The sequence below is a fragment of the Mustelus asterias genome, chromosome 20 (assembly GCF_964213995.1).
Source record: "Mustelus asterias chromosome 20, sMusAst1.hap1.1, whole genome shotgun sequence".
In the NCBI taxonomy this organism is placed as follows: Eukaryota; Metazoa; Chordata; class Chondrichthyes; order Carcharhiniformes; family Triakidae; genus Mustelus; species Mustelus asterias.
The window spans coordinates 65,574,763-65,646,851 of record NC_135820.1 but is presented as its reverse complement, the minus strand read 5'-3'; the positions used below and the strand labels follow the sequence as shown (position 1 = coordinate 65,646,851).

At 42.0% G+C, this 72,089-nt stretch overlaps 1 protein-coding gene and 1 pseudogene across 1 annotated transcript; both read right to left on the bottom strand.

Annotated features, from left to right (window-relative positions):
- Window positions 1-28,227: 28,227 nt before the first annotated feature.
- Window positions 28,228-50,609, bottom strand: gata5 (GATA binding protein 5). The gene is made up of 7 exons (XM_078236150.1): window positions 50,351-50,609; window positions 48,855-49,552; window positions 43,639-43,805; window positions 41,982-42,107; window positions 36,726-36,813; window positions 31,208-31,332; window positions 28,228-30,010 (listed from the first exon to the last, which is right to left on the bottom strand). Exons 2-7 carry the CDS (start codon window positions 49,357-49,359, stop codon window positions 29,846-29,848), a joined length of 1,176 nt encoding a protein of 391 aa, XP_078092276.1. The 5' UTR covers window positions 49,360-49,552; window positions 50,351-50,609; the 3' UTR covers window positions 28,228-29,845.
- A 5,917-nt stretch (window positions 50,610-56,526) lies between these two features.
- Window positions 56,527-56,730, bottom strand: LOC144508767 (U2 spliceosomal RNA; annotated as a pseudogene).
- Between the last annotated feature and the right edge of the window lie 15,359 nt (window positions 56,731-72,089).

Sequence of the window (72,089 nt, the reverse complement as noted above, 5' to 3'; positions counted from 1 at the left end):
TAATTACAAGTGTGGTGAACTCATAGGCCTAGGAGTTGGATTCTGCTTCAATAGAGGCAAGACCCTGGGACAGCACATGTTGCCCAATAGTCTAATAAAGCCATCGGCAGGACCAAAACAAAACCTCCCTCTTTACCTTATCAAAGACCTGATCATTTTGAACACTTCTATCAGATAACCCGTTAACCTCCTTTGTTGTAATGATGGGAAGCCATGGCATTTTTGTGTGGGCCCCATGCTGCATGCTGTGGGAAGGTTACAGATGGAAAACTGAATTGAGGTTGAATGCTTTTGACTAATTCTTTCCTCAGCCAGGAGATGCCAACTCCTTAGTGTCCACCTGGTCATCTTGATGGCCATTTAGATCTAGATGGGGAATGTCAACAGGGGAATGTGTACAGCATATGTCCCATTGCCTGATTATTTTCCAACACTAATGTCAATATCTCAGCAGAGGCATGTAGAAGTGATAAAGAGCGATCAGCTGACCTGGCATTTCTTTTTTTTAGCCTCGGAGCAGAGACCAACAAGGATCTCCTAGATATTACCCTCAATGAATACCAAGACCAATAAAAGACATTTAGGTCTACATTGCTTGATGCTGTACTAAGCAGTGCCTTTATGCCTGACAACTCTCTAACAAGAGTCTGAAGCTGAGCTTTCAACCACATATCCATGCCATTCCTAAGATCACCTATTTTGACCTCCGTAGCATTGCCTGACTTCACCCCACATCAACTCACGGGCAACACAGTGGTTAGCACAGTGACACTGGCCATCAACAATTAACTGTCCTGGCTGGAGACAATACACATCTCTTTAACCTATGCTTAACCCTCTCTCCATTCACATTGTCTGTACCTTTAAGACTTCATTACCTGTAAAGACTCACATTCCAACCATTATTTTGTAAATTGAGTTTGTGTCTTCATATGCCCTGATTGCGAACAGAACTCCCACTTACCTGATGAAGGAGAAGCACTCCGAAAGCTAGTGGCTTGTGCTACCAAATAAACCTGTTGGACTTTAACCTGGTGTTGTGAGACTTCTTACTGTGTTTACCCCAGTCCAACACCGGCATCGCCACATTTGAATTACTTTGCCATTGGTGGCTGTGCCTTCAGTTGCTTAGTCCCTAAGCTCTGAGATTCTTACTCTAAGCCTCTTCACCATTCATCCTCACTTTCTTCCTTGAAGGAATTCTTAAAAACCTACCTCTTTGGCTAAGCTTTCGATCATCTGACCTTATGGGAAGGATTTTATGACCTAGCTCATCCCGAAACCCTAAAATCCTGCCCAAGATCAACAGACAATTCCATTGCCCGCTCTTCGCCCACTCCGGCTCCTGTGGTGGGCAGGGCGGTAGAATTCCGGCCAATATATCTATCCTTTTGTGGTCTGATGTCATAAATTGCCTCTGTGAAGGGCGTTGGGATTTTTTTTAGAGATGTTAAAGGTGCTATATAAATACAATTTGTTGCTATTACTGTTTGCACATAAGCCATTTATTAATGCAAGTCAAACATATGTATGCATCACAGAAATTCATCAACAAAGCATAATCTATAATTGCCAAAAAGTCAATTGACATTCAGAAGTACCTAACCCTTGCAAAAGAATAGACAATTTGAAGAGGATCCCTAATTCAAACTTCGACAGAACTAGAACAAAAATAACCATTGAACAAGAAAACCTAGTTCACGTGACCTAAGGAAATTCTTGTGCAATTATTCAATGTATTCAATGCATGAAACCAGCTCCTCATTAGAATTTGTTGTGTTATCTGAAATAAAAATGACAAAATTTGCTGTCCTTCATATCTAAGTAGTATCTCAGCAATAGCTTATGAAGTCTCCTGCTACATACATATCAGAATATGTTATAAAAGTTTGCAAATCTTTCTTTATATCTTGATTCCATCATCATTTGTTCAGTTGCAAATGTAGAAATTAACTTACCTTTTCCATTGCCTGAAACCATTTGTCAGGATGCCTGGCATAGTTGAAAATCTAATTGTGTAAACTGGGTTTTTCATCTTCACAGATTGAGTCCACCACTTGCGAAACAAGTGTTAACGCAGGAGACTATGACTATATTCAGGAATGGTGCTGAAATGAGTCCTAATGATAAAGTCATTTCCTGCTGAGTTAAACCTACAGTGGAAAATTTGATTCTGAAGAAAGAAGGAACTTGCATTTATATAGCAGCTTTTATAATCTCAGGGCATCCTAAAGTGCTTTGCAGTTAATTAAATACTTCAGAAGTGTACTCATTATTGTCATATGGGGTAAAATGGAATGAATCTGTGCAGAGCAAGATTCCAGAAACAACTAAGTGATAATTGAGATAATTAGTCTTGCTGATGTTACTTCTATCAATGCTACCTAATCATTGTTAATGGCAAGTCTTTAATTTTCTGGACAAAAATAGTACGCAACCAAGTTACACGATCCAGAAAGGTTCACATGGAATTTCCATTTTGTTTTTACTTAGTTTGTATCAACTAAAAAAGTCCTGGGATAGTATCATTGGATTCAATGGCCTTGAACTCAGGGGAAAAAGTCTAGCCAAGTTCATTGATCCTGATCACAATCTAGTGAACCTTGCCATTGTATTGATGCCAGGTAAAGGCAGCCAACAAGCTCAGCTTGATGCCCTCCATGGCCAGGGGACCTGTTTAACATTCTTTATCTGGGTACAGACGTGAAGAAAGACCACTTGGACAAAGACAGCACTCAGGACTCATGGATTGGTATCCCATCTTTAGTGGTTTCTCTCTCTCCCAATTAATTTCTGAATAGTTTGGACTTCTACTCATTGGAATTTAGAAGGATGAGAGGGAATCTGATCGAGGTGTTTGAAATTTTAAAAGAGATCGATAAAGTAAATGTAGACCAAGTGTTTCCTCTTATGGGGCAATTTAGAACAAGAGGTCACAAGTATAGGTTGAGAGGTGGTAGATTTAAAACTGAGATGAGGAGTATCTACTTCTCGCAGAGGATGGTGAATTTGTGGAACTTGCTGCCCCATTGCATGGTTGAATGGTTTCAAGAAGGATATAGATATATTTCTAATAAAAAAAGGGACAAAGGGGTATGGGAATCAGGTGAGGAGGTGGATTTGAGACCAGGGAGAGATCATCAATGATCTGATTGAATGGCGGAGCCGGCTCGCAAAGCTGAATTTCCTTACTTCTGCTCCTAATTCCTGTGTTCCAAAAAGTCGGAGCCTAGCCCAATTGTTGCTGGGGGACATATATAAACATCAAATGAACACAAAGCATGATATAAAATAATATTAAAAGAGTACCATTCTCTAACTAGGTCAGCATGAGATTCCTGAATTCAGAAAACAGTCATTCTTTTCTGAAATTGTTTAATCCTTGAAACAAGAATTAGTTGGAATCGAACAGGGCAGTAGCAAAAAGGTTCCAGTCACTCATTGCTCGTTGATCTCCTGTAGAATTGCTTTTGGATAATTTGGAGAGCAGTTGAGACATTTACTTGATAACTTGATCTTTAGGGTCATTGCTCAAGCATTCTTGGTGGGGGAATGAGCTAAACAGGCAAATCCAGGTAATTATGTATATAAAGCGCACTTATTTTGCATGCTTATCTCCTACGTATCTCATTCAGCTAGCTCTGTAATGTCGGAGCTGCCCTTTTCAATTAGGCAGCCCTGTCTAGTTTGGTATGGTCTGCAAAGCTGTACACTTTGCACTAAATTTCTGAATCCAAGGTATTTATGTAAATTAGAAATAGTAATAGACCCAGCTTTGAGCCTGGAGGCACATCACTCAGCATCTCCCCTCCCTCCTTAGTCTGACATAATACCCTCTAAAGAGCACTCAATGTTTCCACCCTTCAGTCAATTCCATAGCCGTTACCAAGATTTACCAATGAATTCCGCCACAGTTTTGAGTTTAATTACTAGACTTCTGAGTGGAGCCTCATTGAAAATCATTTGAAGCACACTCTGTCACGGGGCTTACCACAGTCTCCCTGGGTTGTCGTGTCCTCAGAGATGTTGAAGAGGTTGGACAGGTAGAATCTGTCCCTTCTGAATGCATGTTGTTTGTGGTTAACTAAGTTACTGTTAACATTGTTCTCACTTTTCGCTTTCTCCGAGGTATGCTGAAAAACTGTAATTCGGGGGAATGCCCTGATGTGGAAACCAGAGTTATCGATTCAATACCATCTCAGTTTGCACCTATTTCACCAGCCATCAACAGTTTTGCATGAGAAGGATTAGGAGACAACATACAGAGATAAAATTGTTTGAGCATGGTTTATGGGACCTGCACGATATTTGTGGGTAGCACAGTGGTTAGCACTGCTGCCTCACAGCACCAGGCACCCAGGTTCAATTCCCGACTTGGGTCACTGTCTGCGTGGAGTTTGCACATTCTCACTGTGTTTGTGTGGGTTTCCTCTGGGTGCTCCGGTTTCCTCCTATACTCCAAAGATCATGGAATCATATATATGCAGGTTAGATGGATTGGCCATTCTAAATTGCCCCTTAGTATCAGAGATGTGCAGGTTGGGTGGATTAGCTATGGTAAATGTTTTGTGTTATGGGGATAGGGTGGAAGGGAGGGCTTGGGTGGGATGCTCATTAGGAGACTTAGTGGGCCGAATGGCCATTTTCGGCACTGTAGGAATTCTGTGATTCTATGGTAATTATGAGCATTTCAGATATGGCACTTTATATATATAACACCAAATGAATTTACATTCCTTTAAGGCACATACAGTGATTTTTTTAAAAAGTAATTATAATCAACTCTCCGTTATAGGGATTGGTATCTTATCTCCAAACTGTAGATTCTGAGAAAAACTAATTGTGTAAGCTAATTTTGCAAGGCCATCCCCACACCCCCACTTCTTGCCTTCAAACAACCGCACAACCTCAAACAGACCATTGTCCACAGCAACTACCCAGCCTTCAGGAGCACAGTGACCACGACACCACACAACCCTGCCACAGCAACCTCTGCAAGACGTGCCGGATCATCGACACAGATGCCATCATCTCACATGAGAACACCATCCACCAGGTACACGGTACATACTCTTGCAATTCGGCCAACGTTATCTACCTGATGCGCTGCAGGAAAGGATGTCTCGAGGCATGGTACATTGGAGAAACCATGCAGACACTATGACAACGGATGAATGAACACCGCTCGACAATCACCAGACAAGACTGTTCTCTTCCTGTTGGGGTGCACTTGTGCATCACACGGGCATTCGGCCTCTGATCTTCGGGTAAGCGTTCTCCAAGGTGGTCTTCATGACACATGACAGCGCAGAGTCGCTGAGCAGAGACTGATAGCCAGGTTCCGCATACATGAGGACGGCCTCAACTGGGATCTTGGGTTCATGTCACACTATCTGTAACCCCCACAACTTGCCTGGACTTACAAAATCTCACTAGCTGTCCTGTCTGGAGACAATACACATCTCTTTAACCTGTGCTTAACGCTCTCTCCACTCACATTGTCTGTACCTTTAAGACTTGATTAGCTGTAAAGACTCGCATTCCAATCATTATTCTGTAAATTGAGTTTGTGTCTCTGTAGGCCCTGTTTGTGAGCAGATCTCCCACTCCATCTGACGAAGGAGCAGCATGCTCCGAAAGCTAGTGGCGTTTGCTACCAAATAAACCTGTTGGACTTTAACCTGATGTTGTTAGACTTCTTACTGTGTTTACCCCAGTCCAACGCTGGCATCTCCACTTCAAATCCCACACCAGGACCCGAGTGCAAAAATCTCGGTTGGCACTCCAGTGTGTTGCTAAGTGAGTGCTACACTGTCAGAGGAGATGCTTTGGATGAGGCTTTAAACTGAGGTTCCATCTCCTCTCATATGCGAATGTAAAAGATCCCATAGCATCATTTCAAAGAAGGGCTCAGGAGTTGTTCTTGGCGTCCTGGCCGATACATACACATCAATCATGAAAATAGATTATTTGGTTATTATCGCATTTCTCATTAAGGGAACTTGCCGTGTCAAATTGGCATTTCCTGTATTACAACATTCACAACCTTTCAGAAGTACAACACAGACTGTAAAGCTTTGAGACGTCCAGTGATCATGAAAGGCACAATATAAATGCAAATCTTTCTTTCACCTACATCTTTATATGTTTATCATGCCAACACTCCCTGCCTTCCTTAGCCTCCTCCAGTATATCACTCCTCACACAAAGATATCTTGCGGGTGCATCTATCCTTCTCTATCTATGCACTTCCTCCCACTTCATCCTGTCCATCCACCGTTGACACATACCCTCATCTTAATGCATTGCCTTACTCTCCATCCGTCTGTAGAAAGGCTTGACATTACCCTCACTGGGAGGTCTCTTCTAGCCAAAGAAGGGAAGACAAAACATGAGGGAGAGGCAGAGGACTGGAGTTGCCATCTTACGACTGACAGCCAAAGAGGAGAAGCATTGGAAATAAGCAGGGTTTCAGCTACCTTGGCTGATGGAGATGGGAACCTTTCAGATTCCTGGTGACAGGATTAAACATCAGACAGAAAGATGGCATAAAGCAAATTCATGTTGACTTCATGTCAGCAGTGAATGAAACATAATTATATGCATGATTATTTTAAAAACTCTTACCTTGACAGTTCAAATTCACATCTTGAATATCACGCAGGGCCTTCAAGTGTCCCATAGGAGATGGTACAGGAAGACAACAATGACAATCTGAGGGTGCACCATCACTTGGCTCATCCAGACCACCTCACACATCAATGTGAACAGGGTAAAGAAGATACTTCACTTTTCAGCTGGTGATTTACACATGTGACGAAGAAAAGATCATGAAGACAGAAAAAGCAATGGCAAGTCCATCTCGGAGACTGCAGGATGCTCCAAGCTCTGCTCAGCTGGGTGCAAATGTTGGACCTGAGGTGCCATATTTTCTATTTCTGAAGAGAGGTAACAGCTTTTTAAGTCCTCCTCCTGGTGATTGAAACTTGCCAAAGAACTAAAATGTCTCTAGCTCAAGGCTCCTTTTCAAACTAAAAAGGTCTCCATGAAATACCAGCAGCAAACCTTTAACTCACAATTTTTCTGTCAGATAATATCAATGTTTAGAACTGTGCCTATTGTGCGCAGAAGTTCAAATGCATTTGCAGAACAATTGGAACAATTATTAAAGCATGCAAAATCTTTGATGTACCCGTTGGCGCCAAAATGCAATTTTCTCCATATATTTGTGGGATTACAACTATAAGGTCAAATTTGTGAGACATATGATGGATAAATACATATCTCTAGCTTTGTCCTATTCTTATGTCACCTAAAATACACAAGAGGTAGTTAGCAGTAGCTTTAGTGCTCACTTGTAATGTATAAAATTAGTGATAATTCCATATATCTATGTAGGCAGCGCCTTGAGATCTTGGTGCCATCTATGGCATTTCTTTTCACTTTGTCACTTCCTCCTATTTGCTAGTTTTCAGCTGGAGTCTTGAATAAAACCTGCCTTTTTCCTCCTTCCTCAGTAAGTTGGTCAATAACAATCCTTTTTTCTGTTATCCAAAGTGCACAAAGTTATGTTTTCAATCCAGATACTTCAATACTCAAATATTTTTTCTGTTTGGTAAATGGTTTTACGTTTAGACTTCCACACAATTCACTTGCATGTGCTGCCTCGGACTGCAAGACGTCAGCTATTATGTCATAGGAAATTAAATAAAAGCAATTCTTCAGTTCCAAAGTATTTTTTGACTTCCGTGGTAAATTTTACCATGGCGGGGTGGGTGGGAGGTCTTTAGTTGATCTGAATTGACAATCTCAATTTTTTTCCCACCCCTCTATTCCTGCATTTCTGAATTCTAAAAAAAATGATGCCATGTCCATCGTAAAGGAACTTCTCACTAATTCAGATGACACCTCGTACATGGACTTATCTTCTGGTGTCATTATTTCATAAACCAAATCAAAATCTTTTTTTTCTTTGTTGTTCTTTGTCACTTGTAATGAACAATGTTCCATGAACTCACTGGAATATGGTAGCTGGTCCAACACTGGGATGGCTCACTGAGGAGGTATGTATTAGGTAAAGTCAGTATGTCTGATTAGCCATTTGAGAACCTTTGACATTGGATTTTTATCTTGCTTTCATTCATTTGTGGTTTACACATCTCAGTAACACCATTGCTGCTCATAATCCTTTATTTAAGCTTGATTGCTGCGTTTTTTAGTTCATTCGCAGGATGTGGGTGTCTCAGGCATTTGTTGCCCATCCAAAATTGCCCTGGAGAAGATGGTGGTTAGCCGCCTTATTGAGGTGCTGCACATTTTCTTAGCTTTATTGACTATCTAAGATAAAATACATGCCAATAATATAACCTCAGTCATTACTGTGTGGCATCAAGAATAAGTTGATCACAAATGACACCCAATGTGACTATGACAAAGGCAAACTCACCCTCCTAGTACTTCTCAATCTTTCGGCAGCCTTTGACACAGGTGATCACAACATCCTCCTCCAACGTCTCTCCATGTATCGCCCAAATGTATGAGATGACATTCACCTGGTTCCATATTCTTACCTATCTAACCGAAGCCAGAGAATCACCATTAGTGGCCTCTCTTTCCATTCATGCAAAGAAAACTCTGGTGTCCCCCAAAGATAGAATCATAGAATCCCTGCAGTGCAGAAGGAGGCCAACTTGGCCTATTAAGTCTGCACTGACTCTCTGACAAAGTATCTTACCCAGGCCCTCTCTCCACGCTATCCCCAAATATTTACCAATGTTAATCCATCTAACCTACACAACTTGGGACACTAAGGGGCAATTTAGCTTGGGCAATCCACCTAACCTGCACATCTTTGGAGTGTGGGGGGAAACCGGAGCGCCCGGAGGAAACCCATGCAGACCCGGGGAGAACATGCAAACTTCACATAGACAGTCACCCAAGGCTGGGATTGAACCCGGGTCCCTGGCGCTGTGAGGCAGCAGTGCTAACCACTGTACTACCATGCCACCCCATTGAGGCAGGGGAGAATGCCAAGAGAAATTTGGAGGCGGTTGCCAGTACACACATCTGCTTGCACATTGCAAATACAGCCTATTCTCGGTTACCCTTGTATTTCTCATCGACCTCCTGCCCCTTGGTGACATAATCCACAAACATGTCAGTTTCCACAAGTACACTTATAACAACCCACTCTACCTCCACATCACAGACCCCATCACTGCCTTTAAATTGTTAGGTTGCTTATCAGACATCCAACACTACATATGCAGACATTTCATCAATTGAAAATTGGGAGGAATGAAACAATTGTCTGGTCCTGGCCAGGAACCCCACTTAATTCATAAATTCATAAGATATAGAAGCAGAATTAGGCCATTCGGCCCATTGGGTCTACTCTGCCTTTCGATCATGGTTGATATGCTCCTCATCCCCATTTTCCTGCCTTCTCCCCATAACCCTTCAACCCATTACCAATTAAAAATTTGTCTAACTCCTCCAGTTTACTCACTGTCCCAGCGTCCACCACACTTTGGGGTAGCGAATTCCACAGATTCACAACCCTTTGGGAGAAGTTGTTTCTCTTCAACTCTGCTTTAAATTTGCTACCCTTTAGTTCCATCTCATGCCATCATTTCTATTCCTCTTCCCAAGGGTAAACCAGTACTGGTCACACCATTGATAACACATTCGAAACAAAGGTGAATTATGAGCCCTATATCCATCACCAAGGCTGGAATTCTCCAGCCGGTCACCGCCACTGTTAATGGGAATGGTGAATTTGGCGCTCAGCCAAAGCTCTGTTCACTGCAGTGGGACTGGAGAATCCCAGCTGTAGGCGAGGTCGGAGAACCTGGCCCTCATTCTGCCTACATCCACCTCCATAATTGGCCGAATTCTTCCAAAAAATGTCTAAGTGTCGGCTGGGATTCTCCCACCTTGTTCGCCCTGCTGTCAGAAAGAATGGAGAATTTGGCACTCTGTCAAAACACCATTGTCTTCAATGGGTTCAGAGAATCCCAGCCACCGGCAAGGTCGGAGAATTCTGGCCATCACCTCTGATGGGAAAAGCAGTGAGAATTCCCCTGGGTGGGTCGTCGTGATCCAGATCACAATTCACCCACAATTAGTCATTTTCTGGAGCTTGAGGAGATTCCCGCTGGCAAAGTGACGTGTGAGACTGAAAGGCACCTTAAGACTGGCTCCTCAGAGATCGGGGGTTCCCCAATCTCAAAGTTAAGTTGAAGGTTCCCCCTCCTCCCTCCCCACATTCATCGCAACCCCCTGCAGACATGGGGAACACCCCCAATTCTTGACTCCGGAGGGGCAATCTCCCCGACCGTCTGGGCCAACCCCCACACCATGCAGGCATGAGGGTGACTCAGCCTTATGCCCCTCCCCTGCCCTGCCCCATTCTGTCCTTGCCTCCATCGGGGCATCTGGCTAGGTAGGCAGTATCAGGTTGGCAGTGCAAGAATGCGAGGGCACTGCCCAGCCATGTCCCTGACCACCCAAGAGCCTCTTGGCATGGCCACCACACCTGATGGCCACAAATGGAGACCAGTCATGATTCTTGCCAGCTTCCCATTGTGCCGGTGGGCCGATGAATACCGGGAGCCGAGTAAATGCGGCTAAAACCCGGTAATGCATATTTAAATTATGATTTAAATATGCTAATCTGGTTCACGCCCTCACTGGGAGTGAATCAGATTATGTCCCGGTGGGATGAATCCCAAAGGGGTTCTCCTCGCCAGTAATCATGTTTGGCCCATTTTGCACGATGCTCTGGCCATAATGCGATTTGCACTGGGGTGTGTGGGGCTGGAGAATCGCCCTCAACATTGTACCTTCTCCACCACTGCTGCAGTTCTTCTGCTGCTGAAATCCTCATCAATGTTGGTGTAGCTTTCTGACTTGACTATTCTAACGCACTGCTGGCTGTTCTCCCACCCTCTGTAAACTTGAGGGCATCCTAAAAGCTGCTTCCCTGTCCTACCGTGCACCAAATACTGTTCACTCACTACCCCTGTCCTCATTGACCTGCACTGGCTTCTGGTTAAGCGACGCCTAGATTTTAAACTTTTCTGTTTTCATATCATAGAATCAAATAGTCCCTACAGTACAGAAGGAGGCCATTCAGCCCATCGAGTCCGCACTGACCACAAACCCACCCAGGCCCTATTCCTGTAACCCCACATATTTACCCTGCTAATCCCCCTGACACTGGGGTCAATTTAGCATGCCCAATCCACCTAACCCGCACATCTTTGGAATGTGGGAGGAAACCAGAGCACCCGGAGGAAATCCATGCAGACACGGGGAGAATGTGCAAACTCCGCACAGACAGTGACCCAAGCCGGGAATCGAACCCGGGTCCCTGGCGCTGTGAGGCAACAGTGTTATCCTTCCATGGTTTGGCCTCTCTGTAATCTCTGCCAGCTCTACATCCCTCCAAGATATCTGTGCTCCTTTAATTCTGCTGCTTGAACATCCCTGATCTTCATTGTTTCACAACTGTTGACCATGCCTTCAGCCACCTAAACTCTAAGCTCTGGAACGTCCTCCCTGAACCTCTCCACCACTCAATCCTGCTTTCGTCATTCAAGACACTCCCTAAGACATACCTTTTTGACCAAGTGTTTGATCATCTGCCCCTCATATCTTCTTATGTGGGTCAGCATCATATTTTGTTTTATAACGCCTCTGTGAAGTGCCTTGGGACGTTTTATCACATTATCAGTGCTACATAAATATAAGCTGTTGCTATTCTTAACAATGACATTCTTTCATGTGATGAGGTGAATTACTAACACTGCCTTAAGGAAGCAGAAATATGGCAAGCATCTGAACGTTTAACAAACAGCTAATGTTAATAATCATGGACATTGAGTTCATTTAGCTACACAAGGTCATTACATATAAAGATGGCTGTTTTTCAACTGGGCCGTATAGTTTATTTATTAGTGCCAAAAGTGGGCTTACATTAACACTACAATGAAGTCACTGTGAAAATCCCCTAGTCGCCACACTCCAGCACCTGTTTGGGCACACTGAGGGAGAATTTAGTATGGCCAACGCACCTCACCAGCTCGTCTTTTGGACTGTGGGAGGAAACCAGACCACCCGGAGTAAACCCACACAGACACGGGGAGAATGTGCAGACTCCGCACAGGCAAGCTGGGAATCGAACCTGGGTCCCTGGTGCTGTGAGGCAGCAGTGCTAACCACTGCGCCACTGTGCTGCTAATGGATGAGTAGCAGAATAAGCCTTTCAATATTTTTGGATTTATGCACAAATTCATTTCTAGGTATCCCCTTGGAAGTATTAGATACATGGAGGAATGATGGGGGTAAACATATGAAACGTGCCCGTTTAGAATTTTGCAATACTGTATGGCAACCATTCAATCCTTTGGTACTTAAACTGCCAAAAGTGTTTGGGATAAATGAACAGGCATTTGGAAGAGAGGTACTCCTTTTAGAGCATTTCCTTTGAAGTCATTTCTTTGATCTTTGCATTATTTTTTACATTGGAAATAATGTCCTGGCGATCAAAATCCAAATGTTTCAAAACTTTTACTACGTGCTGTAAATAAAAGATTGATCTTTATAGACTCAGCGTGTATCATGCTAGTTATTTAAATATAAGCAGATTCCTGTGAATAATTTTTTTTATGGTGCAAAGAACAAGTAGAACTGGCCCAGGCTTTTCCTCATAAAATGTCAGTGACTTTACTGAGAAAGATCATTGTGATCTCTAAATTGCCTTGGAATGGGCTTTTGTCCTCAAACATTCCTTGATGAGAATTCTGGATAACCAAAGCAACTATCACATGAAAGCAGTTTGGTATAGATTAAAGCACATATCTGATAGCTGACGATACTGTAGTCAAAGGGAAAATTAGAATAAAGAAATCCCAATTTTCCTCAAAAATTGGATAAGCAGTTGGACTTACTCCTTAGAACATGAGACAAATTTCTCAGCAACCTGTTCATGGTTAACTCAGTAAGGAGTCTAACAACACCAGGTTAAAGTCCAACAGGTTTATTTGGCAGCAAATGCCACTAGCTTTCGGAGCGCTGCTCCTTTGTCAGGTGAGTGGGAGATCTGCTCATAAACAGCAAACAGAGCATATGAAGGAGCAGTGATCCGAAAGCTAGTGGCGTTTGCTACCAAATAAACCCGTTGGACTTTACCCTGGTGTTGTTAGACTCCTTACTGTGTTTACCCCAGTCCAACGCTGGCATCTCCACATCATGGTTAACTCGCCAGGGACCCGGGTTCGATTCCTGCTTGGGTCGCTGTCAGTGCGGAGTCTGCAATTTCTCCCCGTGTCTGCGTGGATTTCCTCCGGGTGCTCTGGTTTCCTCCCACAATCGGAAAAGCGTGCTGGTTAGGTGCATTGGCCATGCTAAATTCTCCCTCAGTGTACCCGAACAGGCACCAGAGTGTGGCGACTAGGGGATTTTCACAGTAACTTCATTACAGTGTTAACTAATATTGGAACAACAATGACTCAGTGAACCTAGTAACAATATTGGCAGCATGGTCCAAACTAATGAGCCATTAAATAAATCTTAGGAACGTGCATGTGTTGAAGTTCTTGGAAAGTATTGAGTACTACGACTCCTTGACCACAACTGAGGAGGATGTTCTGGGTAATGTTTCGGAGTCAACAAGTGAATTTCCTAAGTGAGTGGTGTCATAGAGCAAAGGTTGTCTTTGAAAACTGTCGCAATATCGATACTTCTTCATAGGCAGTTGTTCGGGATTGGGAATGATATTGTTTCCACTCCAATTTGAAGGGTTCTGAGATGGCTGGGAAGTCAATGCATGAGCTGCTGACCCTGCCACATAAGGAGCAGGTGGTGCATTAAAGGTTGGGTAGGTCTGTTGTGTGGAGGTTTTTTGACACCTCCACTTCACCTCTGAGTGTCCCCGACAATGTCTCTTGATGTGTTTGCTGTATTCCTGAATGAAACCTCTCTATTCTCAGTCACAAGCCCAGAGTTGAAGGGCAGGGATCTCCGGACGCTCATCTCAAAACCAGAGAATCCCACCCAAGATCAATAGACCTTTACATGGACTGCCCCCCCCGCCCGCTACAATTCCCATGGTGGGCGGGATGGGAGAATTCCGGCTGAAATGTCTAATATTAGGGGGCATGCACTTCAGGTGAGAGAGGGAAAGTTCAAAGGAGATGTGAGAAGCAAGTTTTTTACACAGAGAGAGTGGTAGGTGTCTGGAATGTGCTGTCAGGGTGCAGGCAGATATGATAAGGGTGTTTAAGGGGCTTTTAGATAAGCACGTGAATATGCGAGGGATAGAGGGATATGGACCAAGACAGAAGGGATTAGTTTAATTTGGCGTCATGTTCGGCACAACATCGTGGGCTGAAGGGCCTGTTCCTGTACTGTTCTATGTTCTAATTCCTATGAGTTGCTGGGGAGATTTGACCTCTTTGGGAATGCTTTGAGGACACCCCTGAAGTGGTTCTGCTGTCATGATTGCGTTCCAAATGGAGGAGGTATTTCGGGAGGCTGGTGTCAGACGTACAAACAAAATGTTCTGCCCAGTTGAACTGCTTTTGAGTAATCAACACCTTAGTGTTTGCTCGAGAGATGAAGTTACTGTTGGAGCACCTTTCTTGCCACTGGATTAGAGGATTAGAGAAGAACAATTAATAGAAATCCCCCACTTAAGGTGACTGCTTTAGGTTTTCCAAGTTTCCAAAGCATGTGGGTGCACGGGGAGTACTGCTACCCAATAATTTATCACCTTTGTCTCGAGTTTGAGATTCTCAAATATTCTTTTCCTCAAGTCAACTGAAGGCTGAGATGGCACATTGGAGATGATGATGAATTTCATCATCTATGTCTCTCTTTGTTGAGAAAGGGTAATGGAAAATGGTTTACATTGTCCAGGACCTCACTATTGGTCATATTCAATGGGAGTTGTGGGATGGAGGGGTGTTATGCTGTTGGAAGAGGGCCTCATTTTTCCAGGTGGTCAGTGAAAGACCCATTTACTCATAAGCTTCCGAGAAGAGAAGGGACAATGACCTGTCGCTCAGTTTTCCTTCTGACATAGGCCAGACATGGTTGTGACATTGCACCAATCCTCTTCTTCATCTTCCTTGCTTCACCCCTCCTCCTGCAAACTACTTGCATGTGGAAATATTTTACAGAATAGCAATACCAATAGCATCTACAATGACAACTTGAGGTACGTGGATCATAGAGGTAGCACAATGCTCCCACAACTGGGATAGACTCTGAAAATCTCTGTCCTCTCCTGCAGCTGGGATTCTCCAGTGCCGCTGAAAGTAAATGGAGTTTTAGTTAGAATGCCAAATTCTCCGTTCTCACTTGCAGCAGGGCGGCCACAGACAAGATCGGAGAATCCCACCCAGAATCTCTGCCATGGTTAGTTTCAACTTTCTTGAAGTGACCCTGCGATAAACTATAAAGGAGAGATTCCAAAGACCCCCATAGGCAGCCATTGTTCCATTCCTTGGAATGTGCTTTCCTTTCAAAGAACTAGGCAAAATAAAGCTATAAAAATCAAAAACCAACATTTTGCATCAGGTGTTGGTGAGGCCACACCTGGAGTATTGTGTGCAGTTTGGTGTCCTTATCTGAGGAACAATGTCTTTGTTATAGAGGGAGTACAGCGATGGTTTATCAGGCTGATTCCTGGGATGGTAAGTCTGTCATATGAGGAGAGACTAAGTCGGTTAGGATTATATTCACTGGAGTTTCGAAGGGGATATCATAGAAACTTGCAAAATTCTAACAGGGTTAGACAGGGTAGATTCAGAAAGAATGCTCCCAATGGTGGGGGAGTCCAGAACTAGGGGTCATAGGTTGAGGAATGGGGTAAACCTTTTAGAACTGAGGTGAGGAGAAATTTCTTCACCCAAAGAGTGGTGAATCTGTGGAATTCACTACGACAGAAAGTAGTTGAGGTCAATATTTTGTGTGATTTCAAGAAGATATTAGATATAGCTACTTGGGGCTAAAGGGATCAAGGGATATGAGAGGAAGGAGGGGATCAGGATATTGAATTCGATGATCAGCCATGATCAAAATGAATGGTGGAGCAGGCTCGAAGGGCTGAATGGCCTACTGCTGTTCTAGTTTCTATATTTCTAAGTTTCTATGTTTTCTGTGAATGTATATGTTCAAATTTCCTTGAGGAAATATATCTTGTGCCTTGAATCTCTAAATCTTCTATTTTTAAATAGAAAGGATTGTCCAATGTGGCAACTAAATGAACTTACTTTATTGTCATTTTTCTTTAAGTATCTTCTTCTGCTCTTCTCTGGAAAATCTGGACCAGGACGCATTTTAGCTGATGCATTCAGCTATTCCAAGGCTCCTGCCTGTATCTGGTCATTAAACTAATCCACGTTAAGATTGAAAGAGTGCAAAATGTGTGCATTTCAAAACAAGTGTCAGGCGATACATGACTTTCTCATTAATAATCTTAAATTTTTGTTTTTCCACTTGGATAAGGTTTGTAAATTTTTGGAGTGTTGATACTCACAAATCTCCTCTAAACATGAAACAAACAGCTCTTGTTCTATTCCATTTCAGTACTATTTCCTTTTTTTTGAAAGATCATTTATGGGATGTGGTATCGCTGTCTATGGCAATATTCATTACCCATTCCTAATTATCCCTGAGAAGGTGGTGCCTTCTTGAACCACTACAGTCTGTGTGGTGTAGTTACACCCACAGTGTTGCTAGGGAGGGCGTCCCAGGATTTTGACCCAGTGACAATGGAGGAATGGAGATATATTTCCAAGTCAGTGTGGTGAGTGACTTGAAAGGGAACTTCCAGGTGTTGGTATACCCTTGTGTCTGCTACTTATGTCTTTCTAATTGGTAACAGTCGTGATTTTGAAGGTGCTGTCTCAGTGCACCTTGCAGATTGTGCTGCCGCTGTTCATTGGTGGCAGAGGGAATGAATGACTGTGGAAGGGGTTCCAATTAAGTGGGCAGCTTTGTCTTGGATGGGGTCGCACTTCTTGAGTGCTGTCTATCAATTTCCACTAAAAGTGTAGAAATTTAACAGAATAGCGCTAGCATATGCTATTCACTAACAAAAGGTGGTCCGTATTGGTTTCGAACACTCATAGACAACAGGAAGAACCATTCAAGCAAACTTGTGCTAGTGCCCTTTTTTACAGAAACACTATTATTGGACAACTTCCTGGCTGTTGTAAATAACCGTTCCACTGGGAACATTTTGGAGGAAAGCTGAATGAAATATAGTTTGTCGCAACAGGATCTTCATAAATTTAAAATAAAAAATATGACATCAGACAAAAATACCACTGCTGTGTGCTGTTTACTGTAAAAATTAAAATGAACGCCGATTTGCTTTTACTCAGAATTCTGGTCCAAATTCTATACGTTCTTTAGTGAATAGCTGTGATATAACAAAACTCATAGGTCCAATTCAAAGAAACATACTGACATAAAACGTTATTGCTTCTGAGCACAATATATTAAGTGATTACCCAAGGAGCTTATCAACTGGAGGTACAATTAATGAAATGGTTGTTGGAGAACACTTAGGTGCAAATTATCATTTAATGATCCAGTTAAGAGTTTAAATTAGAGAGGTCTGTGAATGGACAATATATTATTTAAATTAAGTATATGAATCGCTCTTCACAAAATCCTGTACAATTAAGAAAATAACATTAGATTAATCTGATTTTATGGGATAATTGATTGCAAATTCACAAAAATATCTTTTATTCAAAATTGTGCATTCATCCTGTTGGGTTCAAGTGTCACACTGGCGGCACACATTGTTATTCCTACAAGATAGCTCAATGGAAGGGGAGTCCAGCTAGGACCCAGACTGGGATCAAAGCCTGAGTCTCACAAGTCAGAAATAACAGGGATTTGTTTTGTTTTATTTTTTCAAAGTGGCCCTTTTCTCCAGGAGCTGCAGAAGTTTATTTATTATTGTCACAAGTAGGCTTACATTAACACTGCAATGAAATTACTGTAAAAAGGCAGCGAGGTAGAAATTAATATGTTCTGCCATTGTTTTTCCAGATGTAACAATGTTGTAAAAGTGTTCTGATTGCCTGCTTCCAGACTGCATACTCCACTTTCTGCTCTCATTTTTGGGGGTGTTTGGCAGTGGGGCATGGCAGATGTGTTCCCAAACCATCAAAGGCCAGTTACTAGATGATGACTCTTCTCTGACCTACATTCTTTGGCTGGCCAATTGTGGAGGATCACAGCAAGGGCAAATCCAGCTTAGAGGCTTGGGGTGGGATTTTCTGGCGACGCTCGCCCCAAGACCGGATAATCCCGCCCGAGGTCAACGGACTTTGCGTGGTCCGTGTCCCGCCCAATACAATACCCGTGGCGGGCAAGACGGAAAGATTCCGCCCATGGAGCCATAGAGATATACAGCACAGAAACAGGCCCTTCTGCCCAACTCGTCCATGTCGACCAGGTTTTATAAACTGAACTAATCCCATTTGCCTGCGTTTGGTTACTGGGATCGTGCCCCTGTGGCATTCCTGTGACTTTTTCTCAAAGCTTTTAAGAAATTATGGAGGAAGCAGCAAGGAATGTCTGTACCTTCATTTTCCACCACAAATTCCTGTGACTCTATAACATCCTATTATTCTATGGGACAAGTAAAGAGGCAAACAATAATACAAAAGGTACAAGAATAAATCAGGTAAAGATATGGGGAGATTGAGGTTGGTATTTGACATATTTTGTGGAAGTAAACTCTCGAAGAAATCAGACCATACAAAAATGAAGAAGAGTCTCTGAAGAAGTACCACATGGACCCGAAACCTTGGCCGGAATTCTCCAGCCGTTCACGCCCCGAGGTGGAGGTTGGAGAATTTAGCGCTCAGCTCAAATCTCCTTTCACTGCAGCGGGACTATAGAATGCCGCTGGCATGAATAGCTGACGGATTTTAGCCCTTATCTCTGTTTCTCTCCCCACAGATGCTGCCAGACCTGCTGAGTTTATCCAGCATTTTCTGTTTTTATTTCAGATTTCCAGCATCTGCAGTATTTTGTATTTACATAAAAAGATGACAATGTCTATGTGTGTACAGGATTGTCACAGTTGCCACCTCCATGTTACGTGCAGGATTACGGCAGAGGGGAGGCGATGGCCTAGTGGTATTATCACTGGACTATTAATCCAGAAACTCAGATAATGCTCTGGTGACCTGGGTTCAAATCCATGGTAGATGGTGGAATTTGAATTCAATTAAAAAAATCCGGAATTAAGAATCTACTGATGACCATGAAACCATTGTCAATTGTCGGAAAAATCTGTCTGGTTTACCAATGTCCTTTAGGGAAGGAAATGTGCCGTCCTTACCTGGTCTAGCCTACATGTGACTCCAGGGCCACATGTGGTCAATGTGGTTGACTCTGAACTGTCCTCTGAAATGGCCTAGCAAGCCACTCGGATTCAAGGGCAACTAGGGTCGGGCAATAAATACTGACCAGCCAGTGATGCCCATGACCCATGAATGAATTTATTGGGCGGCACGGTAGCACAGTGGCTAGCACTGCTGCTTCACAGCTCCAGGGTCCCGGGTTCGATTCCCGGCTCGGGTCACTGTCTGTGTGGAGTTTGCACATTCTCCTCGTGTCTGCATGGGTTTCCTCCGGGTGCTCCGGTTTCCTCCCACAGTGCAAAGATGTGCGGGTTAGGCTGATTGGCCAGATTTTAAAAAATAAATAAATTGCCCCTTAGAGTCCTGGGATGCGTAGGATAGAGGGATTAGTGGGTAAAATATGTGGGGGTAGGGCCTGGGTGGGATTGTGGTCGGTGCGGACTCGATGGGCCGAATGGCCTCCTTCTGCACTGTAGGGTTTCTATGATTTCTATGATTTCTATGAATAAAAAAAATTCTCCATCCCCATGTTATGTATCGGATTATCACAGTCTCCATCTCCATGTTATGTACAGGATTATGGCAGTTTCCAATTCTATGCCTGCACACTTTTAGATGACAGGAAAGTCTACAAACCCTTAGGTCTGGGACACATGCTGAGCAGTTGAAGTGCATGATACCTGGGAGACTGATATTCTTCTTGTTTTGAGAGTTAGCGAACCTCAGTACTTTATTTACACTCTTTGGGGTAGACATTGAACCAATTGTTGCACCAATTAGTCTTAGAAAAGGTGCAGCAGGACCTATTTTTTGGTAGAATATCCCCTTCTGCCTATGAGACAGGGGAACATGCGACAATATATTGGCATTAGTGGAGGCCCAAGCAGTTGTGGTGTCCTCCTGGAGGCATTGGAATGTTAGATGCCAATTTTAGGCCCCAGAAGTGAATTTGGGTGGCAGAGCATGAAGCTGGGGTTTGTCTTTGGCACTCAACTTTCTACAGTGATTCCATTGTCAAAGTAGTGGATGCTACCAAAATGGTGACTTGTTCCTTCTTAAGTCTTCCTTTATAAATAGACGAACTGGAACTAAAAAAGCCGTAATGCGTCTTCGATTGCTTCCCTAATGTAATCCATAGTTCCCTGTCTCTTGACAGTGAAGTATTGTTAGGAATGTAAAGTTTTATAAGCTGATTGTTTTCAGACCATCTCTTTAATTCAAGGAAAGTTACAGAAGTTAAGAGGATCATGGGATTTGCTTTGAATTCTGCCTGACAACAAGCCTAGGTATTTGGTTGCTATATGGGGAGGCAGGCTTAGGTTAACTGAGACTTAGTGGGAGCAAGGTGTGAAAGGTTCACAGCAGAAAACAAAGGCAAGAACAGCTGTGTTGACTGTGGATAGACTTTCAGTTTCTGGGCAGAAAAGGAGAGAGAGGAAGAGGTCTCACGGCGAAACAAAGGTTGCAGCTGGTGTGGTGATGAGAGAGACGAAGCTGCCAGTTCTTTGCGAGCTATCAGAGCAGAATGAAGGAGGAAGGGCAGTCTCTGGCAGAAGAGACACGTCCCTTAGCTCTCCAAAGAGCCTTGAAGACAAGCCATAGTGAAACCAAGAGGAGAAATCACCAGAAAATAAATCACCAGAAAAGAACTCACTGCTGGTAGTCAGTTTGGAACCTCTCTGATCACCAAGGGAAGTGCCTTTTGACAATCACTCAGTGTTACCACTTGGTAAAATGGGGTAGACATGAACCTGTTGGAAGTTGGGAGTGGCTGTTTCCTACAAAGTCATTCATTCTGTAAAGAGCGTGTTGTAATGTATATTGTAATGTACATAATGTAGTGTAATAGATATGTATCCAGCATGGGGTTATCGGTCCTGTTGAAACATTAACCTTTTTGTTGTTTAGAATATTCATTGTTGACCAGGTAGTGAATAGTCGATGTTACTTTTTCTTAGTTTGTTACAGTAAAATCTTAAATTGAAATCTTGGTATGCAATTCCTTCATGTTAACCACTGAGAATTCAAATCTCTCTCGCTTAAAGTTCAGAGTCTCCATGGGGATTGTAACAGCTGTGGCCCAAAATTTGAGGCAAGTAGACAAACAAACCAGATGTCAGAATTCGCAACCTGATTATGATAATGAGGCCTGAGATCCAATTGGTGACCAGCTCCGGCCTCCTGGTTCAGACATGTGCAATGCGTGCCATCAGTTATGTGTCCAAAAATTGACCATATTGGTTGTTTTATCTCTATGATTGGCTACTTGCTTTCACATGCTTGACTTCCGATGTTGGTTCCCCTTGCTCTCACTTTCATGTTTTAACTTTCAGAGCAGGTCATGAAGATGTTGGGGCGAATTTTACCGTCCAGCCCGCCACAGGAATCGGAATGGGCAAGGGGCAGACAATGGAAATGTCCATTGACTTCGGGCGGGATTTTCCAGTTTCGGGGCGGGTGAGGCTGGAAAATTCTGCCCGTTAAAGTTAAAATCAATAGATAATGAAACATCTCGAAGTTAAGTAGGAATGCAGAAAGCCTAACTTTTTAAGCATTAATCCTTATCCGCTGGGGCATTTTATTTTACATTCACAGCTATTGGTAATGAGGTGTGGATTTCATGGGTATGCCTAACTTAACTCTAAAGGGAGCGAGAATCAGTCTCCATCCTTCAACACTTTGCACAAGTTCTGGTATCAGGTTGCAGATATATATTTAGACGTTACAGGAATAGCGTAAATGTATGCTTATTCTTTCTTTCTCTTGCACAACTCTCTTTTTACAGAGGCAAAATAATCTCAATTCAGTCTCCACCGAGAGACTATTTCCATAATATTATAAATTCCTACTTGATCTGCCATTCAAACAAACTGAGTGCTCTCATCTGCAACCTGAACTCTAAATGAACCTACGATTAATTTCAAGAGTACCGAGCAATTACATCTAGTCTTAAAGGGACAGGCAACTACAACTGATGATTTTTACAATGTGATTTTCCTTTCTTATAAAGCAATACAGTCTCTGATTTTAAAAAATTCAGTACCATGGGATATTTTCTGTTTTTTCATGTTACGCATGTCCTTCAGGTATCACTGTCCACATGTCAGATTGACAGTTTGTTAGAAATGTGAAGTATGATGCTGGATGACTGCATGGTCATCTTGTTAGTGAGTAGGGCGCATGATCTGCTAAATGTGCATCTTTGCTTATAATGTCCCTGTTTTCCTTAGTATAAGAGGAAATGAAAAATTTGCAACTACTGAGTCCAAAGATTAGATGGATTAGCCATGGTAAATACGTGAGGTTACGGGATGATGGTAGGCCTGGGTAGGATGCTCTGTTGGAGAGTCGGTGCAGACTTGATGGACCGAATGGCATTCCTTCTGCACTGTCGGGATTTTATGAATCCATGGTACCAATTCCAAACTCTTGAGGCCAAGATCTTGGTCTCCAGTAATTCCAATTCTCTTCCCGCATCTAGTGGTGCACCAAGGCAGACTTTCATCTGTTTCCACAGCTAGTTATTCCTGGAACAGGTCGCTAGTCTGTCGCCAGAGGCTTATAATCCGAGGGGTGCCACAAGCAAGTGTGGCTGACCAGGAATCTTTCCCGCTTCTACCACCAGCCATTGGTGTGCTGGAAGGATTTGCAGGTTTATACTCAACCTGTTTGATCGTGTTATGAACGCTCCTTCCTTGTCCATCAAGCCCTGAGGTGGGACTCGAACCCGGAGCTTCTGGCTCAGAGACAGGGATGTTACCCACTGCGCCACGAGACTTGGCCATCAGTTAGCCTGACTTCCACCCCTCCAATAACCTGGATATCAATTTCTTCCCTTTACCTCATTGAATGTTTTTGAGACAAGGATAGATACATTTTTGAACAGTAAAGGAATTAAGGGTTATGGTGAATGGGTGGGTAAGTGAAGCTGAGTCCACGAAAAGATCAACCATGATTTTATTGAATGGCGGAGCAGGCTCTAAGGGCCAGATGGCCTACTCCTGCTCCTCATTCTTATGTTCTTAAGCATAAGGAAAGGTGGTGGAAGCTGTGGAAATTCTGGAACTGGCTTCCAATTCTTTTCCAAGTGGAGACTGAGATTTCCAGAGCCAGACAGACTTTTTTCCCTCCACCACTGCACTCCCATTTGATTTACATGCAAGTGCGCTCCAGGCCCCAGGGAAATTTGAGACCTTACTTAGAATACATTTCATAAATGTATATTCAAATCCATTCAGCTGCTTTCCCTCATTACCACATCCTCGCACCTGAATATCTCTCCGCCATCCCCATTCATCATTTACAATACAGGTAACATAGAATTTTCTGGATTTCGACCCTTTTCGGAATGATAGGACCATTTGCTGACTGGGGATCCAATTTCCTAATTGCTGAACTTTGCCATGGCTCTTTGTCAGAAGTGATGTGGAGATGCCGGCGTTGGACTGGGGTGAACATCCACTCCATCTGACGAAGGAGCAGCGCTCCGAAAGCTTATGGTATTTGCTACCAAATAAACCTGTTGGACTGGTGTTGTGAGACTTCTTACTGTCTTTGCCAGAAGCACAGATTTATCATCCCGCCTCTCATCTCCCCAACCAATCAGGGAGGGCGGGCGTAGAATGGCGGGTGGATCTTCTGCTCCCGCCAATGCCGATGGGTTTTCCCATTGACTGCGTCTCGTGCCACTGGGGAACCCGTGCCAGGGGTACGCAATTGGCTGGACCAGAAGATTCCGCCGGCATGAAAAGCTGGAGAATTCTGGCCATGGAAAATAAGTTGCTGTTGTTGTTGTTTCTCACTGCCTTTGTTAACCATAGCCAAGCCTGCTTCAGGTCAATAATAGAAGCTGAAGTGACAAGTACAACGCCTTTGTTCAGTAAGCATCCTTTCCGGATGTATCACAGCTTGGTATGGCTCCTGCTCTGACCAAGACCGTAAGAAGCTACAAAGGATTGTGAATGTAGCCCAATCCATCATGTCAAACAGCCTCCCATCCATTGACTCCATCTACACTTCCTGCTGCCTCGGGAACGGAAAAAGTCTGAAAGCATGTACCAACAGACTCAAGAACAGCTTCTTCCCTGCTTTCCCTGCTTAGGACGTTTGAATGGTCCTATCACATATTAAGCTGATCTTTCTCTTCACCCTACCTGTATATGCAACACTATATTCTGCACCCTATCCTTTTCCTTTTCCCCTCTCTACTCTATGTTGTACCTGTATCGCAGGCAAGAAACAATACTTCTCACTGTATCCCAGTACGTGTGACAATAATAAATCAAATAAAATTCATTCAAATCAGAAGAAAGTGTGCACAAATACCAGAGTCTCATCTGGTAACCGGAGAAGTCTAAAGAACGTAGAGGTTAAAAAATGAAAGGGTTTCACAAATCTTTTCAACACCAGAACGGCTCAAGTTGTTTGGTAATTAGCTAATGCATCCTTGCTACTTGAAGAAAAGGGAGCAATCCAATGAAGAAACCACAAGCCAGCTTAACTTTAGCTACCGGGAATCTAGGAGGCAATAGTGAGAGATGCATTCTACAGACATTTGTCACAACTCACTTTGATAAAGAGGCAAAATGAATTTAAGAAAGGCAAATCATTGTTGATGCCTTATTAAATGTGAATAAAGGACAGATTTGGTGAATAATTGTTGTACTTAGAAAATATTTGATGGGACTGCTCTCTGGACTGTTGCCAAATTGCTGGGTAATATATGATGGAACAGTAGAAACTTCCGTCACGAATAAGAAATTGTTGAGTTGGAAGTTATTACTCGCCTGCCTTGGAATTTGTCTAAGACTTTCTGTCTCTTCTGGCCCAACAATAAATTTATATTTCCTACATGAACTGCCCCACCCACTCGGAATCTAGGCAAAAAGGTGATCAGCAAAATATAATGTAGTTAGGAGCAGTTGGACTGAAAATTAGGAAAATATAGCAGTGAATCCAACGGTCTGGGTTCCAGGTAGAAGACTCAATGACCTCTCAATTGTAAATACCTTTCAGTTCTTTGCCTCATAGTTGCTCACGCTAATTAATAATAATCTAATAAAGAAGGAATAGTACAATATGTTGTTCAGATGGAGTATACAGAGATTACCTAACTCTTTCATGCACCATAAGCCCTACAGGTGATAGAGTCTGTCGATCACAAATGAGCCATCTCGAAACCCGTCAAACTGCAATGGAAACAAGTTACCCTCCATCTCAAGGGACTGCCTCAGAAGGCAAATAGAATGTGAATTTGAGTTTAAAGTTTATTTATTAGTGTCACAAGTAGGCTTACATTAACACTGCAATGAAGTTACTGTGAAAATCCCCTAGTCGCCACACTGCAGCGCCTGTTCAGGCACACTGAGGGAGAATTTAGCATGGTCAATGCACCTAACCAACACGTCTTTTGGACTGTGGGAGGAAACCGGAGGAAATCAACGCAGACATGGGGAGACAGACAGTGACCCAAGCTGGGAATCAAACCTGCTTTCCTGGCGCTGAGAGGCAGCAATGCTAACCACTGTGTGCCTTTAATACTGTATAAAATTGAGTACTACAGCTTCCATCTATTTTGAAAGTATAAACTTTCCAAATCCACTTTCAGAGTAAGGTAATCCATGTATAATATTATTTGACATATAATAAACCTTGTTCAGTTTATTCAAATTGCCTTTGGTGTTGAATTTCTTACATGACTAACTTTCTTAGATAGGGAGCAGATCTAGCACATGGCAGCATTGGGTAGGTGTCTGTTTAAAAGGTTGAAACAAAGTAAAGTATAAATCCTTAAAAACTGTTTCCAAGATGTATTAGAAAGCAAATCAATTTATACTATAGGCTGGCTGATCTCCCACAATAGTAATTAGCAGGAAATGAACACAGATACAGCTATAGAAAAAATAGGAAAGACTGAGGTGGGAATGCCTGTTTCATTTTATCCTTGAGGTGACTCTGGGTTGGATTTTACATGGAAATGTATTTCCCACTCCCCACCCCTCCAATGGAAAAGTCAATTTTCAGCCTGCCAACTCAGAATCCTGCTGCCCTGCAGTGATAACACGTTGGGAGCAGCCTTAACCGATTGAGGGCTGGACTTCCACCCCCATCTTCCACCCCCAACTGTCCACCAATCTGATTGGTCAGCCGTGCTGTAGCCCCAACAACACTAGGGTCGAGCGATGGCCATTATTAGGATTAGAAGGGCAGGCTCCGAGAAAGCAGGATGATGGAGACTAGACTCCAGGCTAAGTTGGTATTTTGGACAGGTCTGACAGGGAGACCCCAGTAAGAGTGCTGAAGGGTTGGGGCTGGGATAGAGAGGCTGGGGGAAGATTATAAGAGGGATTCTAATCTTGGGAGTGGGGTGCCTCTGATGGGCACAGGGCTGCCACTCCAGAAGATGTCCTTCTTGCCCTCCAGTACCCATGCAGTGAAGCTGCTGGGATACCTGCCATGGCACTGCCTTCCCCTGACTCATGTATAACAGCAGAGGTCCTTCAATGGTTATTAGTTGGCTACTTAAGAGCCACAATAGGTGGGTGGGTTGGTTGCCTGACATCTTCCTCACCCACAGAAATATGGGATAGAGGTTGGAGGTGAGTGGGAAGGTGGGGCAAAGGCCAGCCACTGCATCTAATGAGCTGCCCCACCCTCAAATACATCGGCCAACGGCAGTTAAATCCAGTCGACTGGGTTCACTCCAGAGTTATCATCCCGAGGAAATCGAAGAAATTTTCCCCTTACAGCAAATAAAATCCAATCCTACTAAAGGAAGTTTAATAAATGAGATTTTTTTTGTGCTGACCATGCACTTCAGCCCCTGCAGCACCCATGGTCATGGAAGGTCTCATGCTATTGGTGTGCTCCCACTCCATGGACAGCTGGGGTGAAGGTAAGACCTTCGAAGAGAGGCAGTAAACCAGAGCAACCACCTCTGTGCATTGCTTCCAACCTAAACCAAGGGATGAGCACCTTAGCCAGACCCAGAAGCAGACCCACAAGTTTCTGGGTGGGGATAATTCAGGTCTTTTTATTTTGCAATGCATTTTATTGATATCTCTATTCTGAGCACAAATAATACTGATCATCTGATTAGCTTAACTGAGTTTGGTTTTCGTAAATTGTTTAAAAATTAAAGTCAAAGAACAAAGAACAGTACAGCACAGGAAACAGGCCCTTCGGCCCTCCAAGCCTGTGCCGCTCCTTGGTCCAACTAGACCAATCGTTTCTATCCCTCCATTCCCAGGCTGCCCATGTGACTATCCAGGTAAGTCTTAAACGATGTCAGCGTGTCTGCCTCCACCACCCTACTTGGCAGCGCATTCCAGGCCCCCACCACCCTCTGTGTAAAAAACATCCCTCTAACATCTGAGTTATACTTTGCCCCTCTCACCTTGAGCCCATGACCTCTCGTGATCGTCACTTCTGATCTGGGAAAAAGCTTCCCACCGTTCACCCTATCTATCCCCTTTATAATCTTGTACACCTCTATTAGATCTCCCCTCATTCTCCGTCTTTCCAGGGAGAACAAGCCCAGTTTACCCAATCTCTCCTCATAGCTAAGACCCTCCATACCAGGCAACATCCTGGTAAACCTTCTCTGCACTCTCTCTAACGCCTCCACGTCCTTCTGGTAGTGCGGCGACCAGAACTGGACGCAGTACTCCAAATGTGGCCTGTTAATTTACTTAGAGTTGCAGAGATATTTAGTAATGAGGAAAATGAGTTGACCTTTAATTTTAAAATGCATTTGTCTCCAGAAAAAATATGCAAAACATGTCAACGTAAAAATAATTGTTCCAAGTATAACACCCAGTGGAGTTCAGTAAAAGATCTGTATTTATTGTCAGCCTTACAAGGATGAAACATTTGACAGCAAAAGTACTGAAAGTAATAATTTCCTTGTCCATATCAATCATAAACTAATTAGACTTTTGAAATGTGCACAATACTCTACTTAGATAAGATGTATAAAAACGTGCGATACACTCAGTAACTTGAAGATCAGTACAGGAGTCATATTGTGATGTTCAAATCACTTCATCAGTTAATGCATTTTCTAAAACTAATCATCTCTCTTCAGTTCTTTGCAGTTAGTTTATTATATGGTTGAATTATGGTAGCAATTAGGCACCATATTTTGTGTAATTAAAAAAATACATTTGCCATATCATTCATCACCAGTAATCCAAGAGAACACATATTTTAACTTAGTACTAAGTCATCATGTTATTGTAAGGTGATAACCACAGTTCAGTATCTCTAACAAATTGCTGGGGAATCAACTCCACCAGTTACAGCAACCAATTCTGTAATATTCATCGTTGATTTATCATGGCAACTTTGGTTTCTGCGATTTTCAATTGGCTAAATAAATATTCAGAATAAACTATTAGGCGTGAAGGAAGAATCATGTAATTAAGTTATTTTTAATGCAAATGATCAAGAATGGAGAATAACTATCTTAATTTCTTTTGAGGTATCTTGTGTACAAATCGAGATTATTGTCTACCATTTACAGAGTGAGTTCGCACCTCAACTTAAAAGGTTTGTGAATCGATAGAAAACACCTGGTCATCTAGTTCGCTTTATAGTTTAGCTCTTAGAGAATAATTGCTAAAGACTGCGTCAAAATTACATTTTTATTCACAACATATTTTACATCAGCATCTCAAAGGCAATTACAGCTTGTGTATTATTTTGGATACGCAACACATTAGCATTGTTAAAATAACCTTTCTACAATGTAATATACATGTCAAATGCTGTTTGATCCTTTCTCCTCATTAACCATCTATGTATATTCCTGCGTAGAGATTGGAAGCCTTGATTTTTTTAATATATATTTCTAGATTATAGATGAATCGATTCATCTGTTTTCAAAAAGGCAAAATATTTTAAAAGTTCTATAACAAAAAAAAAGGAACAGGCGACTTTCTTAATACAGTATAACATTAAAATACTCCAAAGCAAAAGTGAAATATCTGTCCATCGAAAGAACCAATATTTCAACATAACATACAATAATTTCTGTTCACACTTTCCCTTTAAATTATTAAGTTATTCAGCCTTACACGATCAGTCATTACTGCTGATCTAATGAAATTAATTGCACTCACAAATAGTTCACAAGAAGTCACTTTGAAACGGTTTTGATTTCCTTCACGTTTGAGATGAAGAGCATATGTTTCACTTGATCGCTTGTTGCCAGGGATGTTGAAATTTACTGATTCACAAATAAAGCTTGTACCCGGATCCGGAATCAAGAGGGTTTTTTTTTGCTGGGATGATTGGATAACAGAGTTTTTGTGGCATTTCACCAATTAGAAATATGCAATACAAATATGTGGGTTCAAGTTGCTTCTTTCAACTCCTTGGGCATCTGGGTAGTCCACTCAATGATAAAGGTAGAAAAGATGGACCAATAATTGTAAGACCACACTTTATGCCAGTGCCAAGGCACACCAAGAGTCTTGTCTGAGTGGAACATTAACTCCAGTCTGTGGGATCGCAGTGGTTGAGGTATAAGAATAATCTTCAGGTACATATTTCAGTTGTGAAGGACCACGGTTCAAGTCTTCTCGGCTTATCATAGCTGTGGGTGGAGCCTACAGAAGTAAGAATTATTAAACATGTTCCAGTAGTGATATAAGAAACAATTTACAATTTGTGCACTCATCCGTTTCCAACCAAGTTGTGTTCATTGTATTTTGAAATGTAAGTTCCGCTTGATATATCACTATTAAAGTGTTTTTCTGTAATCATGTTTTCAAGGATCATAGAATCATAGAAACCCTACAGTGCAGAAGGAGGCCATTCGGCCCATCGAGTCTGCACCGACCACAATCCCACCCAGGCCCTACGCCCATATCCCTACATATTTACCCACTAATCCCTCTAACCTACACATCTCAGGACACTAAGGGGCAATTTTCGCATGGCCAATCAGCCTAACCCGCACATCCTTGGACTGTGGGAGGAAACTGGAGCACCCGAAGGAAGCCCACACAGACACGAGGAGAATGTGCAAACTCCACACAGACAGTGACCCAAGCCGGGAATCGAACCCAGGTCCTTGGAGCTGTGCAGCAGCAGTGCTAACCACTGTGCTACCGTGCCGCCAAAAGGATGTCCTTGCTATAGAGGGAGTACAGCGAAGGTTTACCAGGCTGATTCCTGGAATGACAGGTCTGTCACATGAGGAGAGATTAAATCAGTTAGGATTATGTTCACTGGAGTTTAGAGGAGTGACAGGGGATCTCATAGAAACTTATAAAATTCTAACAGGGTTAGTAGATTCAGAAAGAATGTTCCCGATTGTGAGGGAGTCCAGAATTAGAGGTCATTTTTTAAGGATAAGGGGTAAACCTTTCAGAACTGAGATGAGGAGAAATTTCTTCATCCAGAGAGTGGTGAATGTGTGGAATTCACTACCACAGAAAGTAATTGAGGCCAAAACGGTGTCTGATTTCAAGAAATTCGATATAGCTCTTGGGGCTAAAGGATCAAGGGATATGGGAGGAAGGGGTGATCAGGATATTGAATTTGATGATCAGCCATGGTCAAAATGAATGGCGGAGCAGGCTTGAAGGGCCAAATGGACTACTCCTGCTTCTAGTTTCTATATTTGGCTCTCATTTGTATTAAATCCATAAATGAAATAAAATTCAGTAATGATAATAAGATCTTTTCAATTATGTGTAAGGAATCTGTGATTACTTATTTTACTCCAACTTCTATACTGTCAATGTGTCTCTCTCTTCAGAAGCTTAATTAAATTTAATACTAAAGTGTTGTTACTTTACCTGAGAAACAGACACCACTGTTTGACCTGAATATGGAGATGAGGCCAGATCAGATTCAGTTTTGATAGTTGATGCATTTTCAGAGTTCGACATAGAAGATGGGGAGTTGGTTCCAGAAGCCATGCCTGGAGAAAAACAAAAATTGGTAATAATCAGCTTCCTATCATTATGATCCATATCAGAGATAATGAGGTCTTATTCGATTATTGAGATATTGGCCTGAATTTTTAGGATGGTGGAGACTCGGCCCCCTGCCATCTGGAGAGTCACAGACTCCAACAGGCCTCCAACAGAGTCATCACCACCAACCCCAACAGGCCATTTCACACTTAATAAGGGTTGATTAGCAGAAGGCGAGACTTCTGTTCTCTCTTGGGTGAAAGCTCAGCCTCGGAGAGCTGCCGGATAATCTGATAGGCTGGCAGCTCTCGAGTCCCCACCAAGCACACCTTTGCAGTGGCCAGAAACGGCACTGCAGCAACGTGCCTGGGACTAAGTGCAGGGAGCCAGAGAGAGGAAGGTAGGGGACCACCTGGGGATACCAGGGATAAGCCAGGGTAGGGTAGGGGGGGCATGAGAGATCCAGAGATCTCCTGGCCTTGAGGGGAGGGCACCCACAGTCAGAAAGGGGCTTTTGATGGAGTTGCCACCACCTCCCCCCACCATCTCTCACCTTGCTGCCATAGATGTAGATTTGGTCACCTTTCTGTTTCTCTCCTGATCTGTCATTCGCCTGCCAATCTAAAAATTCAGTTGGGTGGGAAAAGGCCCGCAAGTGGCCATCAAGTGGCTGCAGAGGGACTTTAATTAGAGCAAAGACGGGCTTGGGTGAGCTCCCCTGCAACCCCCCCCCCCCCCCCCCCCCTCCTCCAGCTCTGGTGTGTTTTGAGGTGGGGGGAGCACGTTAAATACTGGCCATTATTTCAATCAATGTGGAAATAACTTCTGCTGCTTCAGTAGAAACATGTTGGGTGATTAAATTGGTCAATGCCTGGATTGCAAAATTAGCCAGATAGTGAACTGGCAGCAGTCTGTTTTATACTGTGTCCAATTTTCTTATCCACTGTGGAAAAGCTCTTTCTATCCAGTGAGTTCTTTTTGAAGTACACACCGGTAACCAGTTTTGCATATAGCAAGGCACGATAACCAGCAAGACACGATAACCAGCAAGTGGGATGAATGATTAACTTGATGGCGTTGGTGGAAGCAGGAATCTTGGGCAGCGCACCAGAAGATTCCCATGTTCTTATTCAAATGGTGCCCGGGAAGAGAGTAATTTCAACAATTCCGCACTCCTACTGGCAATCGTACTGAAGCCTCAGCATAGATGATGTGCTCAAGTGGGACTTAACTGTACAACTGGCTGATTCAAGGTGCAAAATTGCTCGCAATGAAGTCAACCTGACGATCCAACAATTAATCAGTACAGACGTCTAAGTTTTTTCTTACTCAGCTAAAATAGTTAACAGTAAAATGTTCCCTGAAGCAGTAACATGACAATCTTACAATCTTGGCACTATCATAAGGTGAGTGAGATTTCTAAACTTATTGCACATATTGGCTGCCACAATATTAAACAGCCTTGTCACCTCAAGCAAGAAAAAAACATTTTACTCGTGTCCACCGACAAGGCGGAGAGATTCACCTGTCTACATATCCAGGTGTTCCAATATTTACTTGAGGAAATGTGCAACAATCATAACTATGGAGGGACTTTTATGGAGCCCACCCAAGCGAGAAACATGACATGACTTAATTAGACGGGATGAGAAATCTCGATTCTCTGAAGTCAAGTTGAGATGTAGAGATGAAAGTCAGTGGTGTGTTTGCAACGTGTCGACTCTCACGCTCGTACTTGCAAATACATTTGCATGCAATACTCATTGGTGTGAAACAGTTTTTAATAAAGTGCTACCCTCAGGGTAAAGTCAATGGCGCACCTGAATCTCATGACATCTGATTCCTGCTTAAAGATGACCTGCAGTAGTTGACTTTGTGCAGTTGGGTGTAAGGTCAGTAGTTAGGTGGATTGGCCATGGCAAATGTGCAGGGGAGTGGGCCTTAGATAGAATACTCTTTCGGTGAGTCGATGCTGACTTGATGGGCCGAATAGCATTCAGCTTTGGAGGGATTCGATGGAAATGTTCATTGTTGGATTATGCAGCACAATGGAAGGGGGCAGGAGAATGGCAGCTTGCATGGAGGCTTGGGACCAGCAAAGAATGAGTCAATGGTGTGGGGGGTGCTTGTGGAGGGGGGTTGGAGACATGGAGGAGCGGAGGAGTGATCTGGGAGGCTGGGTTAAGGGGTGGGAATAGAGGAGTGATGTGGGAAGGCCCTGGCATCCTGGTGTGTTGCAGGGTAGTGGAAACGGTCATAGAGTTATTGAGTAATACAACACAGAAAAAGCTCTTCAGCCCATCGAGTCCGCACTGACAATAACTACCGCTAATGATGCGCTATTCCCATTTTCCTGCACTTGTCCCATGTCCTTGAATGTTATGCTATTTCAAGTGCTCATCCAAATATTTTTTAAAGTTTGTAAGGTTTCCGGCCTCCACTACCTTCCCAGGCACTGTATTCCAGATTCTCACCACACTCTGAGTAAAAGTTTTTTTTTCTCAAATCACCTCTGAATCTCCTCCCTTACTCTGAAACTATGCCCCCTCGTGATTGACCCCACAACCAAGGGGAACAGCTGTTTCCTACTCAAGCTGTCCATCCCCTTCATAATCTAATTCACCTCAATCATATTCCCCCCTCAGCCTTCTCTGCTCTAGAGAAAACAATCCAAGCCAATCTACTCTCTCCTTATAGGTGTGTTACTCCATCCCAAGCAACATCCTGGTGAACCTCCTCTGTAGCCCTCTAGTGCCTGCCCTCCTCAGTCAAGGTAATGAGGAGCCTAAAGAACAGTGTCAGTACTGTCTAAATACGTGTCGACCTTAGGTTGTTGGCTTACTGAGGACTTACAGGATTACAACATTTTAATTATTATTATGGAGAGTGATCTCAGATGAAGTCCTTTACAATGCATAGAAGGGGGGATCAGCTGAGCCTGCAAGTTTAGCCATGACCGCACAGTGTGGCGAGTACAACACTGGACACTAAGAGGAACATTCAATGAAGAGTGAATGAAGAAACACAGCATTTTCTCTTTGACAACAAAGAAATTATCTCTAACTCCCCCCGTAATCATCAATGAATTCCAACCATGATATGTGTCAGTACATTTAGCTCCCTGACTAACCTCGTCTCAACAATTAACTTGAATAAAGTAAAACCAATGTAATGTGACATATGTATAAGTGAAATTTAATTTTGAAAAACACCCGTGCTACCTTTGTGCTTGCAAGTCTTAGGTTAATTCCAATGGAGTTGGGCAGGAAAGTTGTGGCAGTGAGACAGAACCTCCCCATTTGACCAGGTGGTTCTTTTATAGGCCACCTGTACGTGCTGTGTTGACAGTTAATGGAAAGCTTCCCCTGCCGCTGAGTTGGCTGTGTTTCCCGTGCATGCTACCTGCACTCTAAGTTTTAATTGGAATTGCATGGAAAATGGGAAAAAGCAAGAAAGTAAAAGTAGCAGTCCATGGACCGTGTGCTATTGACAAAACCTTGGCCAAATAGCAGGCATGTTTGTAATCATGTTTAAATCACAGTGCCTATCAAAAACAAATGTGGTGGTATTCGTAAGGTTGTAAATCTAATTCCTGTTTGTTGTTTGGGGCTCCCTTGTCAAATCAAAAGATATGAAGATATTTATCCTTAGTTTTCTAAGTTAATAGAACTGTATTTTCCTGAGGCATGTGTACATAGGGTGGCATGGTGGCACAGTGGTTAGCACTGCTACCTCACAGCTCCAGGGACCCAGGTTCAATTCCAGCCTTGGGTGACTATCTGAGTGGAGTCTGCACATTCTCTCCATGTCTGTGTGGGTTTGCTCAGGTTTCTGCATATTTTATTTATATATAAATATTATATATATATATTGTATATATATATATGTATATATAATATATATATATATACATATGCCCCTTTCTGCATATTTGATTTTATTCTTCAACTTACAAAAATATTCTATACTATACAAACATAAGAAATAGGAGCAGAAGTAGGCAATTCAGCCCTCGAGCATTCTCCGACATTTGATAAGATCATGGCTGATCTGTTAATGTTTCAAACAGATAGAAATACACTCAAGCATCTACTTAAATGCTTGACATAGAAATGCAACTGCAATAAAAGCACTTCGGTTTAACAAACGTTCCCAATCCTTACTCTCTTTTCAACTCATTAACAAATATCACATTATTTCAGACTCTACAATCCAGGAAGATGTTGGGAGGTTGAAGGGAAACATGATTCCAACTGTTTGACACGCACTTGAGGTTAGAGGCAGCATTAATATGGAAGAATGAGACTTTTTCTGCACAGATATTATGATGTGTTGAATATTATTGAATGTAGCCTGAAAACACAAGAGGACTGGAGAAATTGAGACCATTAAGAACAATTCACTTTGGAGAGGGATACTTGGGGAAGCATAATTCTGAAAATAAACGTTTCTTTTAAGTTTATTTATTAGTCACAAGTAGGCTCACATTAACACTGCAATGGAGTTACTGTGAAAATCCCCTAGTCTCTACACTCCGGTGCCTGTTCGGGTACACTGAGGGAAAATTTAGCATGGCCAATGCACCTAACCAGCACATCTTTCAGACGGTGGGAGGAAACCGGAGCACCCGGAGGAAACCCACGCAGACACGGGGAGATGTGCAGACTCCGCACAGACAGTGACCCAAGCCAGGAATCGAACCTGGGTCTGTGAGTTTAATTTTAAGTTTATTTATTCGTGTCACAAGTTTATTTATTTATTATTTATTTATTATTTATCAGTGCCACAAGTTGGCTGACGTTAACACTGCAGTGAAGTTACTGTGAAAATCCCCTCATCGCCACACTCCGGCACCTGCTCAGGTACACTGAGGGGGAATTTAGCATGGCCAATGCACCTAGGGTAGCAGGGCTAATCACTGTGCCACTGTGTTGGGCTGAATTATCCAGTTCTTCCTGCCAGGGGGATTTTCTGCTCCCTTCGAGGGTGACCCCTGTGGCGGGAATCCCAGTGGCACAGCTGGCAAACGGCACATAACGCCGTTGGAATTGGAAGATTGCCCTATGGCGAGCCGCCTTCGCCATCAGAAAATTTGTCACGGGAGGATGGGATGGGGTTGAAAAATCCCGGCCTTTGTGGTACAATTTTATTCTATCAGGCGAGAACAATGCAGCAGTGTAGTGGCACGGTTCATGCTGCACCAACATTCGGTACCTGCCTTTACAAAGTCAAAACTGTCCGGCTACAATCACTTACATGTCTTAAGGAGGCAAGACTCTTTGCCAGTACACAGATCCGACTGTCTCATAACCATTGGCCTGCTCTGGGACTTTGGACCTCTCTCCTTGCGTTAAAACAGGATGAGGTAGCAGAGAGAAATTATTTAAAGTATAAGTACCTGAGGAACCTTTCGATTTGGTAACATTCTTAGGTTTTCTTTTCCTTGTCTGGATACTTTCCTTCTTCATGGCCAGCGGGCGTGGTACCTGCAGGATGTGAACACCATAATTGTAACTTCAATTCCATGTAAAACATATTGTAGGATTTTGCTTTGCAAGCGGCACCAAGTATAACACTGAATCAAGATTAATACCAAATATGCTGTAGTTTTCTTTTATCCTGAGTGGAATACATTCATAATTGTCACTCCTGGATTGTTCTCTTTTGTGATCTGAAGATATTAGGATTTTCATGTCTATTAATGCCACTATGATGTGCGGGTTAGGTTGATTGGCCATGTTAAAATTGCCCCTTAGTATCCTGAGATGCGTAGGTTAGAGGGATTAGTGGGTAAGATATGTAGAGATATGGGAGTAGGATCTGGGTGGGATTGTGGTCGGCGCAAACTCGATGGGCCGAATGGCCTCTTTCTGTACTGTAGGGTTTCTATGATTCTTTCTATGATTCTATTAACACAGATGAGGGACAATAGAGTGTAGAACTTGTAAATGTAATTGCCTTTAAAATCAAAACATGTTCGACTTACAAAAATGTTTACTCACATTCTCAGGCATATTGCAGTGCTGAAAATGTGATATAGATTCTGGGTATAAACATCTATACTTAATGGGTACAGTTAGTGCTAAGTTCTTCCAGCTACAACTGTGTCCTACAACACTTTCAAATACATCAAATTGCAGCAACTGTCAGCACTCCTTGCATCCTGTCCACCTGTGATATTAAAAGTCATTCATGCGGTTACTTGACGACACAAACAAATTCTATTGACGGAACAGGGGGAGCTGTTTATTACAATTTTGTATAATTTATGTGGGACAATAATGCAGTTATACATGAATAATGTTGACAATTTTCAATAGCACTTGAACAAGATTTGCCAATAAGAGCATGTGCATATGAGATGGGTCAATGTTCGGACACTTTGTTGGAATGAATGGTTGATTTCGTGTCTTCCACTTTAAGGGCAGTATTTACTCACCCCACCTGCCACGGGAATTGGATCAGGCAGGACAGGACCATGCAAAGGTCTGTTGACCTCGGGTGAGATACTCTGGTCTTGAGGCAAGCGTGGCTGGAAAATCCCACCCTCAGTGTTAAATGATTCTATTTTGAGTATAAAATTTCTTAATATTTGATAGTAATCTATTTTGAGAACTATATATCGAAGTATTCCGTTTTCAACATAAGGCTTAGGGAATAAAGGACAAATTTTCTGTACATTGTCTTCATAGTAAGGATGCGTATTATTCAGTTCAAAAATCAAAATAAGCTAGGTTGAGTTTAGATAACACCTTATACTCTATGAAATGCATAAAACAAGTTGTCATGTCCAAAAGAACATGCTTTAAATTCCATTTCAAATGACTGCATTAAGTCTTGCTCTGGATGATCAATAGTGAATATGCTCCTTACGGGAATGGAATTATAGACTTTAGTTAGTAGGATCAGTGGCAGCACTCTCATCTCTGAGTCAACTGATCACAGGTTTAAGCCCTGCTTCAAGATGTGAAGATATCACTTCACTACTGCATTGCCTGAAGTGATGCTTTATGTATGAGATGTTAAGTGAAAGCCTTGCCTCCTGTTCCAATGGCAATAAAAAATCCATGGCACTTTTTGAAGGAGAGCAGACATTTCTCCTGATGTCCGAGCTAACATTCACCCCTTCACCACCAAACTAGCCATTTATTCCATTTGCTTTTGATGGAGAAACTGGCCTACAGTGTTTAATTATGAAGTGACTATACTTCACAAGTAATCAATTGTTCTTGAAACGATTTGGTACATCACAAGACATGTTAACATTCTAGATTAATGCAAGCTTTCTTTATTCTTTCTCTGTTGAGGTTTTGACACATGTATATCCTTTTCCCAACACTGACCACATTTCTTGCTTGCTGTAAAATATCAGATCACATCAGACTGTTCCTACCAGCCTGAAACCAACATCTATGCCAAACCTACAACGATATGACCTTTTTAAGAAGTACCATCAGTGTTGGTGCCACTGTACTTTTGTTGTAGCAGTGTTATTTTTGGAAGGAGGTCATTGTTTTTTCCTTCCAAGTCTCCAGTTTCCTTACCAGGATTCTGAAACAAATAACTCTCTTTCTCCTTTCCTAATAACAATTGATCCTTCTTTTAAACCCACCATGGATTTTTATTCCACTACTACCACTAATGATTTGATCAAACACCTACTTTAAGACAGCTCCCTAAGTATCCTTTTCTTTGTCAACATTGACTTTAAAGTGTGCTCCATAATCCTTAAATCCCATGCTTAACAAAAGAACTCCCGTAGATCTAAATTCACTATAGCCATTCAAATCTAAAAGACTTCTATCAAGTCTTCCTATCATCCTCCTCCTCTCCAGACAGTCGAGATCCTCCCTAGACAAAAGTTTCCTCTTAACTCAGCTGTGTAAAGTTCAGGAATCAACCTTGTGACCTATATTTCTTTCATATGTCTTAATTTTCCTTTTAATATGGAGATCAAAAATTGACACCGTCTTTCAGATATGCTCTCACCAGGGTCAGGTTAAGAACACTTCAATAACAGAATACATGTTTGCATACAGAATACATTCAGGGTGGTTAGCACTGCTGCCTCACAGCGCCAAGAACCTGGATTCAATTCTGGCCTTGGGTGACTGCGTGGAGTTTGCACATTCTCCCAGTGTCTCCCCTGGGTGCTCTGGTTTCCTCCCACACTCCAAAAATGTGCAGATTAGGTGGATTGTCAATAATAATAACATCTTAGTGTCCCAAGATGTGTAGATTAGATGGATTAACCATGGTAAATGTGTGGGGTTATGTGTAGGATGGGGGAGAGGGCCTGGGTAAAATACTCTGTCAGCCGGTCGGTGCAGACTCGATGGGCTTGATGACCTCCTTCTGCACTGTAGGGATTCTATGGATTATGAGCATGTGACACTTCTAAGTACACATTTTGTTGTTGTTTTCTTTGCCTCCTTGAAATGCTAAACCAACAGTTTTAATATGTATTACACAGCTCTGCTCCGTTCAGAGTTTTGTTACATAATCCACAATCTTGCTTCTGAATCTCACCCAGTCTCATGATTTCTAACGTTCATGTTGAACTCTGCCTTTAAATCTAACTACTCTCGTTCCCTTTATATTATCATATGTTGATTAATCGTTGCATTCAGTTTGGTGTGTCATCCACAAATTCTAGTAATCTGTGTCACTTAATGTAAATCTATGACATTTATGAAAATCAGGTACGACACTGCTTTTGTGTCAACTGGTTTCCATCCTGACATCCATTATTGTCTACCTTTCTGCTATGTGTCAACCCAGCCTAATGATTTTGCATCTATGCCATGGACACTGGTTTTGTGAATCAGTCTGCAATACGAGCCAGTGAATATAGTACCTTCCTGGAATTTATAGGTAAAATCTTTTTCAGTGATTTAAATCTAAATTTATGAAAAATGTTAATCCAAACTCCGGTAAAACTGAGTTTATGAAAACCCTGCCAAGTAGCTTTGAAAACCATTCACTGAACAATATAACCATTTTGTCAATATGTCATCCCTACATGTAAACATAATTCCACATTGAAATGACTTTGCAATCTATCTTATACTTGTTGGTTTTACACGTCACTGCTAACATTTCCATAAAATTTACAACTTTGCTTATAACTACCGGTGAAACACTTCCAGGTAGCTTGTTGATTGAAAGCGGGGTGAATCCATTGAAAACTAAAAAACAATCTAGGGCACAGTGATTAGCACTGCTGTCTCACAGCTCCAAGGACCGTGGTTCAATTCCGGTCTTGGGTGGCTGTCTGTGTGGAGTTTGCACATTCTCCCCATAGCTGTGTGGGTTTCCTCTGGGTGCTCCGGTTTCCTCCCACAGTCCAAAGATGTGCAGGTTAGGTGGATTGGTCATGGTAAAATTGCCCCTTAATGACCCAGGATGGATAGATTAGATGGATTAGCCATGGTAAATGTGTGATAGGGCAGGGCGGGGAAGCCTGGGTAAGGTACTCTGTCAGAGAGTTGGTGCAGACCTGATGGGCTGAGTGGCCTTTTCTGCACTGTAGGGATTCTATAATTCAAAGAAACAGCCACATAACCAATTTGAAATTAATAAACTCTGAAGACAATGAGTAGTCTGGGGATTCAATGTTATATTTAATAAAATTTACATGTTAGTTACATGAAGGAAGCAAATTGAACACTAGGGTTTTATATCTGGAGGAATAGATTCGAAAACTAAGGAAGTTATGGTAATCAATTATGGAATCTTGTTTCAACCATGCTAGGAGTGCTATCTACAATTCTGATCACCTTATTAGAAAAAAGGATATCGAGGCATTATAGAAAGTGGCAAATGAATGATTTGAAAGCATATACCAGAAATGGTGGGGGAGGGGGTGGGGCAGATGGGAAGAGGGGGTAGTGGTGAGTGGGCCTGGATAAGATGCTCTTTCGGAGCATCAGTCCAAACTCAATGGGCCAAATGATCTCCTTCTGCATTGTAGAAATGTTATGGTTCTTTCCCCACAGACTGGAGCATTTTGCTAGACACTGCCAAAAAGGCATGGCTGAGGCAAATAATATGGACATATTTAAGAGGGGGCTAGATAAGCATATAAGAAAGAAATAGAGAGTTATGTAGATAGTGCTGGATGAGAAAGGATGGGATGAAAGTTGAGTGGAGTATAAATGTCAGTATGGACTGGTTGAGTCAAATAGCTTGTCCCAGCACTGTACATTCTGCATGATATTGTTGTAAGGGATCTTTTCAATACTGGAATAAAACTGGACTGGTTGAGTCAAATAGCTTGTCCCAGCACTGTACATTCTGCATGATATTGTTGTAAGGGATCTTTTCAATACTGGAATAAAACTGTACAGGGTGCAGCTAGCCTTCTTGTAATCAGAAGTTATCTGATAAACGTGATCTCTTTGGTTTTTTCCCTCAATTGTGATTGAGTGAAGAGGAGAAGTAGTTTGACTGACATGGCAGCTTCTAGTTAACAAGCTTTAACTATTCCAATTTAAAATAATAGCTAGGGAAATGAATAGACATTAGTAGAGGTGGTTATACAGAAGAGATACTAATACCAATGTAATGTTCATATTTTGCCTTTCATCAGTTCACAGCATTGCATCAGGTCTATTACGTAATGAGTATAATTCCAAAAGTAAAGAACTATTACCCCATGAAGTTTCATATAAAGTCCACATGCGTTGCACACTGGCTCCCCTTCAGCGTTCCTTCTCCAAAGGGTTGTAGTAGAGGTGTGACAGTTAGTGCAGCACAAACCAGCACGTCTGGATGATGACTGTAAAGCAAGATATTTGAAGAAGCCTTCGATAATATCACAAAAACTCAGCTATATTTATTAATTATTATGATCTACACATGTATTATATTTCTTAATGGCACACCACCATTGCAACAATGTACAGAACAAGTGGTAATTATTTTTTATGATGGCACTAATGCTGGAATTTAACATTTCGGTAATCTCTTCCCTACTGTCAGTGCCATTTTGTGTTAATATGTGCATGGCAGTATAATATAATACATCTTACACACACAGAGATATACAAATCGAATGACTTTTGGTTAGTTGCCTCACAGCGCCAGGAACCTTGTTCAATTCCGGCCTCGGGTCGCTGTCTGTGTGGAGTTTGCACATTCTCCCGTGTCTGCATGGGTTTCCTTTGGGTGCTCCTTCCACAGTCCAAAGATATGCAAGTTAGGTTGATTGGCCATGCTCATTTGCCCCTTGGCGTCAGGGGGACTAGCAGGCTAAATATGTGGGATTATGGGAATAGGGCCTGGGTGGGATTGTCAATGCAGACTCGGTGGGCCAAATGGCCTCCTTTTGCACTTAGGGATTCTATGATTCTATAAAGAATGAAAGTATTTCACTCTATTTTCTCTCATTGCGTCACTGTCTCTTATTCCATTCTGAGAAAGAAACCACCCAATTTGTCAGAGTGTTAAATTTGAACTTGTATGGTTATCAACTATTGGGAGTGCGACGCAAGCTAAAATAGGTTGTGCAAAAGAAACGACCCTAGTCACAACCGCCTGTGTTGTTTTCACATTGAGATAAAGGATCAAGGTCCTCCTCTTGCTTATTGAAAGGCACAAGGCTAAAATAAGTTATATCGCCAAGGCCTAAGTAGTTTATTCAGAATGGGGAATGGGCCTCTGAAGGGCGCCTCTTCACAACTCTGACCTTGTCAAGGAAGTTGTTGACCCCCAACATTGTGATGTAGTGTTGTTATTTAAGACATAAAAATTATGAGTTTGTTTTGCAGCCCATTCTGCATAGAAGAGTGATTGAAGGGAGAAAAAAAAGTTAAATATATTTTTCTGGAATTATACAACATAAATTGCATTTAATCTAGAAGTGGCATAAATAAGACCGTGCTGCCTTTGGGTTTTACTAGGCGATGGAACATTCAGTCACCTCCAACCATCAATTGTCAATTTCTTGCCAAGATTCCACATCCAAAAATCAATGAGGGCCCTGATTTATAATCCAGACCAAGGGGAAATAAATCATTCCAGTTAACAAAAAAGGGAGGAGGGGTGGGATGGAAAGTCATACATTTTTAACACGGAAAGATAATCCTCTGAAATCATGAAGGGAATACAAAAAACGGGGACATGGCACTGGTTTTTGTTCTGGTTTTCCTTATATGGATGGAGAAGAGGCGAAGTGGCAAAGGCTGTCCTGAGTTGGTTCAGCCTCACAAAACAGTGGATTTTTTTTAAAAAGGGGATGAAAAGGGGCAGCGCTTGTGCAACTTTCTAGGGACTATATATTTCTCGCTGAAATCCACCAGGCTGCTTACCAATCTTCTTTGTGGCTTAATCAGCGGTCGGTTCATCCCGTTCATTTTGTGATACAATCCGCAGGCGTTGCAGAGATAATGGCCCGTCCCATCCCGTCTCCAGAGCGGGGTAGACATGGACCCACAGTTCACACACTCCCGGCCCTCGGGGAAATCTTCCAACATCTCTATTTAAAATAAAGAAGGTGGGGGGGGGGGGGGGGAGACGAAGAGGAAAATCAGTAACATCTGGTTTGCATAATACAGAGATTTGTGACTGTCGGGAAAAATGTATCCTGTTAAAAAGTGTTCTTTTAAAAAAAAGTTCTAGCTCCAATAAATTATCCAATTTATTACCTTGCTTTGGACATGGAGTATGTTATCTTGCATTCACTTCATAGCTGAGACCCAACTTGAGAGCGATTCCCTAACATTTAACAGGAAAACCATTTCATTTTGATAGGACCCACCCCCCGCCCCCCCTAACATCAGTTATTGTCGAATGTCCCGCCGGTAAATATATATTTCAGTTCCCAACACCTCTAACAAATGTAACTTTTTTTTTTACAAAATCGGCTCTTCGAATTTGACGGGTCTCAAACAAAGAAACATGGGAAATTCACGTATCTTTATTTCTGGTTAACAGTTTTGCTTTAATTTATATCCCCTCATTCGCCATAGATGCCTCGGGTCATTGGAATCAAAACATAAGATTATAAATTAGATATCTTCTTACATCTCAAGGATTATTCGTTACATTTGGGATTGGTGTTTTATTTCCCGCTCAACATTTCTATCGATGGATACTCCTGATGAGGAGGGGGTCACTGTTTGGGGGATTGTGTGTGGGGCGTTGGGAGGGGTGGTTGGTAACGAGAGTTCGGTCACTGGCAAGTGTGAGTGTTCAGCCTTCTTAATTCCAAAGTGAATTGGGAGGTGTCCCTCTGTAAAGCCGCCATCCAGACATTTGTAGGGTCGAACAATATTAATTTTTGCGTAAGAAATGCACGTCGCGCTTTTGCGAGAATAAAACGGGCCGCCTGAACACTTTTCCAAAATGTTTATTAGACAGGGCCAGGACAAGTCTTTGCTTTTACTGCCTGTCCGTTTGAAAATAGACGAGCGTTCGGCACAGAATGGAAGACAGCAGCAGTCCCTTCCAACAAGCCGCAAGGGCGATAATCATCTCTGAAATTCAGTATTCTCTCCCCCCTCCAGCCCTTCCCTCTCCCCCCAGTAAATGTTCAAACGTCCTTGCAAATATCTTTTAAATGATACGGGATAATAATAACAGTATATAATTCACTGTGGCCAAGATATCTATCTGACGTCAACACTGTACATATCTTGTGCATATCGTGAGGTTGTAACATCTCTCTCCGGCAAACTTTACTTGCTGGGAATAATTGTGGGAAGTGGCAGGCTTTATAGAATGGCATCCTTCCCCCCTGAACTGTAAAATGCATTTTATTTCAAATGGAAGGCACAAATAATTTCTAAGGAGAAGAAAGGTTTAATTGTAGGTATTTCTTTGGAGCAGGGTTGGTGATAGAAATCCTAATGCTTTGCCAAACTGTCCCGTTTTTCATCAAAGTGTTCTTGGATGTTGACTGCTGGCGACAAGGAGACTGGCTCACAAGACTGATGGAATGCTCATTTGTGTTACAGAACGCTCTGTGATCCACTACTCGATTTATCAATCACACCTATTCCACAAGGGTGGCAAATGACAGCCTGTGGACAGAAAGCAGGTCAACGTTCTGGATTTATTCCCGCAGTTGTCAAAACGTGCAGTAAACAAGACCCCCTTCTTTTCAAATATGTGAAGGAGATAAAACAAATATTGTGCTCCCCCCACCCCCCAGTTGCATTACTTTGAGAGAGAGAGCGAGAAACGATTTGTCCATCATATCAAAGGATGCAGTTACAATAACCCCCACCATTCTTCTACAGTCCGAAAGCAGGGCCGCTTCAGCGGGGAGGCAGAGTTGGCATAAAAAAGGATATAGCACAGGAATAAACGGTTCGCCTATTGTTTTAAATGTGTGAATAATATCAGCGTGGTTTTTTTCTCTTAAATTGAGAAGCATCTCCGACGGGCAGGAAATTTAAATCTTGAGAGTCAAGATTGGTGCAGGCGGCAAGTGTTGAGATCCCAATTGGTATTGAAAGGAATAGCTCGGGGTTTTGTATGGGAGGGTGTCAAGAGCATTGCTATGAGAGGAATCTTCAGAAGTCTGTAACGCAGATCCGAAAGAATTTGACAATATATTTGGTAAATGTAAAACATGTTTTGTACCTGCTGATAGCGTGGAACGCAATATTGATATTAGTTTACTTAGGAAAAAAAAGAACCCTCAGTCTGTGAATCTGAATCAAGGCACTAAGTACAAGATATTGATAGAGAAAGCTTATCATAGTGCCCGTTTGCCACAATTAAGCTAATATCGAATAGCCTAAAAATATTAAATGTATCATATATAATATATCATATATATAATATAACCTATATATAATATATTCTATTGTATATATCCTATATATTATATGTATAATATAATATATGCATTTTCCATAAACTGTCAAAATTAAAAAAACACTCTGGACAAACCCTTCCATTAATTCTAATCTATGTCGCTTGAAAGTTGACGCTGGGTATTAGCAAGTAATGAAGTGTGTTTGATACTTGGAATGGTTGATCAAATTTCACTGTCTCTCTCTCTCTTTATCTGCAGTAAATAAGGGGTTGTATCTGTCGATTGTTTTGGAGATGGGGGCCAGAGCACTTCTATAGACTTTTGAGGAGTCTGCCCTGGACTAATGTGATCCAGTAAAGTGCTTAATAGGCTTGCGAACCATAAACTTCGAATGTTACTTTAAACATCCTCAAAACGTGTTCGGTGTTAGAAAATGACTCAAAGGTTCAGGGAATCGCCATTGTTCAATGTTATTGGCCAGTAACATAAATATTACAGCCTTACAATTTTTCTAAATTGAATATTTGTTGAGATTGAGTAAAACAGGTATGGGAAGCAACCAGCCAGATCGAAGTTTATTAGTCCAGCATCTCTTGTACGTTCCCAGTTGTGAAGCCGAATGAAAAGGAGGCATTAGTATTTTTAATATGCCGATGTCTCCGGACCTAATGTAGAAAACCTTTATTCCTTTCCAGGCACCGGATATAAAAATATTAAGTCCTATTTTAATAAACGCAGCTCCATTAAGATAATCGCAACACGTAGTCCCTAAATATTAACTCGATTTCAGGCTTATTTCAATATGAATCACAGATATTAGTATGTGCCTGGGTGGAAAGGCACATGAAATGGGATATGCGCTTCCGCATTCAGCTACAATCTTTTAATGTTGGGATGATGTGGGGTTCGCTTCTTCGTATTGTCCTCGCAATCTCTTGAATAATTTGTATCTACGAAGCGCATTATTAACTCCAAACAAATTCTTGATTAAGGATAAGGCAGAACGGTCTATACGGGCTTTTATTTAACTGTTACAAAGTTAAAATACGGAGCCCAGTTGTTTCCCCTGGGGAATATTCAAATACTAGAAAAATAAATATACACCTTTCCCTTTGGAAAGAAGCAGAATTCGTTAGCCCTTTAAAGATTTGGGATATACTGAAAACCGTGCGAAGCAACACTGAGCCCAAACGAGATAGAAAAAAAATAAATTAGTTGTAGAAAGGATTACAAGTTATAAATTGCAGAGAGATCACAGTGAAATCTGGTGAAATTTAAAGTATCAATGAGGCCAGAGATGGTCAGAATTATTCCCTGTCATGTCGTAAAATCCAATACAATTTCAAGGGTTGCAGTTAATGTCTGGTTAACTGAATCACATTTATCAAAAATATAATATTCTCTTCCAAGTGTTAGTTGGTCAGACATTTGCGGTTATTTCTAAGAGTTCTCTATCCAATACTCATGAGATGAATGCTAATATGGTAAATTGACTAATTTGGTCCGTACATGGATTACATAAGAAACACCTCTATGCAAAGTCAAATGGCACAATTATATTTGAGCAAAGTAAACCTCGAAAAGATTTAATCAATTATACAGAATAAGCTTTTTTTTAAAAAAAAATTCTATCCGTTTTAACAGACTATAATAAACTTAGGTAAGCACGGGTTTAGTGAAGGCATTATTAGTTCCACTGAGGATCTCCAGTATATACACGAAAGGAGTTGAACGGTAGACACAGATTTATAGAAAATTGAACTTCCTTTCCAAGCTATCATTAACTGATTATCTGAACTGAAGTCATGAGTTGGAAATAGTTACACTGTTACCCAATAATACGTCAGTGGGCAATAGATTGGGATGACTGATGCGGAGTGGAAGCGATTGTTCATTGGCATCAATGGAGTGGGACTATATAGTCTGCCTAAAACGGGTGAAAAGGTGGCCCATTTTTTAAGAAGAAATGTCAGTCCAGGAGTGTGATAAATCAATTGCTGAATGTAATTTCAAGCTATTATGTACGCCGCTGCCCCGGAGGTCATGCTTACTCCTACAGCCCTCCACCATTCTCCAGTTCTGTCATCATCATCATCAACTGATCATACATAGAAGGTACTGCACTGAGCATCAATTCAAAACCAAGCCATTACCTGGCTTCGCAAGATGCACACAATCCCCAAAAGTTAATTACATTTTTTGAATCGATTTGGTTTATTATTGTCACATATATTGGGATACAGTGGAAAGTATTATTTCTTTCCCGTTATACAGACCGTCCACAAAGTTACATAGGGGAGAAGGAAAGGAAATGAGGTTTAGAAGCTAATTTGCTGCCATACGGTCGATTTACTGATGTATTAGGTAGCACAGTGGTTTGCACTGCTGCTTCACAGCTCCAGGGACCTGAGTTCGATTCCCGGCTTGGGTCACTGTCTGTGTGGAGTTTGCACATTCTTCTCGTGTCTGCGTGGGTTTCCTCCGGGTGCTCCGGTTTCCTCCCACAGTCCAAAGATGTGCGGGTTAGGTTGATTGGCCATGCTAAAATTGCCCTTTAGTGTCCTGAGATGTGTAGGTTAGAGGGATTAGCGGGTAAATATCTAGGGATATAGGGGTAGGGCCTGGGTGGGATTGTGGTCGATGCAGACTCGATGGGCCGAATGGCCTCCTTCTGCACTGTAGGGTTTCTATGATTCTAAAGCACCTGACCAGGCCATTTAGCAGTTTTGGTACATCCGAAAATAGAAGTCAGTTACCTACCCAGACTGGACCTCCTCCCAGACATAGAGACTTGTCTGGCCTGTAGACTGTGAAGCATGCTGCTCTCGAAGGGCCCAGGTGGCCATGTTGAAGTCATCTCTGGGCTCACATAGGTAGGATATGGGCTGGAGTAGGATCCATTCACCGATCGGACCAGGGCATTGCCGTATTGCTCCCTGCCACCCGCGCTGATGACTAAGGGGTTGGTGTACGCCGCGTCCCTCCCGGCACCGTGGCTCATGGGGGGGCTATGAGAATAGGAGAAGGTGGTCGATGGATGAGGGCTGCTGTTGAATCCGGAGCTGTCGGTACCAGGTTGCGGCCAGCCTGCGTGATTGCTCAGGTGGTGACTCTGATGGGCCGATTCACAGTTTTGGAGATAGGGTATGCTGGGCAGCATGGAGGGGACCCTCGTTGTGGGCACATACACAGGCGAGGCCGCCGACGAGTGCATGAAATTACCCGAAGCTTCGTGGGGATAGGACGGTGCCAGGCTCTGGTACATTTTCGAATCGATGTAACGCCGTGACCGCGTTGGGAAAAGAAGGGTACGCAGAAAGGGTTCGGAATCTACTCAAAACTGAAATTCAGGTCCGGATCAGTTCATTGCTGGATTAATGAACAGAGCGATTCAATCAATGTGCTGGAAGAGAACCTTCTAATTCACGCACTTGTGCGTTCTTAAATAAGAAATTCACCTGTAACAGATAATAGATCAGTTATAAATCATTCAACAGAAAAATCCACAAGCCAAGTCTTATATTCAGTGGGGTGCAATGCAGAAAGAAAGTAGCTGGTGACAAGTTCAGTTTAATTTTGGAAATATTTATGCAAGCATCCCACTTCATTCCAACACTTTATCTTTGCAGTATTCAAGTGATAATAAAAAAACAAATACTCTTGAATCCCTAGACCAAAAACTGACCTGAAACTGACTTGCGGACCGAACAGGAACTTGAGTGAAATCGACAATTTGCTTGTCGTGCAATTTCAACATAAAATAAGTTACATGATTATTTCAAGAAAATAAAAAGTTTCCACTCCTGTATTGATCGAAATGAGAGGCGGAACAATTCCCACTATCACAGTGACAGAAGGGATAAACCGCACAGGTATTGGAGGCAACTGATCTCTCTCACAACTCCCCGGTAACTCGCTCTCTCCCCTCGAGTGCGCCGGAAAATGGGAAGGATTTTTTTTTTGTGTGTTTGAAAGCAGGCTCCGGGAGAGCCGCCTGCACCTTTAACTGGAGGCGCCCAATAAAACTTTTTTTTTTGCAGTCGGCGTTCAGTTTGTATTATCTGTGATCACACAAATCACAAAACGGTATCGATAACTGCGCTGCCCCAAAGTAATAGCGTTTTAGTTATAAGGCTTTACATGCATCCTCTATCTGCGAGATAAGGGGACCTGCCAGATAAGGGCTAGAAAGGGGGGTGAAAAACTACAGCAGACGGATTCATTGCCCTGAGAAGTACTCTGGACGAAATACTTACAAAATCCAGGGCAGCCGCAAGAGGAGAGAATGCAAGATTCTTTTTCTTATATGTTTTAACACGTCTCCAGAAGGATTGTACTGGTGGGGTGGGGGGGGGGGGGGGAGGAAGATTGCCGCTTGGTAGTGAATGAGGGCGAAGGAACTGGTGCTCCGGATGGTTCTGACACGGACTGACCTGTCCCCTATCTTAATCGCTGACTTGCTCCAGAAAGCTGCCTGTGTTTTTCTCCGCTTTAACTCTGCCAATTCCCCGAGCTAATTGTAGCTCAGGGATCACGTGAGGCGGGCCCTTCCCTCCCCCCTCCTTCTCCTCCTCCTCCACTGTATTTACATAGCAGGACATTGTATTCTTAAAGAGACAGGGGCGCCTATTGGCCTTCATAATCCCAACTGCAGAAAAGTTAACAACGTAGAAAGCAGGAAACCCCCATTAAGTCATGCGCTTTCCACCAAAGAAACATATATAAAGAAACATATATAAACATATAAGAAACATATGTTTCTTTGGTGGAAAGCGCATAACTTAATGGGGGTTTCCTGCTTTCTACGTTGTTAACTTTTCTGCAGTTGGGATTATGAAGGCCAATAGGCGCCCCTGTCTCTTTAAGAATACAATGTCCTGCTATGTAAATATATATATATATATATATCATATTCTGAAAAAGACAACAAACGTTTAAAATCAACGGCAAAGCATAGCTAGGACTGTTGCTGAAATGAGATAAGTCTCAGTTCGTTCAAGGCACGGCTTGTGGAAATAAAAAGGGGGGAAAAAACGCAAAGGCAAGCACAAGACTGTGACAATTTTACAAGGTCATTAATTGTATAAAAAAAGACGGCAGGGTTACGGTTAATAGAAGCAACGAATATGGGTTGAAATTGCCAGTTGTTGCTGATTCAGAGTCTGCTTGTGGAGGATTGGTTTTAATAACTAATATTATATTTTAATAACTATCATATCATTATATTTATGGACGGTTGTAAACCAATGCATTTTCTCCGGATATCCAATACATTTCAGTTAAGGATGTCCTCCCACCGGAACATGACAAACTGGACAGTCTATCTGCAACTCATTGACACGCCTGAAATTGTTACGAACTGACTTGCTTAAAACCATTCGAATTAAAATTCCGCCAACCGGTTTCATGTGGATTTGATTCTGGGCCCGTTTAATCAGATCACAGATAAAATGAATAGTGAAAGCGTGTACTTTAAGAGCCAGCGGCCTAGTAAAGTAGTCCCTGTAAAATACAAATTACAGAATGGTCATATTTAATAGAGCTTTAGACCTTTAACATTCGAATTCTAATATAGAGAGAGCTGATATTCAAAAGTTCAGTCACTTATGTAGAGTTTTCTGAATTAAGTTCACTCTCTTTGTTGAAGTGGGAGTTCTCTTTCATGTTGATAATGTGATCGCATTTAAAAATAGCGGACTGAATTTCAGATATAAATTCTGTGTATATGTATCTAAAGATACAACTCAATTTTATGTGACATGATGAAAGTCACATCGCGAGTATATGAATCTGTCATTTGTAATATTCCAATATTTAGGTTTAAGTATACTAGTGGGGGGGGGGGGGGGGGGGTCTGCAGTAAAATGTGATCGCACGTCGGTAAATTAAACATTTCCATTAGTTTGCATGCTACTAACTCTTGAATGTATAATTCCGTTCCAAGTTCCTTATCTTAGCTCGAGGGAGGAAAAAAATTCTTCCTCGCGCTGTTAGTAAGATTGCTTTGGAATCATTTATCCGCACTGACGACAGAAGCGGAACAAATATCAGAATGAAGGCATTGCCACTTTAAAATCACCAGATGTTTATTTAGAATATTACGTTTCTAGAATACCAAGAACGGTTTGAAATCATTGTCCTAAATTCTGCAAAAATTAAAAGGGTTGTCACTTCTGTGCATGTATTGTAAAACTAGAGCAGTAAGTAAAACGTGTTACTTCACAATTGTTCCTTTATATTTAATTCCTCTTATAATGTGATCGTTTTACCCAACCAATCTGACCATTTCCTTTCTCTGCATTTCGGTGGCGATTAATTTGTTTTAATACCAACTGTCCAGATAAATATAATGTGTGTGTGTGTTTGTGAGTGTGTTTGTATGTTTGTGTTTGAGTGTCTTTGTATGTTTATGTGTGTTTGCGTGTGTTTATTATATGTGTGTGTATTTGTGCGCATTTATATGCGTTTGTATGTGAATGTGTGTTTATGTGTATGTTTGTATGTGTATTTGTGGGTGTTTTATGCGTGTGTATATGTGTGTGTTCGCGTTTATATATATGTTTCTATGTGTGTTTGTATGTGTGTTTATATGTGTGTTTATATGTTTATGTGTTTGTATGTGTGTGTATTTGTGTGTGTTTATATATGTGTTTGTATGTGTGTGTTTCTTTTGTCTATGTGTTTATATGTGTATATGTTTATGTGTTTGTATGTGTGTGCATTTGTGTGTGTGAATATGTGTGTGTGCATTTATATATGTGTTTGTATGTGTGTGTATTTGTGTGTGTGTGTTTGTATGTGTGTGTATTTGTGTGTGTGTTTGTATGTGTGTGTATTTGTGTGTGTATTTATGTGTGTGTGCATTTATATATGTGTTTGTATGTGTGTTTGTATGTGTATGTGTGTTTATATGTGTTAGTTTATGTGTTTGTATGTATGTATTTGTGCGTGTGTTTATATATGAGTGTATGTGCGTTTATATACATGTGTTTGTCTGTGTGTGTTTGTAATATTCCTCACGGAGATAGGTTTCAAGCAGGGACAGGAGGTGAAGCAAAGTTAAAATAACTGTGCTGCCCTTGGGTCACGCTGACCCCCGTTGCTGTTATTCTTCCTTTATTCTCCGGGAAATAGCTTGAACCAAGTCATTTAACTCAGTATCAAATACCTGGTGACAGAGCGACACGATATTAATAGCTCGTTGCAGGTAAGCAGGATAATCTGCAATCTATTTAAAAAGCAGCAACCCATCGACCTAAAAGGACCATCGGATTATAACAAAGAGTTTAATAGATGCATGTGAAAATGTTGAGGTACACCAGTCAAATGTCATTCGCCCCATTGCTGAGTGCTGCCCAGAAAGGACTGCACATTTCTGAGACTGCTATAATCAGCACAGAAACAATACAATGTAATGCACAAATCATTCCTTGCCCCATGTCCTTTGATTCCAAGTGCTCCTTCTTGCTAGTATACCCCTAAGAGCAACCCCCCCCCCCCCAGCAATTTCAAAAGGAATCAAAGACCGTCCTTTCTTTACATTTACCGCCGTTCCCATTTAAAACGTTTCCATTGTAGATAAATGAACCCCAGACAGCACAAGAGGTTATCTTTAAAGGTACGTGTAGTAATTCTACTTCGCTCAGAGCTTGCCTTCTTAAGTCAGGCCCTGACAGCAGCAGGAATTCGCCGCGGTAAGTTGGAAATTTCTCCTTCCCACCCACCAACTTGTCAATTTCAGGTTCGTTTTGGGAATGCAATGGTGTCATAATAAATCCGGATCTTAATTCGATTTACCGTCTTAAATGTTAAGCCACTTCGTGTTTGAAATCAAATGCGGCCGGGCTCAAACCAAGGACGCTTATCTGGTCAAAAAGTTACAACTGGACTCACCTTCCACCGATGCTCTGAGGGATCAGGATAGTTTGATTAATGGACTGGAAATATCAGGGCAAAATTGTTAAGATGTCATTGTCGCCGTGATGAGGAGTAAATTGACGCATTGTGTTGTGATTGTTTGTCCGTCACTTGGTTAATAATAACAGGCTCCTGACAGGCGACGTAAATTCAATTATGTCCAAACAATAAACAGTGAAATCCCCCTTTACTGGATTATTTTAATATCATCTAGATTGACTTCGATGATTGCATTAGCCTGTTCCAGGGCAACGATGTCCTGTTGGTGTGAGGAGGTGGGGGTGGGGGGGCGGGGGGTGGGTTGTGACCTGCTGTGGGGGAGTCTTGCTAGGAGGGGCAACCAAGTGAAGAGGGTGTCAGCTGACATTGTTTGTCCTCCACTGATAATGTAAATAACTTCTTAATTAAAGGAGACACAGAAACAGTGTGTGTGCGCGTGTGACAGAGAGAGAAATATAGGATGCACGGTCCTCGTTACAACGAGAAACACAGTCCGTTTATTTTATAGGCCAATAGGCCAAACCCCGAAATGTGTTTCCAATGCCCATGTGTGACAGCACAGCAGGAATGTTTCCTACATTCCGAAATAAAGAAACCCCGCATCTAAAGCACGGCCACCGACCAGGTGCTGCAAGGTGGCATTAAAATGAGCGGCTAGTTTTTTTGCCCCCCCCCCTCCTCTTTTTGGACCGGCGGAGACAAGATGGGCCGAATGGCCTTTTCCCGCACCGTACATTTTCTAAAAACATAAATTGCCATTCTAGACTGAATCAATACAGCTGCTTCAGGAGGCGTGTAGACAATCAGAGGTAATCACAGACAATAGATGAAAAAAATAACTAATGATAAAAGTTTTAATACACTCATCGTGTGATGCCCATTCAAAGATGCGACGCCCATTTAAGCATTGGTTTGTTTAACTTGTACGTTCTGCGGGTATCTTTTGAAATTAATGCATTTCAGATCATAAATGCGAATTTTAACTAATCTAACCGACTCAAGCGAAATGGTAACATTTAGCCTCGACTCTTTCCCAGTGACTCCATTGAACATATGAATACAATATTCGTTTCCCTAGGTTAATGAAGATCCTGACAGCAGCAGTCAAAACATAAACCAGAGTTTCTGTTAAGTGATGATTGTATCATTGTGTATCATTGTGTGAGGCTGCATTATTACTGTTAACTGATCTCAATGACTTGATTTCCGCAATAGTATATACGTGTATACATGTTTAATTATGTATACAGTTCTTGAAATATAAATGCTAGTTATTTGTTGTGGTATGGTGGATGCTATACTTAAAATTATTTTATTCAATAGAAAACAAACGGCGTGCTGTCATCTTAAAATATTTAATTTTTTTTTACACTTTTACAAGGTCCGGGTATTATTATTGAAATCAACTTATTTTTTTCCTTTATTATTCTAACAAAACGGTTGCAAATAATTGATATGTCTATTAAGCCTGGCCAATGTGGCAAGATGCCCATTTTAAATAAAATCAAAACATAAGTACTTGATGAGAATAATATGAACCATATGGCTAGGGTATGTTTAACAGTAAATGTTTAATGTTTCTGTAGCTGAAACAGAAAAGGTTTGCATGAACTTACTGTTAAAATAAGCAGAATGTCTACACTGTTATAATCGCTCTTTCTATTTTGAGGTGAGAATGCTCTGTAATGTGGTAACACTCTGTACCGATCTTCGTAAAGTTGTTCCCTCCACGGTGACTCATTCACTGACCGTGTAGTGTTCATTCAATCAATTCTCTCACTCTCTGGGTGCACTCTCTGTCGAAGGGCCACACCCCGATTCGGGTAATAATCTAGATCAGTTGAAACTGTTTTCTTTTGCACTGGTCTTCTCCCCCCCTCCCCACCCCCGCCACCCCCACTCTATCTAAACAAGTAATAGATTATTACTTGAGGTCTTGCCCTCTTAAGGTGTTTGTATGTTGAGTCAATCCGAGTGGCTCTCTGGCTGTTCAGGTTTTCTGTGTAGGAATTCACACCATTGGCAGTTGCATGGCTTCCACTCCAACTGTTTAAAAAAATTTTTTAAAATACTTTTCCAATTCAATCAAACCAAGTCCAATTTAGAGCTCCAACAAGTTGAGACATTTCCGATCCAGGCTGGCAAGACAGGGCAAGCGACCATTTACCCTGTCCTGGGCCTGATCTACATGAGCCAAGCTGATTGGAGGAGGGAAAGCAATTCCTCCTCCAAGACTTGAGCTCATTTGCATCTTAGCCAAAAGGCCGAGATACCGCTTTTAAAAATTGATATGAAGCTTATAATCTGACCCAATGACCTCAGCCAAGTGCAGCATCCGCATAACTACACTTGATCTTAGCCAAAAGGCCGGTCCACTCCAACTGTTTTTTTTTGTACTTTTCCAATTCAATCAAATCAAATCCAATTCAGAGTCTCAACAAGTTGAGACATTTCCGATCCAGGCTGACAAGACAGGGCGAGTGACCAAATCACCCTGTCCTGGGCCCGATCTACATGAGCCAAGCTGATTGGAGGAGGGAAAGTAATACCTCCTCCAAGACTTGAGCTCATTTGCATCTTAGCCAAAAGGCCGAGATGCCGCTTTTAAAAATTGCTTCGTATAAAACATATGAAGCTTCAGTGTAGCCTGATGACCTCAACCAAGTGCAGCATCCTATCCATACTACACTTGACCTTAGCCAAAAGGCCAAGAAGCGATCAACTGTTAAGATTTATGCAACATACCTCACCCTTTATCTGCACTCTTTTTTTACATATATATTGATTTCTCTATAACTTGGGTTCACACATTACACCGAGGTATCTGCATTATTCTCATTAATTGGATATCCGTATGCAGACTCACTCTATTCTGTCACCGGGGTCATTCTATATCGGTATCTTTCATTCATGGTCTGTGTGGGATCTCTTTGCCTATTGGAGTCTTCATTGGGTCCATTTTTGTTTTTGATGATGCCAGTAGAGATCTTATTCTCAGTATTAGTATGTAGGTGCTTCCCCCCTCCCCCTCCCTCTCCGCTGTGTTCTCTTTGTGGATTTTATTCGTAAGAGGTGCCACAGATAACATATCACAAGAGAACCGACTGCCCGGATGGCCAGTCCGCTCTTAAAAGTAAATTCGGCTTTCTAACTGCATCCCGATCTCGATAGGACTTTTTCTACTGGTGCCCATATGGGGATCACATTCTTTGCACAAGTGTCGAAATTGAATATCAACTTCTACATTGGGCCCTGTCCTTATTTTTGAGTTTATTTTGCATCCTTTCATGGATTTGTGGCACTGGCAAGGCCAGAATTTGTTGCCCGTCCCTAATTGCCCTTATACTGAGTGGCTTGCTAAGGCATTTCAGAGGACAGTAAGGAGTCAACCACATTGCTGTGGGTCGGGAGTCAGACTGGTTAATGATGACTTTCCTTGAAAGACATTAGTGAACATTAGGTTTTTTTTTACAACGACTGAGGATGGTTGTCATGGTCACCATTACTGAGACTAGCTTTCAATTCCAGATTTTGTTTTTTAAATTTTGTCGGCTGAGTGGTGAAATTTGAACCCAAGCATTAGCCTGGGTCTCTGGATTGCTAGTCTAATAACATTACCACAATGCTACCATCACTCTCTTTATTGTAGTGTAAATGCATTCTGACTGTCACTAGTTCCTGTAAGGGGTCTATTTATCTCATTGTGTATTGGTGTCTGTATGGATCTTTCCACTCTTGTTCCTTTGTGGGGCTTCACTCCCATTACTCGTGCCTGCATGAACGTTTCATTGGTATTTGTGCCTGTGCACACAATAATTGGCTGAAATTTTACCGTCCCGCCCGCCACAGGAATCGGAGCAGACGAGGGGCAGGCTATGGAAAAATCTGTTGACCTTGGGCGGGATTTTACAGTTTCGGGATGAGAGAGGCTGTAAAATCCCGCGTATTTCTACTGGTTGCCTGTCAGATGATTCTCCATGTAAAGATTTTTCTGGGGCCTCATTCTCTGCGTTGCTGTCTGCCATCTACCTATCTATATGTACTTATAGGATCTCTAGGGTGTCTGTTTTTCTTTATTGCTTTATTACTGCATTCTTTTGGTTGGTGCCTTCACTTGGTACCCTTTCTGATGAGATGGTTAAGGTTTCTCTCTATTGCAGTCTGTATGGGGGTCACCATTTCTAGTACATGGATGAAATGGGTCCTGTATAGGGTCTTATTTTGTATGAAGATTACACCAGTCTTTATAATGTCATGTTTCTGCCTCAAAGACATTTATTTGGTGTCTGTATGGGATATCTTTCTGTATTTGTGTTTGTCTAGGACCTTATTGTGGCTAGAGTTTCCTCTGATTTATTGCTAATTTGGGGGGTGTACTTGGGACAATTTATGAAGTGAAATAAGACTGTGAAATACTATGTCCATTCTGTGAAGAATACTGCTGCAAGATTGCATCAAAAGTATCCTCCCAAATATCACCAGTCCTCTGTAAGAACTGAAGGAAGTCTATCCTGCTGCATTTCAATGGTTCTCTGACCCATTTTCTTTAGCTTCCACTCAAACTAACACTGCTCAGCAGCATGTAAACCTATTTAGTGCTTTGGTGATCTTGTCAGGGTTTTTGCTGCTATTTTTAGTACTACCGTAAAAAGTACAACTTTTCACTGGGAAATAGAATGAAGATGGGGAAGATGATAACATAGAAGAAGCCAGACTAATGACTCTTAGAGAATAAATCCTACTGAGTAGTCAGGGGTGAGGAGGTGGGTTAGAGTGCCAGTGGGGTTTGCCAACAGTTGGTTGAAGTTCTGAAGCCCATTTCACCAGCAAAACAATGTTTCCTCTAACCATCCACCATTGTCGTTAACCTGTTTGCAACTGGATTCTCCCAGTCAACAACTGGTCACCTATGTCATATTAGACAGGTAAAATGTTACCAAATTATCAAAATCATAAATTCAAATTTCAAATGGCTGCACAACTTGCATGCTTTCACAAAGAGACAGATCCAATAGACCAGCAAAGTCTCACAGATGCAAGGGGCAATTGACATAAAGCATTCAAAGCCCTATTTGACATCCCTCTCAATGTTATGCACAGAAATGAAATGTAATTCTAATAAAGTGATGCTAGGATACAACACGGATGGCACGGTGGCACAGTGGTTAGCACTGCTGCCTCACGCAGCACGGACCCGGGTTCAATTCCTGGCTTGGGTCACTGTCTTTGTGGAGTTCGCACATTCACCCCGTGTCTGCCTGGGTTTACTCCGGGTGCTCCGGTTTCTTCCCACAGTCCAAAGATTTGCAGGTTAGGTGCATTGGCCATGCTAAATTCTCCCTCAGTGTACGCGAACAGGCGCTGGAGTGTGGCGACTAGGGGATTTTCACAGTAACTTCATTGCTTTGTGAATGTAAGCCTACTTGTGACTAATAAATGAACTTAAAAAAAACTTTAAATAAACATCAATCACCTTATTCTGCATAAGTGCTCAATAAGAGTTTTAACAACACCAGGTTAAAGTCCAACAGGTTTATTTGGTAGCAAATACCATTAGCTTTCGGAGCGCTGCTCCTTCGTCAGATGGAGTGGAAATGATCTGACGAAGGAGCAGCGCTCCGAAAGCTCATGGTATTTGCTACCAAATAAACCTGTTGGACTTTAACCTGGTGTTGTTAAAACTCTTACTGTGTTTACCCCAGTCCAACGCCGGCATCTCCACATCATGAGTGCTCAATGCTCAGGAAGCTATCATTATGAATTCTTCATATGACAAGCTATCACACTTGTCGTCATGACTTGGAGCCACACATGAGGATGGTTTCTTCCCAATCAGGAAAATTATACCACTAAGGATTCCACTTACAGAATGAAGCAACAGATCTATGGAAGCCCATGCGAGGATAAGACGTATCATTGTAACCATTTGCAACTTCATTTTCGGTGCTTGGGTAAACCTCATGAAGTTATGAATTAAAACTAAACCAATAACGTCAGAATCATTGCAACTTGTTGCATTCCGCACAATATCCCAATGCAGAAAAGGCTTGCTGCTCCAGAAACTGATGAAGATAATGATGTAAAAAAAAGGGCGGGGCACCTCCACTGTCTCCGTAGCATGAAATGGCTGCACTGAAAGGGGAGAAGGTAGCCCCGTGCTGCCAGCAATCAGCGAAATGTCTGGTACGTTACTTTCAATAAATCAAGGTTGACACAATAAATTAAACCACTTCATGTCTATCCATTTTCAATTTACAGTGTTTCTTACTTTCAAAGACTTCAGACAATTTTCTTCATAAGACAGACTTTCAAAGGAACCCAAGTCTTCATTCTACTCTAAAACTTTACAGAGACTCATAGAAATGAACTCAGAATGTAATCTACTTAAACTATATTTTCCTTAACACTGTGTCCATCATTAGTGCCATTTAATTTACTAGGATGCACTCCCAGTCCACTAGCTTTATAATCTCCCTCAGTGAGGTGAGGTTTGAGTGGCACTGATCTTTTAAAGGCCTAAGCATCTTGGGATGTTTTACTGTATTAGAAGTACTATATAAATGCATGTTATTGTTGTGGAGAGAATCAGGTTGAATGCTATTCTCTGGAGAGACAACAATATCTGCAACCGATGCTTACAAATCACTGATACTGAGCATTTGCTCAGCTTTGTTTCTGGCAAATATCATTGCCGAAAAATTGTTTCAATCAGGTCTTAGAAATTCTGTGTAAATAAGGTGTTCAGGCTGGTTCTCAAAGCATCAATGGGGTCATACTGAAAGTTGTAAAAGTTGCCACCTTGGATGTCAATTCTTCCTGATGTTTTGTGGCTGCAGAATATTCCTCGACTGACAATCTCTCCAGGTTTTGCAGGTTGTGAGAACGTTCCTGCAATGAGTTTCCTTGAAGAAATAGTGGTTTCCTGCGAAGGCAATGTGAAATCTTGAATAAACACATATATTACATGTGTTGAGCCGTTCCCAGCTTTTACTAACTTTTTTGCTGCCTCATGTCCAACCTCATCATTTTGCACAACCATTCTCCGATTTACAAAAGTCCCTGCTCATGCAAACTCAAGGTTTTCTGTTATATGTTCCTTCTCTGATTATATAGCTCCATTATTGGTTATAGGCTGGAAATTCCTTTGGAGGGAAGGGTAGCAATGTTCAAAGCATGCAAGTGGCATAGACACCACCCCATATGAGCATGTGCATCCATGATGATGAGAGGTGGAGGGTCCATTGCCATTTTAAGTGAAGTGTTTCTGAAGAATTGCAGAGGCCATGTGGCATGCACAGTGTGTTATCAGAGTGATTTTGAGTAAAGGTGGTGCTTCAGTGTTTTCAGAGGGTTCCTTTTGCATAAGTGAGTTTCCCTGGCACCTTGTTATTGACAGAGTAGAGGAACAGGAAGGCCATATGAGTGGGAGATGTAAATTGGCACAAATGCTTTGACCTCCCTTGGCTACCTTTGAAAGGTCACTGAAGCTCTTTCTGAGCAGTATCGGTCTTGTCGTGGTGCAGAATACATTGACTGATTCTGCTACCTCACTCTATACAGCTTAAACAACTGTGTTTTGTTTTTTTCATTTGTTTATGGGGTGTGAACATCACTGGCAAGGCCAATATTTATTGCCCATCCCTAATAGTCCCTGAGAAGGTGGAAGTGAGCCCTTTTGCACTGCTGTAATCCATAGTCCTTTTAGGAAGGGAGTTCCAGGTTTCTGACCCAGAGATGGTGAAGAAATAGCAGTATAGTTTCAAGTCAGGGAACTTGCAGTTGATTGCTTTCCCATATGTTTGCTGCCCTTGTCCTTCCAGGTGGTAGTGGTTGTGTTTTTTGAAGAAAGCTTGATGTGTTCTTGCATTGCATTTATGAAATGTTGTGCTTCGTGGTGGAGGTCATGAATGTTTAAGGTGGTGGATGGGACATCAATTAAAAAGGTAATTTTTCCTGTAAGCCATCAAACTTCTTTTGTATTGTTGGAGCCGCACTCATCCACTCATCCAGGCAAGTGGAGAGTGTTCCATCACATTCTTGACTTGTGCCTTGTGGATGTTGGGTAAACTTTGTGGAGTCAAGTGAGTTACTTGCTATGGCATTCTCAGCCTCTAACCTGCTCTTGTAGCCACTGTATTTATATGGCTGGTTCAGATAAGTTTCTGGTCAATGGTAACCCCCAGGATGTTGATGATGGTGGGGGGAGGGGGATGTGGAATTCATCAATGGCAATGCCATTGAACATCAAGGCAAGATGGTTAGCTTCTCTGCAAATGGAGATAGCAATTGCCTGGCATTTGTGTGGTACAAAAGCTACTTGCTACAGCCCAGACCTGAATGTTGTCCAGGTCTTTCTCCGTGCGGGCACAACTGCTTCAATATCTGAGGAGTTGCGAATGATGCTGAACATTGTGCAATAATCAACAAATACCCCACTTCTAGCCTTATGATGTAAGGAAGGTCATTGATAAAGCGACTTATGGTGGTTGGGTCTAGGACACGATGCTGAAGAACTCTTGCAGTGATGTCCCAGGGCCTCTAACAACCACAAACACCTTCTTTGGTGCTAGGTATGATTCAAGCCAGTGGAGAGTTTTCCTCCTGATTGCAATTGACTTCAGTTTTCCTAGGGCTCCTTGATGCCACACTACGTCAAATGCAGTCTTATTGTCAAGGGCTGTCACCCCCACCTCACCTCTCGAGATGAGCTTTTCTGTCCACGTTTGCACCAAGGAGGTGTTGTGATTAGGAGATGAGTGGTCCTGGCAGAACTCAAACTGAGGATGGGTGAGCAGGTTATTGATGTGCCAGCGCATCGTTGATGACACCTACCAATATTTGCAGATGTTTAAGAATAGATCGATGGGGTACGAATTGGCCAGATTGGACATGTCCTGCATTTTGTGGATACACCTACCCGGGCAATGTTCTACACTATTGAGCAGATGCCAGTGCTTTTGCTGTAATGCAACAACTTGTCCATGGGTGTAGCTAGTTCTGGAGGGCAAATCATTAATACTACAGGTAGAGTGCTTTCAGGATCCATAGATTCAGAACTGATGAAGGGCCATCCAGGCATAAAATGTCAGCTCAATTCTCTCCACAGATGCTGTCAGACCTGCTGAGATTTTCCAGCATTTTCTGTTTTTGTTTTGATCTGATATATTAGTTGTGAGATTGCTTTGTTCCATCGACCACATGCTGCTTCTGCAGGTTAGTATACATGTAGTCCTGTGTTGTAACTTCATCAAATTGGCTCCTCAGTCTCAGGTATCACTGGTGATGCTCCATGCATGTTATTCTACACTCCTGATTGAACAATGGTTGCTCACATGGCTTGATTGTGATAGGTAGAATGAAGGATATATCAGGCCATAAGATTACAGATTGTGGTTCAATGGAATTGTTCTGCTGCTGATGGCCTAACATGCCTCATGGATGCCCAATTTTGAGCTCTTAGATCTGTCCCCTCTCCCATTTAGCATGACGGTAGCAGCATGCAACCCTGCGAGATGGCTTCCTGCCCATTGTTCTGAAGATTCTATCTCTTCGAGCCCATTTTTAATTTGCAGTACATAAGAACACAAGAAATAGAAACGGGAGTAGACCATATGATCCAAAACGTAAAGTTTATTTATTTGTCACAAGTAAAGTTTACATTAACACTGCAATGAAATGACTGTGAAATTCTCCTAGTCGCCACACTCCAGCACCTGTTCAGATCAATGACCTAACCAGCACATCTCTGCCATTCACTATGATCGGGGCCAATTTTGAGCTTCAAATCCATTTTCCTACCTGCTTCACATAGCTCTTAATTCCCTGAGAGACCAAAAATCTGTCTATCCCAGCTTTAGATGTGCTCAGCGATGAAACATCCATAACTCTCTGGAGTAGAGAATTCCAAAAATTCACAATTCTTTGAGTTAAGTAATTTCCACTTGTCCCAGTCCTAAATGATTGATCCCTTTTCTTGCAACTGTGTCCATGCAGTTTAGATTCTTCAACAGGAAGAAACAATCTCTCAGAATCTATCAAGCCCCATCAGGATTTTGTGGGTTTCAGTGATCTTAAGTCTCTTTCTTCTAAACTCCAACTGCTGCCTCACAGCACCACGGACTGGGTTCGATACCCGGCTTGGGTTACTTTGTGGAGTTTGCACGTTTTCCCCGAGTCTGTGTGGGTTTCCTCCGGGTGTTCCGGTTTCCTCCCATAGTCTTAAAGACGTGCTGGTTAGGTACGTTTAGATACAGGCGCCTGATTGTGGCGACTAGGGGAATTTCACAGTAACTTCATTGCAGTGTAATGTAAGCATTACTTGCGACTAATAAATAAACTTTAGCTTTTAAAGCCCATTTTACTCCGTCTCTCATCATAGGACAAACTCTTCATCCCAGGGATCAATTTGGTGAATGTTCTTTGTACTGTCTCCAATGCAAATATATCCTTTCTTAAACATGCAGATGAAAACTGCACACAGTTCCAGACATGGTCTCACCCAAAACCTATATGATTGTAGTCAGACTTCTTTATTCTTGCATGAAATCCTCTTGCAATAAAGGCCAGCATGCAATTTGCCTTCCTAATTGCTTGCTACACCCTCATGCTAACTTTCTGTATTCTTTGTATGAGATACTCTAGTCTCTTTGAACATCAACACTTACAAATTTCACACACTTAAAAAAAATTCTGCTTTTTGATTCTTACGACCAAAGAGATTACCTTCACACTTCCCTACATTAGACCCTTATCTGCCATCTTGTTACCCATCACTTAACCTGTCCATGTCTCTTTGCAGCCTTTCTGTGTCCTCCCCCAGATTACCTATCCACCTAACTTGGTATCATCAGCAAATTTACAATATCTGTCTCATTAATATAGATTGTAAATAGCTAAGATCCCAGCACTGATCCTTGCAATATTCACTAGCTGCCAACTTAAAAAAAACCGTTAATGCCCGCTGTCTGCTTTCTATCCACGGAAGTGTCTGACAATCTGTTTCTGACCCCCAAATCCCTCCCGTCTCCAAGGCTGCTGGGTCTTGAGATATGAGGTACATTCTGCTGGAAAACTGATGGCATATTAGAACCTGTATTAATATTCCAATCGCACTCTACATGGCAAATGACGAGTTGAGGTAGAAAGTATAACGAGTCAGAAATGCCTGCCTCGCTGCTAAACTGCCAATGGGAGGAGAATCCAGCTCCTCCCAACCCCCCCACCCCCCCTCATGTTAGTACAGCATCTCACTCTCAGCACTCATTCTTAATGGCCTTTTACTGTCTGTTTTCATAACTGAATCAAGTATGCCTCTCCCTCTTCCTCCGTGAGATGGTGTTTTATGAAACCTTACTCTCTGTCCTGTTGTCTGTATTGAGTCTCCATTTCTTCACTGGCGATCTATGAGGTCTTTTTTGCAAGGGTGTCACTTTCTGTACTGCTTTCACTCTGGGGGTTCTCTCTCCTTGTAATGGTGTGTGAATTTCACTAACTGTACTATGCTGTTGTGGAATCTTTCTATGTTTTACAATTTTTGTGAGTTTTTAGTCTAATAGAATATCCTTCTCCTTCTGTCTAAATGGAGTCTGTCTACTGATATTTCTATGAGGCCTCTCTACTCATCCGCTGAAATAGAACCCCCCTTTTCTATTTGTATTGGTGACTGTGATATCTCTTTGTGTATTGATGTATGAATGGAGCCTCATTTTACTGATATTATGGGGTGCTAGCATTTGCATTGGATTATCTTTGGGATCTATTTGGATAGGATCTGCCTGGGACCCCTTTCTCCTCGTGCTGGTGTCGATGGATCACTCTCTGTTCTATTTGTTCTCTCGCTCAGTTTAGTAAGTTTATTAGTGAAGTTTCATGCAGCGTATTATGATCAAACCTTTGACTTAGTGGACGCCTCTCCACCTTGGAGTTAACATTCGCAGCCTGCCCAGGCAGGCGAGGGGATTGGAGATTGGCCCTTCAACTCTAATTCCCATGAACAGCCTCATACATGTGAAACTTCCTCATCCTCTTGGATGGGCTGTGGGTGTCCATAAAATCTTCCCGCCATCTTGGTATAATGAACCAACAGCCATGGAAGAAACCTTCACATTATATTAATCTCAATTTATGGCATCCCATTCTCCAGGGGAAGGATGTGAAGGAATAACAATAATGACTCTTTATACTATTGCGTATATGACGTTTTTGTTCTGCTGATTATTTCTAACCCGATGGCACAATGGTTAGCACTGCTACCTCACAGCTCCAGGGACTTGGGTTCAATTCCCGCCTTGGGTCATTGTCTGTGTGGAGTTTGCACGTTCTCCCCGTGTCTGCATGTGTTTCCTCCGGGTGCTCCGTTTTCCTCCCACCGTCCAAATGATGTGCTGGTTAGGTGCATTGGCCATGCTAAATTCTCCCTCAGTGTACCTGAACAGGTGCCGGAGTGTGGCGACTGGGGGATTTTCTCACTGACTTCATTGCAGTGTTAATGTAAGCCTACTTGTGACTGATAAATCAACTTTATTTTACTTTTGCTTCTGTCTCCGTCCTGGTGTCTGTATGGGATTTCATTCTCCCCACTGCATCTGCAGATAAACTGACTGTACAGAGCGTAAGTTTGGACATCTCTACAGGTTAGGTGCATTGGCCATGCTAAATTCTCCCTCAGTGTACCCGAACAGGTGCTGGAGTGTGGCAACTAGGGGAATTTCACAGTAACTTCATTGCAGTGTTAATGTAAGCCTTACTTGTGACCAATAAATAAATAATAAACTTTATCTTCATCCCGTATCAATTCTCCCTTCTTTAAATAAGTTCATCAAATGTAACCATAACAAATTATTTTGGACAAATCAAGCAGATTTCAACTAAATCAAAGGTTTCTTTAGTAGCTTCAATCCGCATGGTTTTCAGTCTGAATGAAGACATTCAGATTCCAAGGATTGTTACATGCCTGTTTTATATCTCTCCATTGGTATAACATTCGATGACCGTCAATGGTCTTTGAAAAAGGATAGGTTGTATATATTATTTCAATCCTATGCATTTATGCTGCGATCTGTCTAATCCTCCGGGTGTTCGGGGAGAAGAGTCGAAGGCATCCTTACAGGATAAATTTTGGATTTTGCAGGCCATGTTTGGGAATACTGTAATCTGGCTCCCTAACATATCCTCCCCATTCTCCGAACATCTCCAGCTGAATTTCAGCTAGTTCCTTTGTCTTTCTCGGATTGAAAGGAGGATTGTCTTACGGAAGATGATGGCTTCTAGAAAACTCATCCCACTTTCGCTGTTCGAATTTAAATTTCTAACGTGAACGTGTATAAAAAAATAAAACATTCGCAAAGTCTTCCCGCCCGCTGTATATTTAACTGTTGGGTCCCGACCCGGAACAAATGCAATTCTTGGGCCCTGTTTCATTTCAGGACGAAGAATCGACTTATTGGCGAATCTCCGATGTTAGCGGGTTCAAACTGTTAGCTACATTGATGTGTACGCCGCAGTCTCTTAAAAACCCACAGGGGGGGGATAAAAAGGACATTTAAATAAAATGTAAAAAGAAGCCGAGTTAACTGAAAGGGACTCTGCAATAGCAATGATGTGGCAGCACATTTTGTACGTTAGGTGGAATCCATACTTACATTGCGAGAGCTTTTTTAACCGGAGGTGTTAAATTATAAACTGATTCTATTCAAATAAACTAGACCGCCGTTCGTTTCAATGTGACACATTTAGCAATATATTTATTACTGGCAAAATAAAAACAGCACCGAACTAAATAATTGTAAAATACTGAGAGCCGAATGGGAGCCGAAGAGCCAGTTTTAAAATTGAACGTTATTCAATAAAATGCAATGCTCCGTGCATGAATATCTGAATACAATCGTATGTTTGGGTCAAAAGTGATCCCTTTGAGATCCATTTTGCAAAGAGCTTCACAGAAGTGACCGAGTGGGGTGTTGGAGGACACATACAAAATGCAACGTTTGAAACTAGGTTAAGAACGACCATGTAAGTATATCCCTTTAGAAAAAAATATCCATATCCCCCTTTAGGATGCACCAGTGACTGCCAATTTCATTTGAAGTTTGTAAGTACACATATGGCTGGGGACCTGTCACTGCATTTAAAGACACTATATAGCAAGTTGTTGATGTACATGCAAATGCACTGAATGTACTTAAACACGCAGCAACTTTCTGAAGTTTTTTTTGCAAAAAAATATACTTTATTCGTGTAAAATCCGAAAGACATTGCAAAACATTTCAAATTGTCGTAACAGTAAAGTGCAATGAATGATATTCACATTTTCTCCAGCGATCAAGTTGCACTCTGAGGTTCTTCGGTTCAATAATGAGAATATTACAAACATCTCAATATTTTCATTACAGGGAATACAATTCTTTACAAACTCTACACATCGGTCAAGTTGCACTCGGAGGTGTTTCGATATATTTGCATAGATTTAGGATTAAACACACAGCCTTCTAAAGAGTATCTGGAATGGGTTGCAAGTGTTCGGATCATTTTCATGTTCGGCTCACTCCCCTTTTGTCGGTTAGTTGTCTGTTTGCAGGGCACCCATTTTATTTCAACCTATCTGTAAATATCGAAAGCTTTCTGGCAATCTCACGGGCCTCTGGTGAAGCCAGTGTCGACCCTCAGATGAGTTGAATGAATCATTCCCACTATATTTTCCTGAACCCTGGATGTAGGCAGGGGAGCTGACTCATGACTATTGTCCATGAGATGTTCTCAATACATTTTGCACTGGGCACCAAAAACAGCGGCGCATTCGATCCAGCAGCCTCGAGGCCGCGATAGGAAAATAAGCCAGGGTCAAACACATCATCCCAAAAGCTCTCAGGCACAGACAGCGAGACAGGCCCGATTTAAAAGGTGTTTTTTGGAAAACAATTTGGCAAAATAAACCCAATCTCATTGTTGACAACAATTTACATAAAACGCAGTCTGAAACACTGTCGACGCCAAACTCTACACCATTAGCGTCACAAATGTCCCACAGCACCTTAAGACCAAACTTTCTCTTCGAAAGCAAAATTCTATTGCTTCTAAATATTTGCCCCAAATAGGGTTCGTCTCACCCCATTTTATTCGATTGTAGAACACCGCTGAGGAAGGTGAGGGTTACAATAGAAAAATAAGTAAGGAGTGACCATTTTAAATATATATTCCCCCAGCGTGGTATTTTTTTGCCCTTCTCACAGACATGGCGCCCCCCCCCCCCCGCCCCCACACACACAGGAGTCGGTCTTGTACCATTCTCCTCCGCTTCCTTAGATTTGTAGATATTGACTAATAAAAGCTAGAGAGACATGTGGGAGCTGAAACCATTTGATATTTTAATAGAGCAACTCGCCACTGGAAGCGAAACTTCCAGTCCCCTTTCTGTAAAAGAGGGATGCGCCCCTCACTGACAATTCAAAACTTCAAGGAATTCCTTTATAATGAAGGAGTCGTTTAAATGCTATCACTTTGATTCAAACATACAATCGTATGTTTGGGTCAAAAGTGATCCTTTTGAGATCCATTTTGCAAAGAACTTCACAGAAATGACCGAGTGGGGTGTTGGAGGACACACAAAAAACAATGTTTGAAAGTAGGTTAAGAACGACCATATTTCCCTTCAAAAATCCGTATCCCACATTGATTATTAATTCTAACAAATTGACCCTAGTGTCAGGGAGATTAGCAGGGTAAATATGAGGGGTTACGGGAATAGAGATTGGGTGGGATTGTGGTCGGTGCAGACTCGATGGGCCAAATGGCCTCCTTCTGCACTGTAGGGATTCTATGATTATTACACATTACCTATAAAAATAGATGTTTTGCAGCAACGACCGTAAATTGAATTGAATTACAGTCTTTCAGGAAACAATAGTATGCACCATGGCCCATAGAAACGCTTTCAAATTACACGTTGAAAACGAAATCCGGAATCAATTCGAACAAAGCACATGCCACATCTCTGCCCTCGTTCAAACACAACTTAGATATTTTCAGGGTATATTTTTCACCTAAAAGTATTTTTTTTTGACAACATTGAAAGACATACAGGAGAATTGGGAGAGTTGTCTTGGAGACAGCCGCAGATTTCTCCGAGTGATGTAAGAGGTACATGTTTGAGCGAAGGGTTTTAACTTAACAATGAGTTTAATTTTGGATGCTTCTCCCCCGTCCTCGGCACTGTGACCGAAGCTTCCGACGTTAATTCGAGAATTTCATTATAAAAAGACACAGACAACGAACACAACATGTCGCCGTAAACGTGTAAACGAATTAATTTGGAAACATCCGCTTTGTCCTCCTGTAGATCCAGTGTCAATTTGGGAGAGAGAGAGAGCTCGCTTACAAGATCAATGCATTTAGCGAGGAGTGCTCCAATACACTGACAATACTCACTCACTCAATTACAGCGGTTATGTACACTTTGGGGGGGGTTTACAACTGATAATGGTCACCACTGTGTGTAACTCCTGCTTATTGCCCCAGCCCCCAGGGATGTCAGGGGAATCACCGTCCTAGACCTTTTCAGGAAGACGGAATGAAGTTTACTATAACGAGATATCATTAGCATCAATTCCGGTGAGATTAGTATCGAAAATTAAATGTAATATATAGTGAGTAAAATCGGACATGAGGGTCACTCATGGATGAAAGATTTATGATTAGGTTAATTTAGAATGATTATGGATCCTATCTATTAATATTTATATCATGGAAACGTTTCCAATCCCACTCACTATTTAGATTTCGCAGTTTCAGTTGACTTATGAAACTGACAAGAAATTGATAAACCAAAGATGCAGATTACATTCCGGACCCAATAAAAGTTGCGGGAACACGCATTTATATTTATTAAATCGTGCTAAGGTCTCCTGTGTAAATTAATATTTAAACAGCAACAGAACCGGGCAATTATTCAAACACTTCTCCGCACGAGAGATTGTGCAGAAACAGAACGAGGCGGCGAACCGCGGTGTCACCTGTAACCAGGTTAAAATCGGAATTATGGTCAATTTGGATCAAGTTAAGATAACATTGCAAGCGCAATTCTTTCATTCCGCCTCCGGAGAATTCGCTGTTTATAGCAGATAAATTCGCCGCATTGCGATTAAAAGAGAATCATCTTGCTTGGTGTTAGAGGGACAGTGCAAATGCCTTACATATATATGCCCACCCTGAAACCAAAACTAGAGATTATGTAAATGCAACGGCCTCTGTTAAATAGTTACCAAGTCCTAATAATCAGCCCAATGACAGCACAACCAGCACAAAGTACAGGATTACCGAATGGTCCCCACCCTTGTGCTGTGTCCTTGCAATGAAACTAGGAGGGGAGTTTAATAATAATACTTTTGTATCTAATGTAAATTGTGTTTGCTCTCAATAGAATTTTTAATCGGTAATTTTGGAAGAAAATATTCTGACAACGGATTTTCTTGTCACCATCAGGGAATTATTGAATATTTACACGACCAGCTCCTGACTCACAAATAGAGCCTGGATTTGTTTTTTATTATTGCGAAAGGAGTATGTTCAAACAACCGTTGAAATGTCATTAACACTTTACACAAATGCCACCCAAATTCCGCAAGATTGAGTGCGGTTTTTAAAAATTAGAGCAAATCCGTCGTTATAATATATCAAACAAAATTATATTTCCAAAAATGTGCAGATGGTACATGAATACATATTAAGGGATACACCAGTCTTACGGCCCATGGTTCAAACATCACTTCACCCTCGCTCTCGAAGCCTTAGCTAAATATTGCATTTTTAAAATATAGCTTTTAGACAGGAATGTGCCATTTTCAGTCGGGGTTAGTTGGTTCACCTCTACACAGCTGGGCCCAGGAGCTCCTGAGACTGCAGTCAGTAGCTACGTTCCCACTTTTGCATCCATACGAAGTGGTTTTGGGATGCGCTTAAAGGATGCACATGGCAGCATTGCTGGCAAGCCCACTCCAGAGTCCACTTCAGAGCATGCTGCATGGCACATTTCTTAGTTGTCATATGGAGCTCAGCCTGAAGACAAAGCCACCCCCAGTATAACTC

What these genes read in the sequence shown, in the direction of transcription:
- gata5 (XM_078236150.1), bottom strand. Translation starts at nt 49,359, where the DNA reads ATGTACCAGAGCCTGGCACCGTCCTATCCCCACGAAGCTTCGGGTAAT. An exon ending in TGGGAGGAGGTCCAGTCTGG is followed by an intron (nt 43,806 to 48,854) that starts GTAGGTAACTGA and finishes TATTTTAAATAG; the next exon opens with AGATGTTGGAAGATTTCCCC. An exon ending in TTTATATGAAACTTCATGGG is followed by an intron (nt 36,814 to 41,981) that starts GTAATAGTTCTT and finishes CACATCCTGCAG; the next exon opens with GTACCACGCCCGCTGGCCAT.